Source organism: Molothrus aeneus, chromosome 1 (assembly GCF_037042795.1).
Source record: "Molothrus aeneus isolate 106 chromosome 1, BPBGC_Maene_1.0, whole genome shotgun sequence".
Taxonomy (NCBI): Eukaryota; Metazoa; Chordata; class Aves; order Passeriformes; family Icteridae; genus Molothrus; species Molothrus aeneus.
The window spans coordinates 116,191,634-116,263,722 of NC_089646.1; positions in this window are offsets into that span (position 1 = coordinate 116,191,634).

The window sequence follows — 72,089 nt, forward strand, 5'->3', positions numbered from 1 at the left end:
TCTCTCCTGTCCCATTTCCCATCTGACAGGAGTCCCACGCTAAAATGGGATGGGCTATATGCCTCCTCCAGCTGGCTCCAAGGGCTGCAAGGTGCAGGCAGCTCGCAGAGTTTCTCAGCATGCAGGAGAGGTATTTGAAGCATAAGGCTCGTGGTGCATACAGGAGGAGTGGCAAGTACACCAGAAGGTGAAGAGATGGCTGGAAGCAACACTAATGCCCCTCCATCTGGAAAGATGAGTGCTGTTTAGTACGTCTGGAAAGCATTATTTCTGCAAATAGCTCAACCTCTTTCAGCTTAGAGGCAGGGATCCCAGCCTGCTGCCAAGCTTAGATCTCCCTGATGGCAATGTGGTAGGGGAGATGGTGAACAAGTGTACTAATGGCATAAAGCAGGAAAAAACAGCATCCAATACATCAGCTTAAGGTACATCAGGCATCTGCCCTTTTCCCAGAAGGCTGCCTGTGACTTCAAATTGCATTAAGACACACTTGTGTTTTATATCACAGGATCAACCCATATGATAAAAGTTTAATTGGGTGGGTGTGAAGGGGAATTTAGAAGTCACTCAACTGACTGTTCCCAGTGATTTAGCTTCACAGGGGAGATGTGGGAAAGCATAAACTCAAGTCTACTAGTGTCCCTGAATTTTTGTTTGAATTGTAGCTCTGCAAAGATCTAGCTTTAAATGAAGCTCATCTGAAAACACTGAGGTGTGCTGTTTCATGCTGTTTCAGAACAAATGCCTGACCCAAGCTTGATTTAAATTCAGAGACCAGAGGGGATCTTTCAGCAAATCTCCTCAGGCCTTTTGTTTTGTAGCAAAATAAAAATAAGTTAATTGGACATGTCTCTAAATATTTTTGAATGGATACCGATCCAGGTGCAAGTTCCAATATAATACTTGTTTAGCTTTTACCCATACTAAGTCAACAGGCTAAACACCTATCGGAAATGTGCCTCTCATGTGAATTTCAAGCAGGACAATTTCCAAACTCCTTCTCATCAGTGTACAGCCTGTTTCCTAATGATATATATTCATGATCAATGTGGGATGCTGTGCGTGGTAATGAACAAGTTGTAATGCAGCTGATGTGTGAGGGTCTTGTGTGTATTCTCATGGGTCGCTGTTGACCAGCCATCTGATATGTGCCAAGTTGGGATGAGATACGTGGTGTGCAGAGCTCAAGGAGGATTTTTGGAAAATGTTACTTTGGTTTATATACAGCAGATTTTTAACTTGTTCTTTTGTTTCTTTTCCCCATGAAATTCAATTGATGTTCTCATTTGAAAAGATAAGATCAAAATTTATTTTAAAACTTTTTGAATTGGACTCCATTCCCTGAAATACATTTTTGGGAAAGCAGGCTATTCTCAGACTTTAAAATAAAGGCACAAACCCTACTTTTTCAGCACTCCAGGAGAATTTTGTCACAATTAGGATGGGTTTGTACCTCTTTTCACAGATTTTTATGTGAAAAAAATCTGTGTACATGTTTGCCTCAAAATTTTCTTCATGGTGCTTCCTTCCACATCTGTCTTCTGTTCTGAATGTCAGTCTGTTCTAAAATATTTGTTGAATTTTGTACAACTTGAAGGACTCCCTATAGCTCCCATGCTTAAGTGTATGGAAGACTTCACAGGTCAGGGCTGACATTTGCTTTGTTTTTAAAGGCTACAAAATGAGTTTAAAATTGTCTGGGGTGATTTAAGATAACTATGTATGCAAACTTGTGTATTCACTGGTAGTGTATCGTAGCTCTTAATGTAAGAAATCAAAATGCAAGGAATTAATTTTTAACAGTAGCAACAAAATAAACTCACTAAGCCAATTTTCCTTGCTTTAAAAAAGGACTTTACTTTTTCTTGTGACATTCTCTAGTGTTTTCCACAGTTTTCATCAACATTGTTTCAAAGCTATTTGCTTGTCTTTTTTTTTTCTTGGCTAAAAAGTAAAGATGTCCATAATGATTTGGTTTTTCCCCAGCTTTTAATTTTTTTTTTTTTAACTGTACAAAGTAAGAAGTTTGCAAGCATTCTGGTAAAATATGATAGAAAATTTCCAATAATAAAGAAAAATGATGCATTTTGTGAAGAACTGTTTTTGGATAAAAAGGGTTCTTTTCAAGTGAAAAGGCATGTCGTGCAAAAAATTCAATTAGTTCTAGTTTCAAGATCCCTATGGGCCATATCCTGAATAGTTATTGAGACAAAGCTCCCATTGAAGTCATTGGGCATACTTCCTGATTAAAGCCTTCAGGACTAGGTCAACTGGGAGTTTTGCCTGAGTAAGCACTTCAGGATTTGAGTGTAAACACAGTCATTGGGGAATAAATGGGTTAATACGGCAGCCTAATACATTCTCTGCATTTGTAAGCTCTGCTGTACACGAGGGACATGGGTCCCTCTTCCTCTTCATGAGGATGGCAGACATTTTATTTTCCATAGCTCACTGTGACACTGCTGGTGCCCTTTGCTTCACATCATCGAAGTGGTGTGGTCAGGTCTGGCTGTGTTTTTCCGCTCCCCTCCGAGAATGAGCCCCCCGTGTCAGCATAAAGGCCAAACCAAACCAAACCACTTTTTTAATACAGTACCCAGGGAGGAATTCCCCTGCCCCCTCCTAGCCAAGCCCGTTCCCTCATCCAGGCTGAGTTAGTCATGTCTGACTTCTCCTATTCACATTATGGCTACCCTTGTTGCTTTTTGGGTTTTGTTTTGCTTCCTTACTGTTGTTGTTTTTCAGCCAAAGCTGTCATTTATCATGAGAACAAGAGCAGCCATGTGTTGATTTTTCTGGATTCCTTTTGGACAGTGTCCCAGTGCTAATGAAGGCCCTTCCAAAGTGCTAAAGAGCTGGTGCCAAAATCAGTTACAGTGAAAACAATAGGGGAGTGGTGCACAGACAGCACATCTAGTGTGTGTGTGCGTGCATGCGTGTGTGAGTGGAGGGAGCACTTACAATTGTGATTTCGGTCCCCCTCCCTTAAGGATAATAAATTTGACTGAACTAAGGGGCTCAGATTCACATTTGCTCAGAGTCTGGGGCACATTAGAAATAAAAGCCAGTGGAAAAATAGGTGGTAGATGTTCACACATTATGTCCTGGCTGGTCTGGATAATAGCACAAAAATCAATGTTGTACGTCAGCTGTGACAATGATGATGAAGCTTCTGTGAGAGTTATAGGACCTTGAAATTCAGGGCTTTATCTCTGCCTGTGGGCCATTTATCTAAAAACTTTTTTTTTTTAAGGGCTCCTGAAAATGCCTTTTTTTTTTTTTTGATTTTATGCTCTTTTAAAAAACAGAATTATTCTACTTTGCAGACTTTATAAGCTGCTGCACTGAGTGTGCATGGTAGGGCTTACAACACCAAGCAGCAGTCACCGCATTCTATGCTGTTAATTTGCGGGGTGGTGATGGGAACACACTTTTCCACCAAGGCGAGTGAAACAGATAGAGGAACACGGAGAAGGTGCGCGAATCTCAGCAATCACCCTGCGGAGCTGCCGTCCAAACATGAATTCCAGGCTAAAGACAGGCAGCACCCTGCGGGTGCTGGGACTTCTGAGTATTTTCGCCTCGTGGGAAGCGCACAGTCACTGCTTTTCCCTGCTATTATTCATCCCGGAGGATTTATGTATTTTATGAATCAAAGGACCGGGCAGGTTTGCAGCTCCCCCCTTCCCCCCCAGCGCGTTCCCCAGCCCGGTTTCTGGCCTGGTGCTCCATCTGCCGGCTGCCGCCCCGCTTTCTGCCCGGGCCGGCGGGACTGGGGTTCGGGCACAGGGCGGGGGAGCCCCGCCTGGCCCCGCTTCGGGCATCCGCTGCCACCGGCACCGCCGACCCCGGCCCGGCCCCGGAGCTGCCCCCCGGCCGCCGAGGGCTCCGCCGAGTACACGGCAGACAAAAACATGCACTAGAGAGTCCACACACACACACACACATATATATATGTATATGTATATTCATATTCCTTGCACCTGATGGGGATCCAGCCACTTGTGCGGTGTTTCTCCTAACCCTAACCCATTCTTCTTTATTAAACCCAAAATGATTTAATCAAACTGATGTTTACCCAACATAGCCGGGAAGCAATATTTTCATTAGCAGGTGCCAATCTTTCTTGTGTGCATTTCAGTTGTGAGCAAGCCAGTTAATGTTTAGAGGCAGATGCTGGTGGTTTGGAAAGGCCTTTCTGTGATAGTACCCACCAATGCTGCTGTTTGAGTTTTGTTCCAAAATATATAAATATACAGGAATTAGACTAAATAATCTCTATAGTTTGGACAAAGCTGGTAGGTGATTGAATATAAGGATCAGTTTAATTTACCTCTGCCACCTACACAGTTCAGTAAATAAAAAATGACCTCTGACTAATTCACATTGTTTAAGATTCCCCATTTTTCATGTATTGTTACTGTGACTACGTAGGTGATTTTTTAATGTTTTTTGTCTGCATAGGGACTACCTCCTGCAAGATTTGGTAGACTCCATAGATTGTTAGGCCAGAAGGGCTGTTGTGTTCATCTGCTCTGACCTCCTGCATAGCACCAGGCATACGATTTCACACTGTGATTTCTTCATCTATGCAAGCAATTTATTTGCAACCCAGCTAAGTCACAGCTTATAGAAAGATAGTCCAAAGGCACACAGCTCTATATAGCATTCTTAACAACCTATCTGGACTTTAAATTTCCTTTCAAACACAGCACTCCATTAGAAGTTTCCACCCATGCTTCGCCAAGCCATACCAGAAGAGTTGCTTATCCTCCTTTGACAGCATGAAGCTATTTTAGATGTAACATTTATGCACATAGATGTTTCAGGAGAGGTCTAATTTATCAGCTATCTCCTCTTCTTTCACCCTCTTATTCAGGCATTTCAACAGAGCAACAGATGGTCCTTGTGGGCCATTTGCTGTGATTGGAATTGTAGTGTCCCAAAGAAGGGCCGCTTTCTTATCACTAAAAGTGAGTCTAAGTTTCCTTACCCAGTAAGAATTTCAAATGATGCCTCAATTTGCCTTGCTGCTAAAGAAAACATGTTTCCCAACAGTTGAAGGGTGAAATCTGCAAACTTTAAAAATCATTTCTCACCATATGGGCTATCATACCCTTATAATGAGAAAGAATGGAGATTTTGAGGAGTCCTTATTTTTGTCTTTGTACCCTTGGGTCCTGAATTTGGTATGACTAAAATAGTAATTTATTTGAAAGTAACTCCTCTTCTCATTATTTATTGATATCATTGTCACATTTGAACATTTTTAGGGACTAGTTTTAATTGTATACTCTAACAATGCACCTTATTAGCACAGTGATTACATTAACCTGTGTTTTGTCTTAACTTAAAAATTTTCTTTTTTTCTTTCTTACATAGAAATATTCTCTAAAAGATTTTCTTTTTAATTATCACCTTGAATTTTGCAAACAACTCAATTTTATAGACCAACACAAAATATTTGTAGAGGTCTGGATAAAGCTTGTAATTGTGTATGAAATTTTTTGTCCCAGCTGTTGCAGACATGATATAGTTCTGCATGGCTACAGAGGGTTGCCACAGGCCTGTAGTCCTAAACCTATGTGGTTTGCTTTGCTGATCACCTGTATCCAGGAACCTCCATGTCCAAAGGTACTTTGAAGCTTGGGCTTTATGTCATGTTGTGGGCATTCCTAACTCTTAGGGAAATGAGAGTCAGGCACCTTGATCCTTCTGATGACTGGGTTTGCATTTTTTTTGCTACCTGATCAGCTAAAGTGAATTCTAGGATATGGGTATCTTTGGCCAGGTGAGCTCTTCCACTTGGATGCAGAGCCATGTTTTGAGCTGGATGCATGGATGACATTCACAGAATCACAGAATCAAGGTTGGAAGAGACCTTTAAGATTATCCAGTCTATCTGTAACTCTGCACTACCACTGTAAAGAGTTACATTGTGTGTACTTTCCTTATGTACAGCTTTACAGCCTACAGACTTCAAATGATCCAGCCTCTTGACTCTGGAGATTAACTTTGTGTCACAGGCCTGTTCATGCCTGTCTTCTATGAGACATACAAGTTCACAAACCAAGATAAGGGATGATTCAAGCCTGTGATCTCAACCCTTATACCAGGACTCAAAGGTAAAGAGTTGCATTGTGTGAAGTCAGATGACAAAAGGGCAACAGATTTTTCTCTCCCTCTACAGGAAAGAAGACAGGAGAAGAAGGATTCTGTTTTCTCCCATGCTAGAATATTAAATATAGCTTAATAGTATTTCTTTAATTCCTCAGCAGATTTATGCAGAGCTCAATGTAGCCAGGTCCATGAATAATGTAAAATAAACCAGATTTCAGACGGAAAAGACAAGAGATGAGATCTCAGAAGGGAATAAGTTGATTTAGCCAGGCAGGAAGAGCATATGTGCTAATTGAGATAGTCTGGACTGTGGAGGTAAACCCTGTAATTTTGAACTACATTCTCAAGGTGAACTCATACAGTAAAACTTTGCTCTTTTATGTCCTATCATCTTGGGGAAATCCTAGCCCAGGTGAGATGACAGACTTGCTTATCTAGTGTGGAAGAATTAGATGCCTGAGAATAGGAAATACAGAAATCAGCATGCTGAACAGGAAACTACAGGTGTGAATCTGTGAAAAATGCCAATAGATTTTGTCTAATCTTAACCTGGAAGTCTTCTGATTTCCCTGTGTGCTTAGAAGTGTTTGTTCAGTGTAGATGGTCACCCTTCTATTAGATGGGTCTGTGCATTCCACTTAGAAGTCATTTACAGTGAATTATGAAAAGCTAGGTGTGCCAAAGACTGTGACTATGACTATCTTTACTGGTGCCCATCTTTTACATAAGTTCCTACCACAAGGGCATGGCAAGAAAGTTATCATCACTTTTATGAGGACTGAGGATTAGAAGGGCACAATAAACACCACACCATGGCATACCTGGTGTAACAGCACTTTCCAGTTTTCTTGTCTTTCTTTTAAAGTTGGATCACTGTGCAATCACTGTGCACACTAAGGTGGTTGAGGTCTGAGGCCCCTACCTAATGACACAGACTGAAGGATTTACAGTTACTTCAGAGGACCCTGAGTGCTGTGGACTGAGTCAGGACATAAGGAGCAAAACTCTATCCTTTCTAGAAGGAAGTAAGTAACTGCCAGTAACTGTGAGGATGTTATTGAGGAGACAAATCCAGGTTCTCCACAGAGGTACAAGTCAGGAAATCAAGGGCTGACATAAAGGAGTGTCAGGTGGGTATAAGAAAAACCTTTCCCCCCATTACAAGAGCCAAGCAGTGGTCACTCAGAGGCTGTAATCTCCATCTTTGGAGGGTCTCAAAACCAGAATGAACAAGGCCATGGCCAATCTATTCTGATCTCATAGCTGAGATGAGAGATTTCCTGAGGTCCCTTACTGAGTCATCCTTTGATCCTGTGTATATATAACTGGGGTTTCTTTCTGGAATTCCCTAACACTGAGTCTCAATGCCAGCTGAAAACCCTACTGTTCTTATGCTGCAGGCTTGGGATAGATTGTCTTGTCACAGTTTGGTGGACAGGGTTTTTACCTGGGACATGGGCTTATTGTCTCTGAGGCTGAAGAGAGCCTAAACCCAAGTCTTTTACTCTCAGAATAGCGAAATACTCAGTACAGGGCAGGTGGCAGACACATCACTTTGTTTTAGTACAGTTCCATATAATATAGCTGTGGTATGTTATAAGATAGCCCCATCCATGACCATCCTTAGTGAAGATCCTAAGTAGCTCCTGACTATGCTCGCATAGGGGGTGGCCACTCCTCACTACCCAGAACTCGTGGCTGCAGGTCCTCTCTGGGGTTAGTGCCTGCCCTTTTCTGCCAAAACCTGAAGCTGTTGCCTCACTTGCACCTCAGATGTCATCAACTGGAACAGTCATTCAGCCTAAAGGTATGCCAGAAGGATCACGTAGCAGCTAGTCAGAATGTAGCCCTGGCTCTCATCTGAATGTAAGTGAAATGCAAAGTGTAATGTCTTTGACAGGACTGACTGCAGTGGCAAGGGATCATAACTTAGGGCTTCATCTGGGGAAGTGGGATGGAATTCTTCAAAACAATGTGAGAAAATATTTATACTTTTCTGTATGACAATTAAGGTACTAAATATGAAGCCTAGAGATGGTGAGGATCTCTGCCATTTAGTCTTCCACCTTTGCTACACAAAGCCCTGGTGTGACCATACTCTGGGCCTGGCAGACCAGGCAGGACAAGGGCTTTTCTGGTGGCTGCACAGCCCTCTTGGAAGAAAGGGGATACCTTAGGTGGCTCATCCGTAAGGGAGCTGGGGTGTAAACTTGTAAATGTGAAGGTAGTGGACCTTGGTGCTGAGCTAGGTCATCATGTCCTTTGAGTGAATCTGGGCTCCTGCTCTTTTTTATTCAAAACAATTTGCCTGTGGAGTCAAATTGCTGAAAACCAATACACTGGAATACATGGATGTTGCTACCTCATTTCCCTTCTTTCAATGCCCCTATATGTGCTGCTTGAGTGACATGGGAGGGATTAAACATTTTTCCAGGCAAGACATCTATAGAACATAGAAGGTTGATGGGGAGGGAAGGATAGCAATATAATTTATCAAAAGCTCTTAGAAGCAACAGCCTTAGCTTTCTGCTATCATGGAGTACAGCTGAAAATAGCAGGTAATGGGACCTGTGTCCCTTTAAGAATTCTTGAGGTTACTAATGGATATAGGTCATGGTGACAGCCTTAAATAAACCTTCAGTAATAAACAAATCATTTTGAGTTTTCATAAGATTACCATCACTCTGAGGCTGCTCCAGTAGGGCTAAGAATGCGTGAAGGAAATGAGCATGATAGATCATATACATCATACTGTCATACCCCAAGAAAAGGACAAAAAAATCTTTCAAGGAGGCTCACACTGTATTCCTGATAAAAGCTGTTAGGAGTGTGCATTAATATTAATCCTCTATTTTACAATAAACTATTCACTGCCTTTACACAAAATGCAGCATTGCATCAGAGGAAAAATGGAAACAAAACTTGTGAAAAAAGAACTCAGCAGGCATAAGTATGCTGTTCCCAGGATTTGGAAATTGAAGAACCAAGAGGGCTACAAGGAATAATGATGCATCCAAAATCATTGTAGGAGTAATATGGAAGCCTATACAAAGCATAAATTCCATATCTCATTGTTTCCTGCAGTACATTCTTTATGTATTGCAGCTTCCCTTTGGTTTTAGTTATTTACATTTAATTTAAATAGAGTTCATAGTTCGTAGCTATTCTAAAATGCTTCCAGTTTCATAGCTTTTGTGCTTTCTTATGGTGAAGGACGAGGTGCATTTGAACAGAAATATTGCCTGTTCTTATTTGATGCTTCTGTATATCTTACTGTAATCAATGTTTGTACTTGGTGTTCTTACTACGGCACTGAGAAAACTGAACTGGAGTTCAACTGAATCAAGATATGATTGAAATAAGATTTCCTTCTTTAGTACTAAAGCCTTCTCTAAATTGAGTGTCACTTCATTATTCACATAAGGCCCATTCTGGAATACAAATATCTCATGGATTGTTTTTAAACCTTTGATACATCCTTATAAATTCTTCCACCCCCAAAAAGGACCGTAAGAGAGAGAAAAGAGATTCTGGTGTACAGTAGCTAAGTAATAGGATTCATTACTGAAGAAAAAATTAGTTGAGGTATCTTTATGGACAATGACCTGCCAATGATTGTAAATACAAGGTGACATCTTTAAAGATAAGGACATTCACAAATCGATTAGACAAATTGGCTAAGGAAGGCCATGCAGATATATAGCTATGTTGGGACTAAAATATCCTACTGTATGGAACGTATAGATGATTGCAAATATTGTAATGTCTTCTTCCTTGTGTCCATAAATAATAATAATCATAATAAACATGCTCCTGCTGACAGCCTAAGCATCCCAGTAATGTGAATTGATTGTTAGCATTTTGCTTTAGAGGTACATTAATTAAGGTTGAATCATATGGCAATCCTTGAAAAAGTGCTGTACATGTGACATCTAAATTAATGACAAATTAATTCATCACAAGCAGGGTAATTACAATGAATATCTAATGAATTAATGATGATAGATCACTTATGATTCATGCACATATATCTATATATATACACACACATATACACACACACAACACACCACACACACACACTCACACACCAAAGACAGCAGATTTGCTTCTGCTGCATGGAAAAGTGAGATCTTGATTTTTAGCTCTGGATGAGAATTCCTACTGGTTTTCAGTGAGATTAGCACTGTGTTATACCTACTGCTGGGCAAAATGGAGGCAGAAAAACTAGCTGAAATAGCATCCAGGCACAGGTGGTGAGTCACTGTCAGAAAGCTGTGATCCTTGCTTCCTCTGCAATAAAATAGAGAGAGAGAGAAGAAAAGACATAATTTTGATGCTGTTTCAAAGCCACTCTGGATGGACTTTGGACACTTTATTGAAGCTATGCAGATGGGATGTGGAAGCTGAGCACCTAAATAGTGCTTGTTCTCTAGCAGCAGAGATCTGGCTGGTGACTGGCTGGTTGAGCCAGGAGCCTCTTTTCAGTAGCAATCTCCCTGAGTTCTCTCAATAGCTTAAAGTTCTCTTGTCATTAGTTCAGCAGCCTCTAAATGTTGCCACTACTTCCAAGTGAAGATGTTTTCAGTTTTAGAAATGCTAAGAGATAGCATACATAACCATGAACAAAGACCTGAAAGAGCTGTGTTCATTCTTATCTTCCAGGTCACAGACAGTTTACTTTCCCAACATTTAAATTTCTTTTCCCTCTGTCATCTGACCCATCCCTCATCTCTTTTTATAAAATCTAATCTAGACTTTGTCTTCCTCAACAACTTCTATCTACCTTTGACTTCAAACCTTGTGAAAGTGCACATGACTTCCCTTGAATCTTCCATCCATTAGTCTGCTATGGGGCTGAAATGAGGCACTTTCATCAACCAACAAGGTGTTGGTCAAGGTCAATATGACCTTTTCTGGCTGCTGCCATGGCTTCTTGCTATTTTCACCTTCCTCGGTCTGTGACTACCAAGTCACCATGAAAACTCAAATAATCAATTTCTCATTGATTATTTTCACCTCAGATATCTTTGACTGTGCTTTCCTCCTTCTCAGCCTTTCATTTATAACTAATCATTCAGTGATTCTTTGTTATTTTCACTCTGTCTGTAGCCTGTTCTTTTTCCATTGCCTGGTGATCCCTTGGCAACCCATTCCCCTGTCCTTGCTGATAGCTCTCATGGCTGTCTCCTCATCCTTGACCCACTGCCTGCCCATTCTGTTTCCAGTATTCCTCCATTGCTCTAACATTGCTGTGATCTACTTATCAACTCAAACTCAGCTTTACATCAACTGTATTCTAATTATTTCTTTTATTTTTGTTCCTTCTCTATTACCAGTATGAACTGCAAGAGTGACACAGCAGGACTCTCACCAGATGGTTATGATAGTGCCCAGACTCTGGAGGCCCAAAGGCCTTGTCTTACTGCAACTAAGCCCTGGGCTAAGCCCTGTTCCTGGCTTTGAACATTTACCCTGCATTTCAGAAGTAAACCTCATGCATGACACCAGGAGGGAATCCTCAGTCTCATAGTCTAGCTCTGATATTTTCTCTGCCCAGTCCTCAGTAGTTGTTATATCTCCTTGTATCCCACTAGAGGAATATAGTTTTCATCTGGTTTACATTTTGTTTCCTCAAGGACTCAATGTAAAAATTTCTCGGTGTATGCACGTGCGCAGAGAGCTTGCTAGAGAGCCTAAAATTTGGCTCATCTTTTCTAAATAATATAAGAGGCATGGGAATCTAGGTAAGGTTAATAAAGTAAAACCACAGTGCCTCCATGCCTTTCCACTACCTCGATTCCCTCCTCATTCTGGATACAGTCTTTGAGCTCCTTTCAGAACCATTTAAGAATGGCTCTGAAATGTAGAAAATGTAATGGCTCTGAAATGTAAGAATATAGAAAATATTTTCTCTGCAACACCGAATTGTTGTTTAAACCAAAAGTTTCATTCAGCTCACTTTAGTACAGTTGGTCTGGCCAATAAAGAGGATTTCCTACTACAAAAGCTTATCATTCTGCTCCCTACTTTAAACCCTTGTTGCCATCTCAGTGTCTCCCGTGTGTGTGTGTGTGTGTGTGTGTGTGTGTGTTCTAACACCTGATTCCTTTGTTTTGCCGCTGACTCTTCTTGCCTTTCTACTTCACCTGCAGACTAGCTGGAGTAGAGTGCTTCTCCTTGCTTCTGCTGACCCCCTTGGCATTATTTCTTTAGAGTAGAGACATGAGGATCTCTATTATGGCTAGTCTGGGAAAGACATACTTATGGCCTTGTGAGTGAATACACAGTGGCATTCAACGATACAATAGTTTTCATAGGAACGATTTCATCATATCGAACACAACTGAATTTACACTTGCAATCTTTGACCCATTTTTCATCTCCTCTTTTCTTTCAGTCCCTCCCATTGATACACTTGGCTGATGCTCAGCAGAAAAGACTGTGCAGTAACCTAATTCTTTCTTCTCCTTTCCAGCTTTCATGTGATACCTTTGCACAGTGGTACAGGCTGTCCCTCGTCCCTCAAATCAGTACTCCTTATTCAGCTGCAGTCTGGGCAAAAATGTATTTACCATCTGGCAAATTATCTTCCTGGCCTACCACACCCACAGAGAAAAGGGAAGGGAGCTCAAAAGGTCATCGGACCCATTTCTTGCTCCAGGGCAGGATCAGCCACATCTACACCATTCCCAACAGATGTTTATCTAACTTGTCCTTAAAACCTTCAAACACAGGAGATTTTCCAAGCTCCTCATGCAGTGCTCAATACTCCTTGCAAATTCTTAATGATCCTCTGTGTCCTCAGCTCTTCAGTTACAACCTCTCACATTCCCCCATTAAATTCAACCTGCTTATCTGCTCCTTCAAAGGCTCTGCACAGCTCTGGCTCCATCTGTCCCTGGTTCTTTATGAGTGTGTCTTCGCAGGGTGTCTGGGTGCCTTTGCCCTCTTACTGATTAGCTATTTAGGCTGCATATCTCTCCTCACTTACATTTTGCACCCACCCATCTCCCTATCTCCATCTGTCTGGTGTCCCTTTGCCCAAAAATTGCTTCATCAGGCTTTCATTTTCACTTTCAGGAACTTTCCCCTTAAACTCTTTTCTTTTGTGAATAAGCAGGCTCTTGTCCGCTTAAAATTGTGGTTTTTGAAGGACATCCCCCTCCTCCTCCCCCCCGCCCCGCCCCATCCCAGCCCAGGAGTTCCCATTCAGCCTGCCACCCTGTGCAGCCAGCCAAGTGGAGGGTTTTGTTTGCCTTCATTAGGCTGTAAACTCATTTTGGGTGGGGTTGTTTTCTGCCCTTTGTTCTCTGCTGTGTTGAATGTGCTGACAGCGCTGAACTCTCGATTATTAATAGCACAAACAAGGCTTAAAAAAGGATGGATCAAAGGGAGGAGAAAGGGAAGGCACAGGGAATATGAGGTTTTGTTTAAAGCAGTAAGGAAGCTTCAGGATAAATGTATCCTGTTGGGATGTGTTGAACACCTGTTAGGAAGAGGTTATGGATAAGATTGTCGAACAATCTGAATGAAAGCAGCCTCTGCATCTCCTTAACAGACTCAGAAAAAAAATCCATTCAGTGTAACAAGTCAACACTGGGCAGAAATTAATTTAAAGAGAGGTGGACAGTCGGTAAATGAGTGAAACTTGGAAAGCAGGGAAGAGGCAAATAGAAGGCAGGAAAAGCATCACTGACCCTTTAGCACAGGGTTTGCCTGGGTCTGGACATTCAAGCTTGTTTGCATGTGCCCACTCTGCTATACTTCTCTCGAGGGGTACCCATTTAGTGATGTCACAAAGCACTGCCACAGTACTTTGACTTCTGAAAAGCTGAAGCACACCTTTGAACTCTTTCATACTGTGGTTCTAATGGTGACTGCCTGCTCCTCTAAGGGGAACTGCTGAGCAAACGCAGACAGGGCTGACCCTGCAGGAAGCAAAGCTCATCCCATCATTGCCTTCAGCAGACCCAAGATTATGAGATAGGGAGACCAAAGCTGGTGTAAGGCTGGGAATGGTAACATGGGACAAGGTATAGAACTTTCTGGTGATGTTCAGAGGGTGATCTCACACACTGATGAGGGGATCATACAGACCGCTTGGGGACCTCTCACTTCAGCCATGAGGGTTTCAGAGACCTTATGCACCAGTCACTGACAGCAGAACAGAAGCACGAGGACAAAATGTCTCAAAAAGGCCTGTCCTATGGATCTAGGAGAGCCAGGTGCTCCAAGAAACTGTGCAAGGAGTTCAGCCCTAGGACAGTTCAGACCTGACACCCTCAGGAAGTCCTGAGGTAAATGTCCATCATTGTCTGCAATGTATACCACACTATTCCAAATCTGTTTCTGTCTGGACTATCATTGTCAAACCAGATGTCAGCGGTGGGGTAATAGACGAGCTCAAGGTCTATTATTGCTGCTTTTCCAACCAAAGTCACGCTTACCACTGAAGAAATAAAAATTGTGCTGGGAACATCAGTGGCATGAATATTTTCATTGTCTGTGAGTGAGAATTGAATGTTATGAAAATACTACTTGGCCATTATCCAGTCTTTGGACAACCACCAACATCCTTGTGGGATGTGCCTGTTACAGAAAGTGGTGTAAAATCTTCTGGAGTTAACCTTTCTGGTCATGAGGATCAGTGTTCTCCCACAAATAGCAATGGAATGTCTGCCTTCCTGCTGTTCAAGTGACCAGTGACCACATTTTCTGTGGGCTTCTAAAGATGGATCTGGATGAAAGAGCACCTGGAAAAAAGTGGTGGTTGCAGTCACCTCAGTGTCCCAGGAGTGTGCACCTCTGTGGGTGAGATGTGCTGCCTGTGCACTTCCACCCCAGTGTCTCTACTGTTATTTGTTCTGTTAGGGTGTGCAGTGCACGGTGTGACACATGGATCAAGAAGGGATGGGGGGGTTTCCTTCAGGAAGAGGAGGATTTTGATGGTTCACAGGCCTGATAGAGGCAATTAGAGACTTCACCTGTCATCACAGAGGCAGCAAAGGGGTTGCTTGGTAAGGGAAAAAAGCAATTTGGGAAAGTGCTGCAGTATACATATCAATCTGCCTATGCACTATTATTATTATGGGAATTTATTAAAAGTTTTCATTTAAATTTCTTGCCTTTTTATTCTGGTGAAGAATCACATAATCAGTAGATTGTGAAACTGGGTGGGTTGTACAAACACAGACATCCCTGCCACTGTCATATAGGCAGGGCAACTGTTAATAGAAGCAAAAGATTCAATGGGCAAGGACAAGTGGCAGGCAAGTCCCCCAGACTCCAGCACCTGAGAGAGCACGAGGCACTGGTGAGCAGGTGTCACCTGGCCACACTCACTTCCACTAAAATTACATTTCAGGTACTGATTTTGTTTTACTGGTCAGAATTTTCACCTCAGTATTTTTTTGAAAATTATTTTTTCATCTCAGTATTTTTTTTTTAGAAAAAAAAATCTTGATTTTATTTGCTTGAAAATATTTTGCTTTGAAATAAGTTTCAATTTGATAGCTAAAAATATACTAAGAAATTATTTGTAGCTTCAAATTATTCATGTGATTCAAAATGAGTTACTTTCTTTAAGTTTTTTAGATAGAAAGAAAATAGAGATTATTTAAAATAATAACATGTACCCCTCTGGTCAGAACTTAAAGTGTATTAACAGGATTTTACTTACACCTGCACTGCCAAGTAGCTATATTAGTACTAATGTGAATGTGAAGGTTTAATTTATATCACCATTTCAATAACCAAGCCCATATTCAGGGCACAGATACATCTGAGCAAAAGACTTCTGTACCTTGATAAGAAGAGTTTAAAGATGATCTGGCTCACAGGCTAAGAGAAAAGATGGTATGTTCCCAAAAGGCTGGTAAGGGAGGAAGTGCACGGCAGAGAGGAATTGGAGGAGAAAGAGATGGAGAGGGAGGGAGGGAGGGAGGGAGAGGGAGGATGTGTGCATTAGGGAAATTGCCAATAGGGTGGTTGGAAAAAGATTAATTACAGCAGTAGCAGCATAGCATAGACAAAAGAACTGACTATGCCTGATGGGCTTCTAAGGTGAATTCATGAAAAAGAATGAGATCAAATACCAAATTCTTTAAAGCACAGTGGTGGCAGTCTGTGTTACTCAGCTGACATCAGTGGTATTACTCCAGGTTTACACTACTTTCAGTGACAGGAATTTATATCCAATTCTCTGACTTGTACTTAATATGTTGCAATCTTTAGTCTGATACCCAGCTGGGTCTGAGGTTGCTCTTTGCAAAATGGTGCAATTCTCTCAGTTGATAACAGCTGAGGATCAACTTCTGAAAAGGATGAGATTGTTTAGTGACATTTGCTCCATATTTAATTTCATCCTATTGAAAGATGGATGCCTCCCTGGTTCTAGTGAATTATCTCTGAGGCTTTGTTCATACCTGCTAAACACTCCCCTGTAGTTTCCCAGGCATGTGTTCCTAGAGAACTCTGTGGAAGTGTTGAAGCCTGGTGTAATCATCAGAATGGAAAGCACCCTGATCTGTAAGCTACATGCCAAGTGGGTTTCCTACAGTTAAAAGAAATAGGAGCTCAAAGTTCAGAGAATGGCTGCTCTTCTAATTAATGGTATCTGTGATGTTGCACTGCACCTTCAAATTACATGTATGCCTACAGTGGACCAGAGCATCCATCCTTCCTTCACACAGCTGATTAATGGTTCTTTTGAACACACACTTGAAGCTTGAGGAATTTAATTTCCTGATGATAATTTTCTTTATCAGTGATGGAGTTCTGCTTGTCCAGGGCAGAACCTAGTAAGAATGGAGGCTGGACTGCAGGTGGCTGCTTACAGCACCCACATGCATCACAGAAGTCCAGAGGGACACCCTACATGGTACTGCAGCAGCCCTGGAAAATGGCTTTCAGCAGAGCCCACACCTTACCTTCTAGGGATCGGCTGGGACGGAGGTGGGAAGGAAAGGGACAGCAAAGAAGGTGATGTTGGCTCTGGCTTTCCACACACTAAAGGAGTTTAGGATTGTAATGCCTCTGTTTGGGATCATTGCCAAGTATAGAGCAGGAACAGCATGCTTTGAGCACCCACACTGAACCTCCCCAAGGGAACAGGTTATTTAAGCTCCAGGACATTTCCCTGGATGCCATCTCACCTTCAAAGAACAAGTCTTCAGGTTGCATCTTCTGAAGAGTGTATGCAATGTTTTCAGACCACTCATTTTTCCTGGGGCTTATGTTTTCTGTAAGTTTCCAGCCTCTCTGCAAGTCTGAATTTTCTCCGCATGCACATAACTTTGCTTGAAGTCCACCAGAGGCCAAACCCTGTTCTCAGAGCCTCAGGCATGTGCATGGGCATCTGCAGGAGGTCAGAGTGAGGATCCAGTTCTGCCCAAAGGGGCTGATGAAAAGTCAGAGACTGAAAGATGAGGCCTTTTCTCTTTATTCCTTAGGACACAAAGAGTTATTTATTTAAAAGATTGACTTAGCTTTATTGTAATTAGTTTCACAATGGGTGCCTGGATGTTCCATCCCCAACCAGGGACCTCTTGTTCTAGGCACTAATCTTGCCACTGTGACCTTTGGTTCATTTAATACCTGGGTGTATCTGCTGATGTTCCTTTCTTTTTTTTTTTCTTTTCTTTTTTTTTACAAGACAAATTTGCATTTCAGAGTCCATTCACATGTGCTAACCTAGTTATGAGCCAGTTTCACTCTTCATGAACTTCCTGCCTACAGGCATTTTTTGTAAATTGCTGTAATATGATAACTGGAAATCCTTTTTGCTATCTTGAAACAGGAAATAAACATCCTGTTGTGAGAAGAGAATTAGAATTATGCATGATGCTTCTTTTGTAATTTAGTCGATCTTGATAACATATATTATGTAGGAGAGACTTCTAGGACATTAAAGCAAAGATGACCAGCCATAAATCAAACTCGAGGAGAGACTATGCTGAATCCCTGTTGGATATCTCTTAGATCAGTCTTGTTCAGCTTGAGTGTTGGTAATCTTTTGCCTTTGAGACTGATGAGGAATTAGTGAGATTAGAAAATATTTAGAAATTCAACCAATCTTCTGGGTCTGCATTTTGTTGATTTTCATGAAGGCTCAAATAATTTGTACTTTCTGTCACCTACTGCTTTATATTTGGAAGATGTTTTCTTAAATGTCAGAAATGTCATCCTGCAGAGGATACCTAAGATAGTCTTTCATGAGCTGGAGATTGCCTTTTCAACAGTGGGCAGCAAATTATTGGGTTTCTGATGTCTTGAGGTATGTATTCTGCTTGTCATCCTTATATTCCCCAGTCAATATAAATAAACTTCCCCTTCTCAGTCTTCCTAAATCTGCATTTGTTATTCTCTGTTGGAACTATTGATATATAACTATTTTCTTAAGAGAATATTTCCCTTTGCTTTCCACTTAATTTAGGGATTTTTTCCCCTCCTTTCTTTTTAATGGCATATGTTAAGGTATTGCTGGAAGTCTTACTAAACTGTTCTTATTTTAGGTGTCAATAGAAATTTAAAAGAATTGTTTCTTGTTTTACAAATCTTACACATCAAGTTTGTGAAGAATTTAATGCAAAAAGGGAAAGAGCTAGCCACACTACTATAATTTCTGGAGTGTCTTGATGATGATTTGTGGCTGAGGAATGTTATGGTATCTCTCAGTTAGATAACATCAGAGAAATTACACTATTGTCAATGTTTGGATTGTCATTACTGAAATCTTTGGACCAAAACATTATGGCAAATATTCTTTGCATAATATTTCTTTATGAGTGATGCTGCACAATTATTTTTGAAACTGCAGTTCTTTACTATACTAATCATAATATTATGAGAGAAATAATTCCAGTTTGGCATACATTTATAAACACTGTTGAAATGTTTAAGTGGTTACAACAGCTGTAGGACTGAATTTTTGGACCCTTTCTTTCTATGCATGTGTTGTGTTTTTCTGGTTTGGGTAGTTTAGTAGAAGTAATTTTCAGATGAATGAGAAATAACTGCAAGACAGTGAACTGATGCAAGTCTTATTTGGAGCTGGAGAAGGGATTTTTGGTCTGCCTTTATTCAGATGCTGCTGGTCAAACTGGATTAGAGCTGTTTAAACCTGGGGTTTTTGAACTTTGGTAGGGTCCTTCAGGTGAGCCCTGAGGTTTCTCTTAAAATAAATTCTTCTGCTTTTTTTTTCTTTCCCCCCCCCCCTATTCTAAGAATACAGTTTGAGTATTTTATTCAGGCACATTTTCTGAGAAGTGGCTGGTGGTTAAAGGATACTTCTGTGAGTCAGATGCAGGGGGCTCTAATCCAACATCTGCTTTTGAGTCATCCAGCTTCATCTACCCCGATGGGTGCAGGCAACCCCACCTCTTCTCCACCCACACACCAAGGTAGCCACATGTGGGCCAGCACTGAAGCAGCTGCGTTCCTGTGGTGCCAAACCCAAACAACTATATCCCTCTTCTTAGCATGCTTATTGCAGGTTTGTAAGCAAAGTTCTGATTACACAAGCCAAGCACTGAAATGCTCATCTCTCCAAAACCTGCAAGCCACATCCCACAAAGCTCACGAGGCAGGAGCTCTGGGAACGCTTCACAGGAGGGAAGAAACAACGACTTATTGCCCTACTCTGTTACCAAAGGGAACAGGTCTGGGCATTTGTCTGGTTCCCAAGGCAACCAAGCAATATTGACTTTATCATCCTTTGATGATCTGGTTATTGCCACAGCTGGGAACTCAGATTACTCTGAAGTCCCCTTGGCTGTAGGGTCTTGTTGCTGATCATGAGTGCAAAACACACTTGAACTGATCAAGAACCACAGCTGTGCCACTTTGAGGTTATTACCTTGGACTTGTGCCTACAGAGCTCCTGGACTGGAGTTGATTCCTGTCCATCAGAAGACAAGCAAAGCAGATGTACAACTGTCAGCATCTGTAGGCCCCTCAGCTCTAAAATTAGGCAAGCTACCAACCTTTTCCTTTCAGCACTTGCCTATAAATGAGGTTTCCTACACATTAGGAAGCTGTGATTCCTAGTTTTATTTCCTTAATTTGTGCTTTAACATATTCTTCTTTCATTTTCAGAAATGACTGCAACTTCAACATGCTGGTGTCTTTAAAAGTGGTTTAGTAAGAAATGCGTCTGCCTTGAAGAGTTTTCTGATAAGGCCTCAGCTTTGCATCTTGAAATAAGTGGGCATGCCCTAACGCCTCTCTGGAACGTCAGACTTGTTCTTCCTTCCATGTATTTGCCATTTGAAACAACAAAGTATTGTCAGCAGAAGTTGGTTTTGCTCTTTGTCTCAGTTCATGAATGAACACTCCCTTTAAATTCAGTGGGGTTGAGGTTTAGTTTGTACAGTTGTGAGCCTCCAAAGAGCTTCTGCAGCTTGGTTATTATTCCTAATGCTACCCTAGAAGTGTAAATTAGTTTTGATATTTTATTTTATTACAAATGGTATTGACTTGCTTTGAATTTGTTAGTTGCAGCTACTTACACAACAGCCATTTTCCTTTCCACAGTAAGCTTGCTCTAGGACTTGCTTTTGCAATGTGGAAGGTGGTGAGATCAGTCACACTGTGGAAATTCCCATACTTCTTCATGCGTCTGGATAGGCCAAAAGTGGAGATTTCCCTATTCCTCTGAACTTTTCTGAATTAGCGCTATTTCTTTTTCACTTTTGCATCCTTTTTGCAGTTGTTGGAACCTTGTCACTTCAGTTTCTCACTTCTCTTGCTAGTAGGATGTGGTTTCACACATTGCACCTCAGCTTTTGTAGCTTTAATGATGAGAAAGAAATGAGGCCCTTCATCAGCACTGCAGGTACTAGTGGAACCAAGGGCTGGTTTCTGTCCATGGAAGCATAGAGCAATCCCAGTCCTTCAGGGAGTTGATTATGCAAAAAAAATCAGTCTTATTTAATGAAAATAATTAGTGGTGCATCTCAGTGATGTGAATAGTAACTTGAAAGGAGCAACACAGTGTACTGTCTGGTTCCATATATACCCATAGGTACAGATTATTAAAGTACTTACATTGTAAGGACATTAAAGGATCTACCCAAAGTCCAAGACAAAGTTTGCTACCTCCCTCTAGAAAATTCCCTTTTTCTCCTAACTCACAACTAACTGTAATGCTAATTTTGTCTCAAATACATTTTTGAGCCAAAAAATGTCATCTATCTTATTCTCCTGTGAAGTGCTTTAAAAATAAGGCATGTCTATGTTAGCATTGCTGCTCATTATTACATAAGATTGAAGATGTTCATCTGCATGGCACATGCCCTGCATTGTAGGAAGCTGTTTGAGGTCCATTGCTCACTTAGAAGAAGAATCCTGAGATTTTGCAAGAGGAGAGTATGAGGAATGTTTCCTCAGTGGAAACATAAAGAGGATCTGCTGCTGTTGGTTCCAAAACATTACTATGTGTCAGCAGTCCGTGCTTGAAGTTTTAGGAAGAGCCCAGTTTCACTTCATTTCTTCCTGTAATGTCAGAAAATTCTTCAACAGCATTAATCAGCTGAAGTTTTGGATCACAGGCTAAATACTGAATCATTCACTTAAGAAAATGATGGTTCATTCCAAGAATGCAAGGAAATGCAGACTTGGATACAATAGACTTGTGTCTGAGGCCAAGTTTCAAAAGGGTTTAGATGAAGAAAGGCAAAGACAGGTCCTTTATCCTCCTTTCAGTTTAATGGACACAAACACATACATGTTGCCTTCCAAAGGATCTGTTTCATAAAACAAAGAACTGCTATGAGTCCCTAAAGCAGGGGAGTAAATGTGTAAACATGAAAATGAGAAAGGATGCATATACCAAGCACCAGAAAATTTAGTAGGGAAAAAAAACCAAGACAAGTAGAAATGCTTAAACAGAAGAAAAGGAAATTTTACAGGATTTCAGGTATAAAGCCTGTCCTAGATGTGGTATTAATCATTTATTAGCTGGTAGAATTCTCGATAATAATGCAGAAAGGACAGAGGTGTTCAATCAATACTTCTGTTCGGTATTTGGGGAAAAGCCAGATGATTCAGGACAGAATGATGATGAAATGCTTTTCATTCTAGCAGTAACTAAGGAAATGTGTTAAACAGCAGATATTAAAGTTAGATACATTAAAATTAGTAGGTCTGGATAATTTACATCCAAGATTTTAAGATCGATAGTCTAGGAGCACTACAGACCATTAATTTTGATTTTTAACAAGCCATGGAGCATTGGGGATGTTCCAGAGGACTACAAGAAAGCTAATGTTGTACCAATATTTAAAAAAGGTAAATGCAGTGACCCGAGTAATTATAGGCCTGTCAGCTTGCCTTCGATCCCAGGCAAAATAATGGAATGGCTGATAGGGACCTTGAGTAATAAGGAATTTTTAAAAAGGTGATATAATTAAAGACAATCAGGATGGTTCTTGTCAAACTATCTTGATATAATTTAAAATCAGATTTCAAATGGGGTGATTTAATTCACGGTTTTGATATGAAGAGATTTAGTGTTCTGTAATGTGTTTGTGTGGCTTGACATTTTGATTATTCAAATGGAGGCTGTCTCTACAAACTGTGGTTTAAGAGAGAAGTTAGGAGGAGTTTAGGCATCTCAATCTAAAATGGCAGTCCTGAAAACTCAGCTCGGTGGCTGCCCAGAACTGCCTTAATCTCCTTGGTTTTCAGCTGGAGAAGTTTCCAAGGCAACTGAGGTTCTGCTTTTGTGCACTCCCAGAAGACACCTCAATCCTGACAAGGTTGAGCGGTTCAGTACCAATGTCATAACTATATATTTGTCTATCTGTTTCCCATACAGAGCTTGATCCAAGGAGTGTGCTTATGGCACACTTCAAGGATCAGTCTGTGCACAAAATGCAAAAGCAGATGCAGCCTTTCTTTAACATATGACCACAGGAAAAGGTCTTTTATTCAATTACTCAGCGGTTAGAGCTGGTCCAGGTTAGAAAAATTTAAAATAGAATTTTTTTCTCTCTTGAAGATATTTCAAATCTACTTATCTCACTGGATGTCACCAATTATCAGTGTATAGTGATGATGGAGAAAGGAGGGGTTGAATACACATTAACAGGAGCAACATTTGCAGCTGAAGTCGAGTTACAATCACAATTGGGCTCTCATCACGAAGTGCAATAATCTCAAGTATAAATTCTGCAAAGAAATGATATGTCAAGAAGAGTGGGGAACATCATGTAACTGCTCCAATATTATCCTAAGGGTGCAAATAGGGATAATAAGTTTATCCAAAGTCCGTGCACAAGAAAGACAATACAGACCCCTTCAGAGGCCATTTTATCCTATTTCAAGAGAGTTATCCAAGATCTTTGGCATGAATTCCTGTATTCACTGGGACAGCTAGGTTGGGTTACAGGCATGGTAAAAGTTAGGGAAAATAAGTCCCACCATGAGTACATACGCATTGATTAGAGAGAGTTCTTGAATTCAGCATGCATAATGGCTGGTGAAAGCATCTTTCTAGTGGTGAGAAAAGAGTCTAGACAAAACTAAGCAAGTAAGCACCAGTTTTTTATCAGTGAGGCTTCCTGATAGCTGTTTATAAAAGACTACATTGGATTTCGGGATTTTTTCTTTTTTTACATTACAGACCCACACACATACATAGATACATACATACATATATATGTCTCCTAAAGTCTGTTCTTTTGTCAATCTCAGCTCCTGAAAGAGGAATTTATTCTGGGAGCTCCCAGGACTTGTCTTGTATAAGGGGTTGTGACCAGATGATCACTCTGGTTCCCCCTGGTCTTAAAAGATCCAGCAAAAAGCGCTGAGGACAAACAAACTGAAAACCCAAACCCATGCAGTAAGAAGCTTTCCCTGCCCAGAAAAGCAGATAATCTAAATAGACAAGACAGACTGGGGTGAGAAAAAGGATGTGTTATCTCTGTTTCACAGATGGGAAACAGAGGCACAGGGAGATTAAGTGATTTACACAAGGTTTGTGTCAGAGCCAGGAATGGGAGCCAGATCTCCTGAATTCTGTGTCACTACCTTAACAACAAGACCATCTTTTCTCTCTCTTGCCATAGCCTTGAGAGGGAAGGGCCTGTGCTGCCATACACAAAATTGCACCAATGCTTACAGGGTAATCTAATAAAATGCTATACATGTAGCATACATCTGGTGCTCTGATTTCTCCTCTTCTGTCAGACTGACTCCTCTTTCCTTCCTTCCTTCATCTTTCCTTTTATCCTCCCTTTCCTTTGTTTTCACTGTCTCATGCAAAGGACATTGGTGTCAATTACAGTAGATGAAAGTCCCACTGTCTCAGAAATGGCATATTCAGACCACCTAGCCTTTGAATGTACAGTCAGAAACATACCAGCTGTACCTGGGCACATAACTTCTTGGACTGAGGGTGCAAACATGAAGAGAATTAAAATTAGAAAAAGGCATTTTGAGGTTTGCCTGTTTTGTTGTGACCAAATCTGGGTAGATTTTCAAGGGTGTCAGGAATTACCTCAATGGGGTCTGCTTAGCTGAATTGGCTATGTTCAATTATGTCTAAATCCTTAAATCTTTCCCTTCTGTATCTTCTCATTTCACACATGGTTCTGGCCACTGTTTTCAAAGCCCCTTTGGGCAAAAACATTTAATATTAGATACAGACAGAAGGATCCTGAGATGGGACAGCACCTTGGACAAAACCTATAAATACCCAGCCTGTTTCTATGGCAGCTCTGAGAGTGCCAGTTCTATGAAATTCCTTGAGAAAGGTCATCTTCCAGTGCCTCAAAATCTGGCAACTATGCAAGATGCAGATAGAAAAGCATATAATAGTGTTGTTCATATGCAGAACAGAAGAATATCTGGGAGGGTGTCAAAACCCTCCCAGTGGGGCTACAGCTAGAGAGGGTCAGCCATGGCTGGCTAGGGGAGGACAGTTTGCCCAGGGCCCTGTGTTTGAGAGGTTAGAGAGGGCTCTGGCTAATTGCCTAATGATACACAAGAGGTCGTGACCTCCACCTTTGCCCCGGGCCCCCTGGAACTGCTGCTATTGCTTGTTCCTGCACTGCAGCCACCTCCACAACACAGGGGACAATGCCCAGCCAACAGTGGTGCTCAGCACTTTATTTTGGGCAGGCAAACAAAGGCCGTGCCTGGCAACCAACATTCCCATGGAGCAGGGTGGAGGCAGTGGGCAGACCCTTACACGTGTGCATGGCAAAGGTGACCTTGCTGACAGATGTACCTTTGGGCTTTGCCACCTCATAAAAAGTTCTGGTCAAAACTCAGAGAACCTGAACCTCTTTCCAGCTAGCTGCTCCCTGGGAATAGGTTCCCAGAATCAGGTTATCCTCCTATTAAGGGAGGCATAAAGGATAGTGCTGTGAGAATTACAATGCCTTTTTATGGAAAGATCAATGGCATGTCCTCAGCTAGAATGCTGTTTTTAGGTAAGGGTAGCTTCACCTCATAAAAGATTATATGGCTGACATATTTTTACGTCCAGAGAAGAGTAACAAAACCTGTGATGAAGAGGTATGGAAACACTTTGAGATGAAGATATGGACGATTGAGTAGTGGAAGGTGGCAAGGAAGGGATGTCAGTGCAGTATATAAAATAACAGATGGTACCAAGGGGTCATGTGGTCACTCCTGTGTACCCTCCTTTGTAATAAATATCACAGAGAGTTCCAGAAATGAAAGCAACAGGTTTAAATCTAAACCAGCAAATGCTTTTTTAAGACAGTGTCTCTGCCATGGCCTTGAGAAAATACTGAGGTAAAAAGCTCAGTAGCATTAACAGATGTTAAACATTGCAATCAATACTGCCTACATCTGCAGTTAAACTATCCAGGGTAAAAGTTAATCTATGAATTCATAATTTAATGTAATATTATTTTAATAACTCAGATCTCTGCTTCAGGGCTTGTGACAGTGGGTACTTGCCTCTTGCAGTGAAACTGGACTGCTAAACATGTTTTTAGATGGCCATTTGTCCTTTGTAGGGGGGTTCTTCTGCATGTGTTCCTGGCGAGCAGAACAGGCAGGATTTCAGGGGAGCAGGAGAGGCAGGATTTCAGAGGAGCAGAACAGGCAGGATTTCAGGGGAGCAGGAGAGGCAGGATTTCAGAGGAGCAGAACAGGCAGGATTTCAGGGGAGCAGGAGAGGCAGGATTTCAGGCAAGCTGGGCCTCTGATCTGATCTACTCTGGCACCTGATGCTGGCTGGGGCTGCTGAGACACGGCTGGCCAGGCTCCCCTGCTGGCCAACGGGGCTGAGCTCCCGGAGCCCTTCCTGGGGCTGGTCCCGTTGGCATTGCTCTCTGCCAAACTTGGGCTTGTAAAACGCAGGCTCAGCTTGGCAGCCAAGAGCACAGCGTGTTCAGGCAGCTTTGAGGTTTCACCCAAATCCCCTGCCCTTCCCTGGAAGACACCACCTGTGTTAAATGCACCCTGGGCAGGAAATGGAAGAACAAATCAGGCCTAATTAAAATTAAAAAAAAAAATAGAAATCCTTAAAACAAACTGTGTAGTCTTTTCTGCACACCATCTGCATAGTAGCAGGGGCGATGTGCTTGATTCATACTGTGATTCGAATGGAAGTGAGAGTAAATTGAAGGCTGATATATATCAGTGCTGAGGGCAGGATTTAGACAAGTGAACAGTTGTTACTACAGCAAAAACAGAGAATGTTGTCAAGTTTGTTCCCTAACTAAGGATTCAATCAAACACTCACCAGAACCCAGCTAAATCTCCAAAACCTTTATTGCTTCCTGTACACTCACTTAAATCTTGCCTAACCCCTTCCCGTCCCAGCGCTGGTTTCCTTCTTCCTCCCAAGGGTGGTATTAGTGTCTGCCCACTAAACCATGTCAGCAGGTGAAATTTGTAGATGGGCTATGGCAAGCTATTTATCATAATTTTTGTAATTTCCATCCCCACTCCCCAGTAAATGCAATAAACTTCTGAGCACTTCAGGCATGAAATCCACTGCCATATCCAAAAGATTGTTTCTCCTTCTGGTATGTGAACGGGGCAGTTCACTGTCTTATGGCACTGCTTCAGGCACTTCAAGGTAGTTTGAAATAATTGGTATTTTTTAAGAGGAAATACACCACAAACACGGTTAGAAGCTTTACAAGTTTTGCAAATAGATTTTTCCCCTTAATGATTCTCTTTTTTAAGTGAAATAGCCACAGTCACAAGGAGGAGTTGCAATGAGAATTTCCTGTTGCCACTTGGAGACCATAGGGAGCTTGTGCCATCCATGACCACGTGTGGATCTCCAGGAAGTGAAGCTCATATAAACACATGACATGACACTCATAATACAAGGCTTCCTTGTGCTTGGCCTCTTCATCCTCATGTCTTCCACACACATTTTCCTGTTCCTCCCTTCTTTCTAGTAAGCAGCAAACACAGATATGTTAGAAGATGTTTCTTAGAAAGGGAAGGAAGCATCCATTCAAGAAAGAAGATTTTGCTGCATGCTCTCATTAGCAATGCAAAATTGACTGCGCAGATTTTTGCTGTTCCCAAGTTTGCCAGAGCCTTGTGTGGGGAAGGGAGCAGGATCACGTCTTTTGGGGGCTACTCCCCATGGACAAGACTACTCCTACTAGCAAGGCTGCCCTTGGGCTGCTGGGCAAAGTCACAGCTGGGAGATTGGGAGCTTGGAAAGTTCACACCCTCAGAGAACCCCACTTCCTGCTCTGACTCTGCTGCTCTCCTCTGGAGTGGATAATAGGAGCTGACACCTGGGGTGTGACAGGAAAGTTTGATGTATTTTTGTATATAAGATACTACTCATGAAAAAATAAATTTGGGAGGGAAATTGCCCTCTGAGAGTAATACAAGGAATTTATTGGGGAATTACATGGGATGTATATTTAGTATACCAGGTGGCAACAATAATTTTTCCTTATTTTTCACTTTTTAGTGGTAGCTTCTCACTGGCAGAAAGAGAGGGAAAATAGACAATATCCCAGGTGTTACATACAGAAGAGAGGCAGCTTCAGAGAGTTTGCTCTTACTCCACTGACAAGGTAGACTGGAGGAACTGGCCCCACAGATTGTGCAAGAGATAAATAAATTGGGTGAGCTTTTCTTCAGACACTTTCAGTCAACACTATTTCAGCTGAGGAGTCTGAGAATGAAAAGCATAAATGTATTGATACAAATACAAGTCAGGGTGTGCCCATAAACAATCCTAGTGTGCTGATTCACTACATGGACATTGGGAAAATCAAACAGCAGGGCTATTCAATCTGTATGAGTTCAATCCTTCTTCAGCATAGCCAAATTTTTGTCTTTGGGTGCTTTCTTCCTTTGATAAATCCAGTGTGGCTTGAATATTCAGTGCTGGTTTGTGCCCTCTATCCCAGAGCACGCCATATGTTACAGAAGATACCAGAGCTTTCAGTTTAAGCCAGACCCACTGTGCCTGCTCACAGATGTGCAGGGTGCTGGAGATGGTGTGGGAGTACACATAACACACTCACTGACTGTCCTCAAATTACCAATGAAAGGAGATTGCAAGGAAGTTGAACAAATTTGCTCAAGGAGCCAGCTGTCTACCCTCCTCTAAACGTGAAAGTTAAAAGTTCTCAACAAACAAACTATTCTGGGCTTTTGATTAATTTCCTTCTGTGCTTCAATCACTTCCAAACTCTCCATTCTCTGGTGTTAAAGTCAAACAGTGCAACAGTGCACAGGAATAGTAAAATTTTTCCTCTCAGTAACTGTTTAAATCTCATCTCTAATCCTCTAAACTCCTTGATTCAGGGTAGTTTAAATTGTTGTAAATATCTTTGAGGTGGATTATGCTGCTTAATTGCCACTAAGGGAATAATAATGTTATGTGTATGTGCATACATATTATAATGTACATAGACACAGGCAGAAAATCCTTCTAGCAAAGAACATATTAAGTAATAGTTTAAACTACTCAGGATTTGGGAAAGCCTGTTAAGGGGATTAGAAACTAAATCCAAAACTGGAAAGAGGTAAAGGCAAAAATTTTCATAGATGACAATGGTAGCAACATACTATTTTCTTTCTTTCTGTAAGTATATTTTCTTTAAATGTGGTCTGCACTACTGAATGATCTTTTCTAGTAAGTCAACCTCAGCTATGTAAAAGCTACTTGTTTGAGGAAGCATAGACACTACTCTCACAAGAAGATGGACATAGAATGTGCATCAATAGCATTTCTTTCTTTGGGAAGAAATAGTTTCTGTCAACCTGAAAAAAGCTCCATAAATAAAGAGCTAAAAATACCTTTCTACATGTGCATAATCCTGCTGAGTTTCTTGTGACCAATGCACATCTGCAAATGCCTGGACAACCGAGGCCAAAGGCTTTGTTCTGGAAATGTAGAGTCAAATATAAACTTTCTAAAGAAAGTATCTGTGACAGTAACTGTTCCTGAGAGTGGGAGAACAGGAATATATCAAGAAGATTTTAGTTTTTTATAAAATTTTTAGTTTTTATAAAATATTTTATAATATAATATTATAATAGGTATTCCCAGAATCTTGGTTCTCATGAACATGTATGTCATTGTGAGTGCCTTCATTTTTACTACTCTTCTGCTTTGTCCTGCAAAAAAAAGCAAAAAATACTGCAAATTAATTTTCCTGGAAGCTGCTTTGCTTGTCTGTGCTGACCCTGACATAAACTGGGATCTACCACTTCCAGAAAGCCAATCCAAAGTACAGTAAGGAACTGATCTTCAAAGACTTAACTGAAAAGGTTAATGACTGAATAAAAACACACCTAGTGAATGCAAGAAGGCAGATAGACTTAATAGAAAGAAAGTAATCCCAATACTGAATGCTTCAAAATGGCAAGAAAACACAATAGCAGTGACCCTTTGAGAGCTAATTGTTGACCAAAATTCATTCACTATGTGGAAGCAAGGGGATCATTGCACCTGTAAGTTTGAACATGAGCATGGATTGAGTTTCAGAGGAAACATGCCTTGGGGCATTGCCTGTCTTTTATCATCTTAAATAAAGCTACTTTATTATGAACACAGTAATTGGGTGTGCTTAAATGATTGTCCTCTTTCTAGGCACACTAGATCAGCTTTTTAGCCTTGAGTTTATATTCTGTGATTAAACCAGTTTGATCTTGTTCTGTGCTCAGAAGAAGAATCTCCTCTCTGGAAGATAAAATATTCATTCTTCTTACTACCCTTTGCCTATTCTTTGGCTCATCTGCCTGAGGTACCATTTTAAATTCAATGCTTATTAAAAGTCTTAATTTATAAAACAACACGTGGAGATATCTAGGGAACATTCATGTTACCGAAATCTCTTTAGCATTCTTGTTTTACATTTCTTACCTATTCTTTAGGCTCAAGGTCCTCTTTCTTTCCAGTGCTTGTATAGCACCTTGGAAAAAGGTTTTGATCAGATCCATGATCTGATGTCTCTGGCCAGATCTTGGATCCATACCTGTGTGGTGTGAAGCCAGCACAGCCACATTTGGAGCCACATCTGGTCATGAGTGTGCTAAGGTCAAGGCCAGATGTGATCTTGTGTGACCTGTGAATGTAGCAGGGTGCTCTGTGGTCCTGCTGTTCCTTGTGTACAGGCGTGGGGGTGAAAGGAACAATTTTTAATGCAATAAACTAGGTTAGTTTTTAAACAGCTGGAGATGGCAGCAAATATCCCTTTGTACAGCCAAAAGTCCATGTTGCACAGTACAATCTGTTTAGACTGCTAAATATATTTTGGGTTATGTTCCTTTCTATATAGTTACAGTTTTTAATGTCCTATGCATTAATTCGTCAAAGTATGCCTAGACACAGCTGGGAAGTGGCTTGATAAATAGGGATCTGCATGTACTTGAGACTAGGTCCAATAAAGGACATGGTGACTGGCAAGGAAGGGGAGGCAGTTGTCCATTCCTAAGAAGGAGTCCAGACCAGGCTCTTAGGTTCAATGTCATCCCTGTAAACCATCCTGCTAGAAGAGCTTTACACTTTCCTGTAGGGAAAGGCAAGAGGCAAGGGTTACAGGACAGAAACTGGATCAGTTTCTCTATCATTTATTTGCCCTTACTGATAAAATGCAAATAATTTGAATACTTTGTACTTTTTATGGGAAGGGGATTTTTTCATTGATTCCTGCCAGCCTCCAGCCTTGGCTGTGCATGAGGCTTTTGAAGGAAGAGACATTTAGTTTAGTTCTTTCATCATTACGATCTGTTCTATTGATCCCTTCCCGCTGCCGTGTTTGCTAATTTCCTGGCATACATAAAGGGTGTTCTGTTTTTTGTAACAAAATTTAGCAGCTCTACCCATTCCAGAAACAGGAAACTGAGGCACAGGACTGGGAACTGGCCAGTCATCAGAACTGGAAGACAAGTCCAGCAATCACTATGTGCCATCTTCTGGCCCACTGTTGATTTTGGCAGACATTGAAACTGTGCCCTAGGTTTAGTCACCTTCAGTGGTGAGCAGCTTTTCAGTTGCTGGCAAGCAGGCTGGGTCCTCAGCAGAGCTGCTGGCAGCAGTCCATGGTTCTTCCATTTTCTTTTTTCCAGGTCATCTTTGCTTGTTTTGCTCTTCATCTCCTTTTCATGGAGGGCATGACTTCAGAGGTGATCTGATTCCTGTACCTGAGTAGTCAGAAATTATGGCTGTGATCATGCTTATTTACAAGGAAAAGGGATAGGAAGGAGGAAGAAAGACCAAGAACATTATCCAAAATTCCAATATTTGAGATGATAGGTATGAAAAGGAACAAATTTATAAACTAGATTCTTTTGGGACAGTGGGAAAATGAGATGAAAAGGGAGAGGAGAGAAGCAAAACCAATACCAACCACTCTAGTACCAGTCATGGACATACTGCAATGGTTTCAGGCACATCAGTAGGACTCATATAAGACCTAGAAGAAATCACAACATATTGTAAGCGTTCCTCTTTGGTAAATAAAATGTAAGTAAAGAATCTCCTCAAAGAACATACTTGAATTTAAGTCATACATATATCAGAATACTGCCCCCAAATAAAATGGCAGGTTCTTTTGTTAACAGATAATTTATTTAAAAAAAGGAATTTGTGGTATGCTTGAAAGAAACAATAGCTGATGTGAGGTTCTTGAACAACTCATCCTGGTGTTGGGAAAGATGTGGCTATATAGAAGGCAAGTGCACACCAATTCACAACCACAGCATAGACAGAGTGCTTCTTCAGCTTGTGTTTTGGAGGTGGAAGGAGGGAAAAAATTGTGAAAGAAAACAAGTAAAAAGGGAAGAAATACTCTCCAGAGTAACGTATCAGATAGAAAAAAATTATTAACAACTAACCTGAATATAAGTTGAGGTGGGATAGTCTGTGTCCACATAGGTAAAGCAGAAAAGCTGGCCCATGAAGAGTCAGAGCAGGGAGTGGAGTGCTGAAAGGTTATCGAGATACTTTCAAAGGATTGGGATGTTTTCCAGACATATTTCACCTTGAAACAGAGATTTGGCCAGGATGGCACTAAGGGCGAGGGGGAGCAGCAGCCCCTACCCTGCACGGAGGGAGGCGGTGTCAGTGCTGCAGGTGCTGCGCCCCCTCCAGGTGCTGACCTGGGGGCTGCCCTCCGCACGGGCAAATGCTGCCTTTGCCTCAGCCTGGCGACCTCTTCCGAGCACGACAAACTGCTCTTTACCGAGTGCCTGTAAGGAAAGGCACGTTAACCCGCCTTGGCAGGAGCAAAAATAGCCTCAGCGCTTGGTGCCAGAGATAAATATTGGCGAATGCTATTGGATAAAGAAAGCAACCACCTCACTACGTCTTGGACACCAGCAGGTAGCTGCAGATGGTGGAATATGCTGTTTTGGATCAAACCTGCAGTGGAAGAATACTTCTGCTGCCAACAAGATGCGCTAACAGGACTCTCAGGGATCAGAGGTGTGGATGATGGCATTCTGCGGTAGAGCTGCAGAGACACTGAAATGGAAACTGCCATAGATCACACTCTTGTTTGTTCGCTGTGATGAACCAAGAAAATAAAGTCATAGTAAACTGCTAACAATTGTCCTATCCTCAACAATAATAATATTGCAGCAGACTGTAGCATCAGACCCTGGACACTTAGAGCACGTCAACATTCAGTGCAAAAGCAGGAGCAGTGAAGCACTGGCTAAACCTGCCAGTCAGGGCTCATGAGCACTTATGGAGCTTGGGGAAATAGGAAGTGATGCTATGGGTGGTGAGAATGGTCTGTATTCCCAGGAGCCTGGAGCAAAACTGGGAGGGTCTTTCTACAGCAGCCCACTTTAACTGACCCATTTTGCTATGGGTCAGATGGAGGACACACTGAACTACTAGGTGCCACCAAAATTAAACAGTAGCTCATCGTGGCAGCTGTGCAGTCTCAAATCCAAAGTACACATCTACTTTCAGGAAGGTGTTTTTATTTTACTTTGGAGTGAAGCACTGTCATACCAGGCCTTTAGTCACATTGGGTTTTCCCCCATCACAGACAGACAGCTGGGAAAGCTATTAAAATTCCCAGCTGTGGCTTTAAGAAGGTTCAAGGAGCAAACAAAACACATAGCAAGCCAGCCTTGAACTCTAAAGGAACTCTGTCTCAAGTATCAGCCCCTATAACACTCAATGTCAAGATGCATCTCTATGGCGTTGCCTATGGCTAGCAGTACAGGATAAAGGATTAGAGGAGAAAGAAAAGATGTGCAGGAAGGATATTGCTTACCACAACAAAGACCTTCCCCACTGGTGTTCAGAGAGGCAGTTATAGGCAAAACTTTTTCCTTGAGATGTGTGAGGCACAGGAAGGCAAACTGAACGGATCAGGCCGCAAAATTCCCAGTTTGGGAAAGATGGTGGCGCATGGACTTCTCTGTTGCTGATGCCAAAAATTTGTCAAGTTTTACAAATAGACAGATTGGATTCAGTTCTATGTACATTCTACTGAAATCTGATTAGACAAATGCAGAAAGTATACAGGTTTTTGAGTGAACGACTGCAGTACCAAGGCATAATTCCCCTTCCCACCTTGCCTTCTCCCAGAAAGAAAAATACACTTCTAGGTGCAGGTGTTAAGCACAATTCTCAAGTATGGACTTCAGAGGAATATATTGGCAAGCTAAATCTAATAGCAAGCCTTGGGAGTGATGTTTAAATTTACACTAGAACTTGGGAGATCAGTGACTCACTAGGGGGCCAAAAGAAAGACTTTTTACCCCTCTAAACCTTCATTTCCCCATCTGGAGAAGAACTGCTGCAATATTTGCTGCAGTAAAATGTGCTACTTGCAACTGGGTATTATCGTTGCCTGAAACGAATGTGACAAATGGAATGCTGTGTGACAAACAGCTTCCTGGTCCCCGAGCTGGGAGCACAAGGGTGGGATTGTGTGGGAACTGTGAGAACGCAGCACATGACCAGAATCGTGTATGGGCAGCAGCAGGATAGGCAGGGGAAGGAGAAAGCCTGAATGTTGTCCTGTCTCAGAGTTCTCTCTCCTGCTTGAACACCAAATAATAAGGTCAGCTGTGATTTTAAACAACTCAAAAAGCAATTCCTAATCTTTTTCCATCTGGACTTCCATTTCCTGGATATCTCACGTAATACTATGCTTTTTTTGGATCAAAAGTCTCATCAGGATGACCCTGTTTCCATTTCTGTGAGACAATAATGGGGATAATGCTCAGGTAGCCAGGCTAAATGATCTGCATTTTTTGTTCATCACAGGAAGTGTGCCAGCTGCTGCATGATGGGGGAGCTCTCTGAGGCCATGCACGCAGTAAGATGCTGTGCCAGTTGTCTGGATGGCTCTTCTTTTCCCAAGGGAATGAGTCACTGACGCAGTTACTGCTCCACCCCTGGTATTGGTTTCTAATATCTTACCCTGGCAGGAGATCAGGAATCCAGGAGGACTCAGATTTGGGTCCAGACTCCTGTTCTGTTTCCTTCCCTTTATGGCAGTAATGGATTTCCTGCGCTTCCCTCCCTTTCCTCTACTATTTCTTTATAGATGTGACCATTACGTAGCTCAGAGAAAATGGATTACCAGGCAATGCTTGTCATTGCCACCACTCTGCCACCCACTTGCCTGTTTGCAGAACCAGACTCATTGTGCAGAGGTATTTAATTGCTGCATTTGTTTTAGCAATTTTGTGTGAGGCCATGGTGTTTCAAAGCCATGGCAGGCTGGTGAGCTATTGTGCCTGTTGCCTACATTTCCCCATCTGCAGCAAACCACTGAGAGAGACTTCTGGGTGTTTCTTGCAACCTCTGGATGGGGTGAGTCAACATTCCCTTGAAGGCTCCATCACAACCATTGTCATTTCCTCCCCCTCAACATGGCGTGTGGCCAGAGGCACCTGCAGAGCCAGGGGAGTGGAGTTACAAATGGGTGCACCTCCCTGATCTGAAGCAAGCATTTTGGTGAAGGCATCCATGCCAGTGCCACCCACAGTGTGCAGCCAGCAGGGAAGGGAGTGATGGAGAGCCTCATTAGACAGGCTGGTACTTGTGGCTGGCAAGTGCTGTCTGAGAGCATCGCTGTGCTCCTCTAGGGCCACAGGCATGCTCTGCCCATTGTTCCACAGGAGCACCCTGAGACAGGAGCTGCTGGTCAGATGGATGCCTTTGAAAAATGAATAGGATCAAAAGTATTTTGGGTGTTGCTATTTCATTAGCAGTGCTTGTAAAGCTTTCTGAGAAGTACAAACATTTCCTGCTTCTGGCCAGACTCTTAATTCCCACCACACTAGGCTTGACCCCAGCTCCCACTAGCCTCTTCCCTGCTACTGCTGTCCTTCCCCAAACCTCTCCTGCACTCTTCCCAGCCCCTTTTATGGGATGATGTCCTGCACCAACCCTCCAAATCAGGCTGTTGATGCCACACAGTGATGATACAACCCCTCTGCACATGTGATAGTTGGTGCTCCATATCTGCTGCTGTTGGGGAACACAAGTAGCTCCATTGCATGGAAGGATGGGAGGGGGTTATGGATCCTCAGTCTGTCAGACAGGAGATGCTTCAATGTTTTCATCCTGTTTCTCCACCAATTCAGGTTGAACCAATCTCTGTTGCTACTGCTTATCCCCATTTCACAAACCTGGTTTAAGAGATCTCCTTTCCTATGTGTGAGGCCACAGCTCCTCCCACATAAAGCCCACTCAAATTACTTTAGCTGTTGCTTCTTCATTTTCTGTTTTGCCTTACATTGCTCAGATAATTTGATATTCAGGAAGAGAATGATACATTTTTAAGAGTGATAGCAAATTTTTCAGGAATCTCTGTATAAGCATCACGCATCCCTGGAAAGCTGTCGTTACATATGTTGCTAATTCAATTTTTAAAAAAACCTGAACAAATTTACATGGGAGAGCAGTCTTACTTTAAAGAAATTGTATTTCTATTTACAGCTAAGGAAATTTATATGTTAAAAAATCTAACAATGTTATTTGCAACAGCTGGCTTGGTTTGTGAAGCTGCTAAGAGTAGAGAGAGAAGTCTCTGGGACAGTGATTTTATACCTCAGAATACTAGTAATCAGTTTGTCCTTGCGTAACTTCTTCTATGCCATGCCCCAGTTCACATTTGGAGCTATATTTTATCTCCAAGTTCCTATTATTTCTTACAGGTTAGCACAACATATGACCTATGACATTGCAGCCATAAAGAAAGTAGGCACATGTGATTTTTCCTTCAGTTTTCATATCTCAGTGCTCTGGCCATTTAATTTAGTTTCCCAGGTGCTGACAGCTGGTAATGCTCTTAACTGCTCTCCCCTGTTGGTAAATTATGGATATTTCCTAACTGGAGTTTAATTGTGTAACTTTACTTCGCTCGAAATGCCAAAGGTCCTAGGAATCCATTCCTCCTTCAGGCTGATTATGGCACAGGAGATAATACTGTTTGTGGATGGTGAACCTAAATCCCTGATGAGTGTCTTCTAAGGCAAACTGACATTTATGGTGCTCCTCATTATGACATGACTGTCCAGAGCTGGCCCAGAGGACAAAATCCCCCAATTTTTTAGGTTACACCGTCCATATATATAAAAACAAGCATAAAAACTGTAGTTTGAGTTTCTCACTCAGGCTCTGAGAGACAATAGCAATAATAGATTTAAAGGAAGAGCTGTTCTGTAGGTACCAAAGGTAGGAGCAAGGTATCGCACCAACCCAGTACTGTGAAGCAGGATTCAGTGCTACAAGTACTATCTCCTACCTGCCACATTTAGTCTGTGTTTCTTCCCTCTTCCCTAGAATGGCATTTTCCTGCTCTTGGTGTTGGGCACATTGTGCAGGGCCAAGCTGTCTCATTAACTGGGCATTGGTCTGGTCCTCCCTTGGTGGCCTTGACTAGGTGGTAAGGATGCTAGGGGTGACCTCAGAGCCCATGCTGTGAACCTGTTGTCCTCCATCCATCAGTCAATGATGGTTCCCCTGGCTGCCTTGCTTCCCACGTGGGCAGAGTGACACCAGTGACATTCCATCCCCTCAGGCTCCTGCTCTCTGTAAGAAACCTGGCCAAGTGTGCTGGGGAAGCCCTGAGTGCTGGGGCTTCCCTGTGAGAAAGTGCATGTGATCTGTAGGACCACAAGCATGTCACATAGAGCATGCATCAGTGTTACTCAACATCAGCCTTCCTGACCCTCACTGAGAATTAGACACCAAAATGCCTATTGGGGCTGCCAGGGAGTTTGCCCATAGCTTTGCTCAAAGGGTGAGCTATATACCCCACTATATCCTTGGGAGCAAACTGTGGTTAGACTGTGGGAGCAATGAACTGAGGGTAATGAGCAATAAAATTATGGTGAAATGTGCTGGTGCTGTTGAAACAGAGAGGCTAAGGTGGGGAGGGCAGGACTGACTGATGTTCCCTCTCCTGAAAGGTGAATTTGCTTTGCCCAATACCATGGCTGTTCAATGTTTCTGCAGCTATGGCAAGCTAGACTCAGACAGAGATGGAAAGAATTTGATAAAAAATGAATACATCATTGCTTTTGTTCTGCCTCTACTCTGTATATTCATACCTCTGTGCACCTGGGAATATCTAACCTTGCATGTAGGTGTCAGCTTTGATGGGTTATGCTCCTTCTCCCTAGGAGAGATTAGAGGAAAGCTTGTTGTGGGAACCACTCTGAATTGGGTTCACCAGTTTCACCGTGAAAGAAAAGACGTTTGGCAAAACTTGACCGTCGTTTTAGAAATCCTCAACAACTTGGCTGGGATTTCTCTTCTTATTGTTTTTGCTTTTCTCTGCAGCTGCCAACTGCCTGCTGCCTGTTCAGCAACTGATGGGGAAGGATTGGCCCACTGGGAGAAGGTGTTATAATCCTCCTGGAGCAGCTGCCCCAGATTTGCTGCTTGCTAGTGAAGCCTGGAGGCAAAAGGACCAGTCTCTCCCCTCCCAGGTACATGAACACTCCTGGGGGCCTTGCATGAGGCATGGAAAGGGTGGTGAGGCAAAGGCTGTATTGCATTGGAGGGCTTGGAGAAGTGCTGCAGCAGACAAAAGACCCCATGCACAGGGAGACCTGCGTGTCTTCTGTGCCTTTTTCCAGACACTCTATGGGATTTCATGATGCTGAATTGTGAGTTAGTCTAACACAGATCCAGTGAAGGGAAACTAGGAAGGAGCAGAAAATTTTTTTTTGTCCAGTTAGTATAGACAGCTGCCTGCTAATCACCATTAGTGCTTCTGTAGGGAGAAAACAGTTGGAAGAGGTCCTTGTCCTTCCCAATGCATTTCCTCTCTGCTCCTTTCCCTACTGCAGTTTCCTGTCCCCTGCCACAGTTACATTAAGGCAGCTATTTCTGGTGTCATCTGAAACAGACCAGAAGGGTTTTTCTGGTTTTGCTAATACCAGTTATTTCACTGATTTAGTTTAAAGGGTATCAGCACACTTAGGAGTGATAAATGGGAAGGAGGAGGGAGAGTAACAAATAGCTGTGGGTGAGAAAAGGCAGAATCCTTCTTTGGCAGCTTTGCCATTAGATAATTGTGGTGTGGAAAGCACCTTCAGATGTCCACTGAGAAATGCATTGGCATTTGGGCCCCAATTCCAAAAAAACATGCTGGAGCGTGCTTCACTGCTGCTCTGTTTCTTCATTCTTAGTAAATTGTCAGGTAAGCACATGTCCAAGGCACCCACTGACTAGTCATTGGGGCTTAGAGAGAGGAGAAAATACTGCTAGCTCTGTTCTGATGAAACGGGAAGAAAATAGACAGAGCAATTTGAACAGAAATAAAATATACCCCTTCAGCAGGTCTTGGAGTGGTGCAGTGTTTTGCTGAATTGCCTGTGGTTTTACTATAGCATTCATCTCTAGTGTTTGAGGCTTACAGATATATTTAGGTTTCTTGCTTCTGCATAGGTGACAAACTTGTGGTCTTGCAAGAGCTCCATGGGGCTACATCTGATTTATTCCAGTGAGTAGTTTGGTTTTCTTGATTTCTTCCAGTGGAGTGGAACTGAGCTACAGTTCTGGGTACACTGGAAATGTACACTGGAAATTGCTGCAGGGACTACACAGTGCTAACGCACTTTTGCTCATCACCTTGATTGCCTAAGGATTACCTGATTAAACCTGTGATTTAAATGCTGCATGTCTTGATAGACAAGGTCGCAGTTATGCAGCCTGAGGTGCCACCTAGAGTCTTACTTCATATATATTTGATAACATTGTTCCCAGGACCATGTTTGAAGGTCAAGAGCTGGATAGTGGGGGCAAGATTAACAAGCTATATCTTCAGAGGTCTAAGAAATTACAGTTGGGAAAATTAAGCAGCTGGGATGAGCTGATCACTATTGTTGGAAACCCCTGATTATTATTCCCTTTCCTTTGCCTGATCTCTCCCTCACACACAGAGATGTGGGAAGGCAACAGGGTCAAATGGGAATCCCTTGGGATGCAGTCGCTGTGGGGTCTGCTTTGGACAGCAGATGTAGCCAGAATTGTGTTAGACAGAGGTGGCTGCAAACAGGCCCTCAGGACCATTTGGTGATCCCAGGCTCCCCCAGTTTTCCCATCAGCCTCCTCTGTGCCTTGGAGGAAACTGAGCCAGCTGAAGGGACATTTCAACCCTCCTTCTGGGGACGTGTGCTGTTCAAGCTGTTCCATGCATGGCACCTGCTCCCTGCCAGGTCCTGCTGGATGCAAACAGATCTGCTCCCTCCCTTCAACCTGTAATGCTGTGCTCAGTCCTTGTCCCTGCACACTGCAAGCTGAGATGGGATTTCTCATCCTGACTCCTTTCCCTGCCAGTGTGCGTCATTTTCCCCCTGAATGCTCCTGGAGGCCAGGCTTTTCCTTTCTCCTGTGTCTCCTGAGCTCACACATTAAATTGGAAAGACCTTTTTGATCCCTCACACATTCTGCCACTGAAAGTAAGCCCCCGTGGTTCTTGGAAGGTAACCTGCCCCCTTTTTCAGGGTTTTCTGGGATAACTCTGTGTGGGAATGCCTGAAATCACAGGAGGAATGAGGATGTTCAGAGCTGTGTGAAAAAAAGCCAAGCCTATACCCACAGATCCTCATGTTTCCTATATATAATATCCTGCAGCATTCTGAAACAGATTTTGTTTGTAGCTATATTGAGTATAAAAGCTTTTCCTTCACCTAACAGAATCAATCGGCCCATAGTGGGTCTTTATTCCCATTCAAATTAAGGGCTATTCCATACTGAAAATGCACTAATGTAACTAAATTGATTTCTAACTTGATTTTAGTTAAATGGGTGTAGTTCCCTGCAGGGATACACTTAAATCAGTCGAAGAGAGGGTGAATTATGCATCTTTGTATATTTCTCTGTGATTTATCTTAATTAGGTGTAAGGGGATCTCAGGATAACCGAGACTCCAACCACAGGTAGAAACCCACACACAGGTTCTGGGGATGCTTAGCAACTCTGCTAAAGTGCTGAATGCTCTTCACTCCTGGTGTAGATAGCCAGAGGTGTTCGCTGCCTCACAAGTGTTCTGCAATTCTGGAGAGCAGGCCTGCATTGTCTCTCTGTGCGTGTGTGTGTGGTGTCTCCCCCATCACATTTCCTGGTGGATAATTGCCTCCCCCCCAGCCAGGCACAGCCTTGGCTCTGAAGCACCCTCGTTGCTCTGAGAGCTGAAGCTAAGTGCAGCCCTTTAGCACACCCAGGATCCCAGAGGATTCGGAGGGAGGCTTTTTTCTTATTGCGCTGTGCCACCCTTGCAGGGGAGCTTATCTTCCCCCCGAGAAAGGGGAAAAAAACCAAAAACCAAAACCCTTAGCAAAGGAAAATGGAAATTATTTATAACCTGAGGCACAGCCAGCACTAGGAAATGCCTCCTTGATCATCTTGGGGATAGTCACATCTGTGAGCAGCTTGGGCAGCTCTGCAGTGTTTCCTTGCTCCCAAGCAAGAACCTCATTGTCTCTTCCCATTCCCAGTGTCAGGAAAGCGGGGCATGCCTACAAAGCAGGGATGCTCAGTGGCTGCGGTCCCCACCCCAGGAGGGTACTGCATTCTATGTTATATGAGAAGGAGCCATTCACACTCAGCACTCCTGCAAGCTGTGGCGCTTAAAAAAATAATAAAATCAACTCTATATTATTTTAATTGTTTTTAAAATGGATGGATTGTAAAGCTGTACAGTCCAAACTGCCTGTAACCCCTTGAAAAGAAGCATAAAGGGGGAATGACATGTCCCATCACTCAGGAATATGGATTTTGAAATTTCTGCGTCTAACTTATTGAGGATTATATGCCAATATCTAAGTTTGGGAGACCTCTGACCTTTCACCATTGAGGAAGGCTGTGGACAGGTCTAACATACAGTGAGATAATGGAAATATAAGCAATGGCTTCCAGGGTAGAGGCCAGAAGTGTGGAGGCTGCGGTCATTCTTCCAGGAATGATGTACGGGCTTGATTGACCAGAAACGTCTCTGAGAAAGTGAGAGACCCAAAGAGGTCAATTCCCTCTCTTCAGTGGCTCTGGCTATTTTCTTTAAATTAAAAAGAAAAATGGGACACTCTAGTCCTTTGTGTAATTTTATAGCCTAAGGAATATTTCTAGGCTTACTCTGCTGTATGTGCTATAAAGCAGGATGAGGTATTTAGCCCTGGAATTTTCATTTGGGTGTTTTTTAATCCTGCTCACATTCATTTACTGTACAATATCAACTTCTATATCTTCTATGGTTTTTTTTGTTTAATTGAGCATTTTATATTTATAAACCAAGGAAGCCTAATGTCAGTGTTTGCTAGCATCATAGGCACATGCAATATTATACAAATGCATTTTCTCCCTTTCCCCCTTTCCTTCTCTTCCTCCTTCCACCCCTACCTCTCCCAGACAGTTACAACATTTTTGTGTGTATTTTTCCATGCTACCTTTAAAACTTGGAACACAAGGAGGTTCCCATTCAGCTCCATGTAACATCGCAGTAACCGTGTCCATTTAAAGATGCTGCAGGACAAAATGTTCAAGGACAGCACCATAAGGGTCAGCTTGGCCCTGGGTGAATAGAGCTCCATTGTGCTTGCTCACGTGATGACTGCAGTCCTCTCCTCTCCTCTCCTCTCCTCTCCTCTCCTCTCCTCTCCTCCAGTTTCATGGGGCTGTAATTTTGGTGACAAAGAGAACTTCAGCAGCCCTGCATTCCTCAGTCTTTCTGCTTTAGTTTCTACACCATAGCTTATTCATGCCAGTATATCTCTACTCTGAACTTGTATGATTCAAAATATCCTTTCTTAGGGAGAAGAACAAGAGGTGGGGATGACAGGAGTGCTGTGAGCAGAACTCTAAGTTGGTCTGCTTCTACATCTATATATCTATATCTAAATCTATCTATATCCCAGAAAATCAGTCATATCCTGGGCTGCATCAAAGAAGTGTGCAGGTTGAAGGAGGTGATTCTGTGTTTCCAGACCGTGCTCATGAGACCCCACCTGGAATCCAGCTCTGGGGCCCCCAACTTAAGAATCTAAGGACATGAACCTTTCTGGAGCGAGGCCAGAGGAAGGGCAAAGAAGGTCAGAGGGCTGGAGCACCTGTCATATGAAGACAGGCTGAGGGGTGGGGTTACTCAGCCTGGAGAAGAGAAGGCTCCAGGGAGACTTTGTAGCATCTTCCAGTACCTAAAGGGGCTACAAGAGAGCTGGAGAGGGACTTTTTATAAGTGATAGAAGAAGGGGCAATGGTTTTAAACTGAAAGAGGGCAGGTTGAGATTAGCTATTAGGAAGAAATTATTTACTGCTCTGGGGGTGAGGTACTGAACAGTTTTCCCAGAGAAGTTGTGGATGCCTCACCCTGGAAGCATTGAAGGCCAGGCTGGATGGGGCTTTCAGCAACCAGGAATAGTGGAACATGTCCCTGCCTGTAACAGGGGAGTTAGAACAAGATGATCTTCCAACACAAACAATTTTATGATTCTTTGTCTGTATGCATGATATTCGTATTCTAAAACATGTCACCTTCAGGTTCTTCCCACTTTTAAACATGAGGAAATTTAATGCAAATCTGCAGTTTAGAGGAAACAGGACCATCACAACTTTTCTTTCCTCTGAAACTGCATGTGTCAGGCTATGCTCTCGGTGGCATGGAAGCCTCATGGTGGGTGGGTAAGTGCTATGGTATGTACCTACAGCTAGCAAGCGTACTTTCTATCAAAAAACTTTCTATCAAAAACTTTCTATCAAAATCAATTTGAGCAAGGACCCATGTTAGATGATGGAGCTGCAGCCTCTGTCCTGGACAGTGAGAACTGCCTCCGTGCAGCTGTGGCAAACCTGAGGATGTCCCAGCTTTGAGTGTCTCCATCTGAAGGGCTCAGTGCTAAGTGGTGTTACAGCCTGTGTAGTGCCCCTAGCCTTGTGGCATCCTGTGCTTTTGGCTCATGGGAATATGCAGGATGGAGCTGCCCCTTGTTGTCCTGCAGAAAGCAGTCCCTCCCTCACAGGGAGCCCACATTGCCACCATACAGGCAAAGGTAAAACGGCAGCTCTGACTCCTGTTCAATATTTTTCTGAATGGTGTTGAAAATGCCCCTCATCATAATCTACTCAGTAATAAAAAAAATGATAATTTTTATGTCATTCAGCAGAAATGTATGGTAAATGAGATTCAAAGGATTAATGCACAAAGGAAATGTCAATGTTAATCTATAGACAGTCCCTTTAGTCCTGCTTGTCATAAATTCAGAGCAAGAGAGTTTGCAGACTGGCTTGGGAAGGATAAAATCGAAGGATTAAACAAACCATAACTCAATCTTTTGGTGCCTTGAATTCTTACTTTTGGGGGATTTTCCTCTGTAGTTTTTCTTAAAAGGACATATATCTTTAGTGAGAGAGAGAAATTACGAACATTAGACCATGAAAGTTGCACTTTCTTATAGTCATGCTTGCACAGGCGGGCTCTAACTCAAATCAGCTGTGCCGGTTTAAAGCTGTGCTAGTATCTTTTATTGCTAACACTGAGCTACTTGGGTTACTCACTGTTGTGTCTTCTATGGGAATATAGGAAGAGACAGGCTGGCTTTGTCTCCCTTCTGACAGGGAGGCTCTGTATCCACCCGTCCTCAGCAATCAGATCATAAAATTAGAGCTTCACAATTGTTGTTGGTGGGTTCATGGTGTTATTTTGTTTTGTTTTGTTTTCTTAGATGAATGTTAAATTTGTTTTGCTTCCCAGTATTCCAGCTCAGCCTGAAAGGAGGGTGTGGGTCTTTGGATAATGTGAAGGACAGCTCAGGTCTGATTTTTTTCTCTGGATGAAGGACTCAGTCTTACACCAGGATTCACAAGGGTAGTGCTTTCTGCTCATTCATTTAGACTGCAGTCTGCCTGGTGCCAGGCCCAGCCCAACTTCTTAGCGTAGAAAATGTGCATTCAATTGCATGTCTAATTTGTTCACAAATTTTCCACAAGTGTTGAACCAAATCACACTGCAAAGACTATGCCTAGTTATGTGCCTAACTCAGCATTTGCACACAAAATTGCCTAATGAGCATGTGCAATTATGGCAATTAGACTTGTGAATTAAGCATGCAAATACCCTAGCATTTGGGTTAGAGAGTCATAGCCCATATCACTAGAAATAACCTAACCTATTTTTGATATGATAAAAAAGCATATCCACCTTTTCCAGTGTGACCACACATGAAAAGAGAGCATTGTAAGACCTTTGGCTAGGGGAGGAAAGACTACAGGCTCTGGGCAGAGACCATAAGGAATCTGCAAATGAAATGAGACTTTAGGTGCTTCTGCTTCCTGTCCCAGGTGTCTCTTGCTCATAATGAAATACCAGCATGCTATCACAGAGCATACCTTGTCTTAATGGGGTTATTCACATGCAGCCTCCATCAGCAGGAACTGCTGTAAAAAAAGTGGACAACTTTCCTTCTGTTATAGAAACAGAATATTATTCTATTATTCTATTATATACTCCTTTCTACTATAAACACAGTACAATGCATAACTACCCTATGCCCACATGAATGTTGCTGCTGAATTTGTAGTTTTCTAAAATAATTCCACTTTGAGGCATTCTCATCCTACTGAGGGAAGCCACTGCTGGCTGGCTGCAGCACAAATCCCAGTGTAAGGTGTGAATTCATTTGGCAGATGCCAGGACTGAGATTTTTGCATCAGTTATTACTGCCTTAGTGAAATAAGGTTAACAAACACAGAGGTGAGCAGGTGGTCAGAGATAAACAGGTGAGGGAGCACATTTCTGTAATAAAGAAAAGTCTTGGGAGGGAAAGCATACCCCCCCCCCCCCCTTAAATTTCTGCTTCATTAAGGTGATTTCAAACTCGCTGGGAAATCAAGGACTTCGTAGCTGATCAGCGCAAACAAAAATAATCCAGGTGGCAAGTCTGATGAGATATGACCTTGTTCAAAATCAATAGACTGTTCCCCTTCCACCGAGCACAACCGACTCTCGAATGAGTTTACTTCAACAGAGGCATTTCCCTCACAACATTAACATTTTAATTGCTTGTGCAGGATTTTCTGGAAAATTAACCCAGCGCTGGTTGAGCACGGGGTGCGGATGCTGGGCGCAGGGCTGGGAGCGCAGGCGGTGCTGCGGGGAGCTGCAAACACATACCGCCACCTAAAGGAGAGAGACCTGCAAGGAAGCCGCGGAAAGCTGCTCCCCTCCACTGACTCTCTGTCAGAGCTGGTTAAAACAAAGAGGCTTAATTTGCTCTTCGCAGCCTGCCTCCCCGATGCCTTCCGAAGGGCTGTCGCCCTGGCAAAGCAGGACAAGTCCAGCAGCATCACCTACTCTGCTGCAGGACCAGTAACACAATGGGCACACACCTGGCAGTGGGCACTGGGTAACTCCACAAAGAGTTGTCCCAACTCCTTTGTGTGTCTGTGCAGTCTTTTAGCAGGGCCGCAGATTAGGTGCAGCCAGGTCTTGTGCCAGGGGAGATGCCCGGGGAAGGCTCTGCCGGGGAGCAAACCCCGCCTGGGCTGTGACAGGGGGCTGTGGTGCTGCTCCCACTCCTGCTGCCGGGTCCTGTGGTGCTAGGCCAGGTGGGAACAGGAAGGAAGCTCAGGCTGAGACTTCAGAAATGGATGGATGAGGAGGGTGGGTGGCAGCCTAGTAGGTGGTCTTCAGATCATGGCTGATTTTACTTCATTATCTAACATAGATTGCATAAATGCCAAGGGGACAGGACTGAGATCTGCTCAGCCCAGACGAATATCTTAACTCCTTGTACGAAAGAGACAAGCTTCTTTTGAACAGTCTTTTTCTGCCTTCATTCCTGGCTGCACAGAGGAGGCAGACAGAAGAAACTATTTACAGAGAATATATTCCCACTGAGTATTCCCAATCCGTTTATGAGCAAAGCCTGTGAAAATAAAGGAATGGGGTGGGGGAGGGGAAGGGAGTCTTCCCCCTGCCTTCTGTGAGCTTGTGGAACATAAAGGAAAGAACCTCTTTCAAACACATATAGGCAATGCTGAGCCACAGAGCTGTGTCCTTGAGGTGTGGCTGACATGTCAGCCCACAGGGCTGAGCAGGCTCTGTACCAAATCACCAGCAATGAAAAAACCAAGTGAGTTTGGGAACTTCCCGTGGTTTGGAGTGCTGTCCAATTTCCCCTGCGAGTGACTGCCAATATCACATTAACACCTTGGCTGCCAGTGAGGTGGGGCTCTCAAAGGCTGGAGGGCTGTGGAGGCATGTGTAGCTGCACACTAAAAAGCAGCCTGTGCAGGGGTGGGCTGAGGTGAGGGGAGCCTGTGCTCATGCAAGCATTTTTGGTGTTTCAAAGGCAAAGCTCTGGTGTTTTGGGGCACTTTTGCTGAGCAGTAATGTCTCCTTAAGTGCATGCTCATAGACAGACGTACACACAGTGCCTCCTGCCCAAGCTGTGCCTGCAGCCCTTTACCTGATGCCTGACTTCAGGCAGTCGTTTGCACCCAAGTGCTTGGCATCACACATGGCTGTCCTGGGAGGAACGGTGTCTCAGAGAGACAGGAGGTTATGCACAGACAGCAGCACCCCGCTGAGCAGTCATAACCAGCACATTCCTGGGATTCCTGCAGGGCCAGCCCCAATCTGCAGCTCAGAGCTCACCCGGTGAGAGCACTCCTGGTCTGGTGGGACACTGGGCCACTGTTCTCTGAGGTCAAACCGCTGCCAGTTCACAGCTCCAGGAAAGCTCTCCAGGAAAGCTGCGAGGTCACTGGCAGGCAGAATGGATATTCTTTTGTCTTATGTGAGTTATTTTCTTTTAGAAACTGATTATGATCTCAGCATCCCTATTCAGTGTGGCCATGGAGCAGGTTTAGGACATATCCTTCTTGTTTGTGCTGTTCTACATTGTAGCTTACAGCCCTGGTTGCAGGACAGAAAGTGCTTGCTGGGAAGTTTCTCAACTGAAAGGAAAATTAATGGGACTTTTCTTCATAGAGAACTTTAATTTTATTTGTGGTAAGTTCTTTACAATGATGTATCTATGTTTGAGGTATTTTTAATACTATCTTAGGATCTTTTCAATTAAATACATATTTTCCTTTTGGTGTCCAGGTGTGTTTGATTCTGAAGCCAATGAACATCTGTGTTCAGGTAGGGTTTTCAATCCCATGCAATACCTGCATTTGCAGTGGAAGGCACTAGAATCTTGCTCTCTTCCATCTGTAGTATTGCTTAATGGGTTGGAGGTAAATGCAACAGGGTAGGGATGAAAAGAGGGATTCTCAGATGGGCTAGGGTACTGTAAAGCACTGTTTAAAAACCTGAATATAGCCTCTCATTAATTAACACTACAGTTGTATGGACACGGTCATAATAAGTGCTGGAAGGAACAGTGTCCTGTAGGGAAAGCAGTTGATGATACTTCAAACATATTTCTGTGTAGACTTGAACAAAAAGCTGTTTACTCCTCTGTGCCTTAATTTTTACATCTGATTAGAGGCGTTATGATTAAAGCTGATGAAGCATTTTCAATTCAATGACTGGAGAAGTTGGTTCTGGCTAAAAGGACTAAAGGAATATTTCACAGCTGTTCCACCCATGGAGCCAAGGAATCTAAGTTGTCCATTTCTAAATGACAGAGAAAGGATTTATTTGAAATTTATATATATTAATTTCATGTTATGTATAAATCACCGTACTTTATTATTCTATTGAATTTTTGAATATCACCTGTATATCTTGTAGGCATGAAAGCATTTTAATATCATGCCTTAACATTTTTTACATTAATTCAGTGAACTACTTTTCTGTTTGTTAATTCAATGCTTCAGCTTTTTCAGAGATAATTGCTTTTGCAAACTTATTGAAAATTTCCTTTCTGCTCTTCACCTTCTGATTTTGAAAGTATTGGATCCCCCTTTGCTGATGTTTCTGCACTTGCAACATGGCAAGGGCCAAGGATTAGGTGTTCTTTGTGTGTTTTGGGGGCTGTGACAAAGTACTGCCAATGAATGTCCCTAAGGCAGAGTCAGTGCTTCCATGGCACTACCTGCAACAGCAGTAGCTTGGGATTGCTCCTTTGCATGGCAGCCATCATCCAGCTTTTCTCTCATTGCCTCTCTCCATGGGGTGTGGCTGAGCAGAAGTTGACATTTCCCCCAGCAGCCCTCACAGAGCTGGGCTTTGCACTGGTAGGTGGGAGGGTGCTGATGACACACTGCTGCTGATAACACCCCAGTGTTTTGGCTGCTGCTGGGCAGCACTCACAGAGCACCAAGGCTGTTTCTTCAAGATTCCACTCTCACCAGTAAGCTGGGGAAGGGCAAGATCTTGGGATGGGACCCAGCCAGGACAGCTGACCCAAATTGACTGAAGGGATATTCATACCGTAAATTAATTCCATTCCAAAAGCTAAGAGGATGGAGGAGAGGAGGGTATTTGTTACTGCAATGTTTGCCTTGTGGAGCAACCACTCTGTGTACTGAAGTCCTGCTTCCCAGGAAGTAGCTGGACATTATCTGCTGATGAGCACTAGAAAATAAATCTTTTGTTTTCCTCTGTTTCCACTCACGACCTTTGTTTTTGCTTTTATTAAACTGCCATTATCTTGACTCACAAGTGTTCTGTTTTCATCCTATTTTCTCCCCTGCCCTGTGCTGCTGAGGAGAGAGTGGTAGAGTCGCTTGGTGGGCACCTGGCATCCAGCCAAGGCCAGCCCATCACAGTCCTTTTTGGCGCTCAATGCGAGACACGAGACAGTGGGAGTTTTTTAATAAGTGTGCTACAGCTGTAGCAACTGTGAAGTGGCAAACACCTGCACAGGCCATGGACTTTGTTGACTGCGCTGCTTATCTCTGTTTTGCTGAGCTTGGAAACATGTTAGTACAAGCAGCAGCTCTGTGCTTTGCCCTGGCATTGATGGCCTTGCTGTGCTAGGGGAGCTGCCTGTGGAGATGGTGAGGGAATACATCTCCCTCCTCCTCCGCGGGGTTGATGTGGATGGTTTTATCATGAGGTTCCTGAGATTCCTGTTCCCCCTTGTAAGCTCTTTAATACTGGTAATTAACGCTGTACGCAGTCTGTGGAATCTGGTGTCATCCTGGTGTCAGAGAAGACAACTTTTAGGTCAGGAGAGACTGAAATGTGTCTGGACAAAACAGATTCATGGGTGGCAGGGTGTGACAGTGGTCACAGGGGTCTTTGGATGAGGGAAAAGATGAGGATTTGACTCCATATTTCAGAAGGCTTGATTTATTATTTTATGATATATATATTACATTATAACTATACTAAAGAATAGAAAGAAAAGCTTCATCTCAGAAGGCTAGCTAAGCTAAGAATAGAATGGAATGAATAAGAAAGGTCTGTGTCTCGGACAGAGAGTCCAAGCTAACTGGGCTGTGGTTGGCCATTAATTGTAAACATCCAAGATGGGCCGATCACAGACGCACCTGTTGCATTCCACAGCAGCAGATAACCATTGTTTACATTTTGTTGCTGAAACCTCTCAGCTTCTCAGCAGGAAAAAATCCTAATGGAAGGATTTTCATGAAAAGATGTCTGTGACAGCAGGGTGTGTGAAAGGATCTGGGCAGGTTCCTGGAATGGTTGTCATGTCCCATAACCTGAGACTTGAAACCCAAACATGAAAGTAACCCTGACAAACTGGTGTGCCACCTGACAGAAAAGTGCTTTGCCTATCCCAGTGAAAACCAGTTTCCATCAGTGTACTGGTGCTTGTTCTGTGCCTACTGAGCCACAGCTCAGTACTCTCAGAGGGCTGTGGTTGGGACAGACACCCAGACACTACAGTCATGGCTCCAACACTAAAAAAGAAACAGTGGATAAGGAAAAGAATGGGTCCATATCACATGTTAGTGAGGGAGAAGGAAGAAGAGGCAAAGTTTATTCAAGAAGCTGATCCTTCAGCAAAGAAATTAGAGGAAGGAGTGAGACAATTCAGGCAGGAAGCAGAAAATACCTGGTCCCTGACCACAGAATTTTAAGTCATGTAGAAGACACTTGTCTTCCAGAGCAACTGGAACCCCTACTTCCTGGGAACTGTCTGGACATCACCTGCTGGTAGGAAGTAGAGAACAAATCTTTTATTTCCTTTGCTTCTGTGCATAGCCTGTGTTTTTGTTTTATTAAACTGTCTTTATCTTGACCTAAGTGTTTTTCTCTATCTTATTTTCTACCCACCCTGCTCTCCCCAGCTGAGAAGGGGGGTGATAAGAGTGGCATGTGAGTACCTGGCATCCAGCCAAGGTCAACCCCCCACATTTCCCCAGGGCAAGTCATTGGCAAGTTCAAGAAAATAGTTTAGAAATAAAAGGCTCACTATGACTTTGCCTAAGCCCACTCGTACCATTACGAGAGTCTTGAGGCTCTGCAGGGGAGCAGGGCTAACAAGCACCTTCAGCCCTTCTCCAAGCAGGTGATGTCTGCAGGAGCAGATCCAAGACATCTGCTGGGTGACAAATGATGTTGTGGGGGTGCTGTAACCTCCTGAGAGCCAGTGAAGGGCTCCTTGCCCCAGGTGCTTTGACGATGTTGGACTTCTGTGGAGCGACTTTGATGGGCCCTGGGGAGAAGCAGCCACAACCTGCATTTTCCTTACTTAGCATATCCAGTCCACAGCCATGCCTACACGGCCTAGAGCTGGAAGGCTGCATAAGAGTACCACATACATCCCAGGGGAAAACCTGTCTTTGAAGAATGGAAAAGGTGGGCTCAGGGGAGTATATATCTGTGATTAATCTGTTCAGCCACTGGGTGCCAATGTTGGCTCATATTTGGTAATCCAATATATTTTTCTCTGGGAAGAGGAATTTTTAAAATTGGAAGGAGAATGCTGTAGTTTTGAGAGGCTGTGGAGACTGAAAAATATCTCTGAGAACATGTGAATTTTTCTTCAAACAAATCTGGAAGTGGAGTTCCAGGAAGGCGTCCATGAGGGGTGGGGAGACAGGGGAGCTCTGGGTTAACAAGAGAAAGAGAGGGACCCTTAATGAAATGGGCTTGCTGAGAATTATGAATCTGTGAGCCTATGTCGTGTAGTGATTAATGATGAACGACTGTTTTAACTTCGGATCAAATAATGGGTTGCCTCTGAAAAGCTTCATTAATCACTGTTAGAAATAGGCCTGCCAATTCATTACTTCAGGGCAGACATGAGCTGAACAGTTCAGCAAATTTCAGGATTGAGTGACTCTAGGCAGGGGATGGTTAAAAAGAAAGCAGGGGTCTAATCTGTGTTTCAATGCACTGGGATTTATGAGTGAAGAATATCCTCTCATTGGCAGTTTCCTCTTTTTCCCCTCCTCTCCCACAAAATCTTTTTGCTGATTGTGATCTGGGCACAATGGACAGAAAACACATGGCATTCAGGGCCACATCTGGGCCGGATTCTTCTCCCAGGTACCCAGATGTGACTCTGATCCGAATCACCAGAAATGATATTGCATGTCTCGGGGCAGAGCCTGGCTGTCCTCAGCTGCTGTTTTCCACTTTGCAGCCTTCAGCTGAGACTAATGCTGTCTACTGAAGGGCAGAACATTGACAAGAAACATATTTGCCCCCCCTTTGGAGAAAGTGCTGTCAATAGTAAGAAGCTTCTGTGCTTTTGATGTGATTCAAGGTTTTTAAGCCACCTGGGATCTGTTTTAATTGCTGTCCCAGGAAAGTAAGGACTGGGAAACACACGAAAGTACAGCTGATGTTCCCTGCTTGGGAATAGGTCAACTCTTTTCCTTTAAAGTAGCATCCAACTATCAGCTAAAAAGTGCGCTGTGCCTCCCTGCTATTTGCACCTAGCCAGTCTGGACAGGAGAAGAGAAAGAAATGGAAATTAGGGGCAGAATAATTTTATCAGATGAATATTTTTTTTCTCCCAAAACATTTGTTTTGATCAAAACAAAAAGCCTTTGATGGTGTAGCAAGAGCTACCTGAGTTATTTTGGGTAGAAATCTTTCCTTTACTCCTTTCAAAAAGGAAATGGCAAATTACTTGCCCTGCCCTCACCTCCACCCTTGAAGCCTAAATGCTTTTGCTTTTTTTTTCAGTCACTCCAACATCTACAAGTTTACTTCAGCTATGATTTACTATAAATTTCTCAAAGTTCAAACTCAACAATTTTTCAGTTTCTTCTTTTTGATTCATTCACCCAAAATGATAATTTGCATTGTTTTGGTTTCCTGAAAATATGAGTACTTTTATTCAGGATTGACCTAACTTCCTTGAAACAAACAAAAAGTCATTTATTCGCACAGCTGGAGATAGAGAGGGAAAAACATCTGGATATGAGAAGGGAGAGAAAATGTGCATTGGAAGGCAAAAAAACAGTAAAAGGACAAAAGGTTATAAGTAGAAAAAGAGAAAGGATTGATATGGGGGTTGGAGTGTGTATCCAGGGATTATGTGAAGAGGGCTATAGAAAGCGGGCCTTGAAAGAGAAATGTAAATATGGTGATGGAAAGGAGGAGGGGAGAACTAAGATGAAACCAGAGAAAAGATAGGGGGAAAATGAAATGGAATAAAATAAACAAATAGAAAGCAAAAATAATGAGAAAATCTTGCATTTGAATGAAACAAAAAAGTGACTAAAAAGAAAATAATAGTCTAAGAAAAACAAAGTTAAGAAAACTGATGAGAGTAAGAGATATGCTGAAAAGGACCTACAAATTGAAAAATCCAGGAGAAATTTATTGATTTATTGCAGAAAGGAAAGCAACATCCTTTTTGAATCTTGACCACTTATCGCCCAGCCCCAGCTGCACTGAGCATGCCAGCACAGGAGCCCTTAGCCCTTAGCCAGTGTCCCCACTGCCCAAATCCACAAAATCCATGTGTGGGACACAACAAGGCTAGGGGAGAGCAGGAAGTAACATGTCAGCACCTGGGACCTGTGTTAATTCGGTGCATCAGCACCTTGGCTTCTACCAGCTCATTGTTTCCAGATGTTGCCTGAGCTGAGCTGGTATTTAAGGCATTTAAGGTCGCCTGCCTTAAGATTCCCAGGGGGCAGGAATGAGCCCACCTCTCAAGTATGCAGAGCTCAGTCACAAACTCTTTGGCAGTTGCAGCACTGCCAACTGCTTTGCAAAAACTGAGATGGCCACTGAGCAAAATGGCCTGGTTGTTATTAACTCACCAACATCTCCTCCAATGTGGATGGGGAAGGAAGGGTGCTGGCTTGTGCTCCACGGCCCTTGCAGAAGGGAGATGGGTTGTTTACCAGCCCCTCATGAGAAAGGTCTGAATTCTCCATTCTCTGGGGCTCAACCCCAGGTTGAACCTGCAGGGACAAGGCTGGGGGCTGAGCAGCCTTCCCTCCTCACTCACCCTGGGCTGCAGGCAGCTGAGGAGCCATGGGCTGGGGCATAGGGAGGTGGTGGGATTTCATACCTGCCATCCAAGCTCCTGGGTGAGGTGGCAGCTGGGCACTCTCAAAGGAATTGGCTTCAGGACATTCCTGTGTGTCTCTCCAGCAGGTGGTAGGAACCTAGATGAATAGCTTAGTGCTTTGAACTGACTCTGAGCATGCAGCAGTGAGGCAGGGGCCACTCCAAAACCTGGTCTCTGCCCCGTGGTCTGAAGTTGCATGTATGGCAGCAACTATTTCAGCAGCTTCTAATAGTTCCCTCTCCACCATCATAAATATTTAATCTGCTTGGCTGAAATTGTAAAGCCTTTTCCTTTCCTTTTCTATTTTTATTTTTTATTTTCAGGTTTGCTTTATGATTGCTCCTAGACATAAAACACTGAAAGCTTGAAAGGAAAATCAGATTTTAGGTGATATGAAAAAGAGACTGGAAGCAATAAGCACTGCTTCATAACGGAGTGACTTCTTCCTGTTGGCTTACTGTAAATAACCCAAGTGACCAGTGCTGTCATTCGGTGTCACATCCCAGCTCTGCTAAATATAATGCCATGATATCATCAAAACATCAGACAGATAGATGAAACCAATGATCTCTCTTGTCTCATATTGTTTTAGTTTCACTATTAGACATTGATTACAGCTCTGCCCTCACCAAAGGCTTTTGTTATTAATTTCAGTGTATCCCAAATTGTTCACAGACTTTAAAGGTAATACTATTTCCTTGTACTTCTCAGATAAAGGATAATCAGACAGAGGTCTAAATTCTTAAAGTTATTAAGCACAATATGGTCTCAAAGGGAATGAGAAACCTATATTTAGCCCTTAGCATTTAAAGTTTAGTCAAATGTGAATAAATTTCCAGACAAAGACTGGATCACTAACATTTCTCAACAGTCTGATTTTTTTTGAGAAGAAAAAATACATTTATAACCAAAGGATTTGGTAATTCTTCCTTGAAACTTGTGTTACCATTAAAGCTTTTGATCATAAGCATTAATGCATGCATGATCAGATTTCTCCAGTTGTAATGGTCAAACTGTCAAAAAATATTGAACATGCTGATAGAGGCATGTGTTTCCATATAGCATTCAGACTTTCCAAGTACAGCCCATGTCTCCATTGTCTCTAAGGACAGCATCTGGGAAATCCTCACTTAGCACACACAGTCAATAACAGAAATGTGGAAATCTGCTATAAACCTTTCATTTGTATTAGGTTTGCTTGGCAAGGCTGGGGGGCAGGAGGGGCATTTCAGGGGTGGGTTCCATGAGAAGAAGCTTCCCCCATGTCTGGCAGAGCCAATGCCATCTGGATCCAAGATGGACCCATCACTGGTCCAGGTCAAGCCCATGAGCAGTGGTGGAGGAGTCTCTGGGATAATGAATTTAAGAATGGCAGAAAAAACCTGGTGTGCATCAGCAGCCAGAGAGAGGAGTGAGAAAATGTCAAACAATTCTGCAGACCCCCAGGGCCTGTGAAGAAGGAGGCAGAGGAGGTGCCCCAAACACTGCAGCAGGCTTTCCCCTGAAGTCCATGGTGAAGGCTCTGGTGAGGCAGGATGTGCTCCTGCAGCCCAAGGTCCACAGTGGAGCAGATTTCCACCTGCAGCCTGTGGAGGACCCCATGCCAGGTGGGTGGATGCGCTGGAAGGAGGCTGTGACCCTGTGGGAAGCCCACACTGGAGCAGGTTCCTGGCAGGAGCTGTGGCCCCACATAGAGGAGCCCACACTGGGGCTGGTGCAGGGGGTTCATAGGCAGCTGTGTCCCTCATTTCTCCTCAGCTTCTCCTCAGGGTGGGACCAGGAGGAAGCACAGCATGTCCCCCACCAGGTGCTGTGTCCTGCAGGTACAAAACAGCTCCACACAGAGCAAAGAGACCTTGGCTGGCTCTCTGTAGTGCTCTGCTCCAGCTGAAAGGTGTGTCCACAGGGAAGCTTCAGGGGCACTAGCAGGTGTTAGACAGCATCATCCTTACAAGAATTCCAGGTGTTGATGGCTCTGATAACCCTGATGTTAAGTATCTTTCACAGTCCACAACAACCCACATTAGTTACTAGGTAATCATATCAAACCCATCTTGTTTGCTTTGCTTGTCCTTTGCTTTGTCCTTTGTAGGACACCAGGCCTTACAAGTAACTGAGAGCAGTCATATACAGTGATTTTAGCAAAGTTTTTGACATTGATTCTCATATCATTTTAAGAAAACAAGATTTACAAGATATAAGTCATATAAAGCAGATAAAACATTGCCCAGAAATTGCAGTACTTACAATTCTGTTTGTTTAGTGAGCAATTCCCTGGCAAAATCCAGGGGTATATAGAGTTTAATTCTGCAAGGGTCTGGTATTATTTAATATTTTCCTTAATGGTTTCAGTGATCCACAAGGAATAATATATTGTTTTTTAAGATTTCAGATAATGTTATGATGAGAAGCACTTGGGGAAGAAAGAAAATTATTGGGAAACTTAATAGTTTGGAAAAAAGAGGTGGAAATAGAATCACAGAATCACATAATTGGCTGAGTTGGAAGGAACCCACAAGGACCACCAAGTCCAACTCCTGACCTTGCACAGCACCATCCCCAAGAATCACACCAAGTGCCTGAAAGCACTGTCCAAATGCTTCTTGAGCTCTGGCAAGCTGGTGATGTGACCACTTCCTTGGGGAGCCTGTTCCAGTGCTCAATCACCCTCTGGGTGAAGAACTTTTTTCTAAAACCCAACCTAAACATTCCCTGATAAAACTTCAGGCCATTCCTGTGGGCCCTGTCACTGGCCACCACAGAGAAGAGATCAGTGCCTGCCCCTCCTCTTCTCCTCATGGGGGGTTGTAGACTGAGATGAGGTCATTAAAAGCAATAGAATAAAGAAGTGTAAAACACTGCATTTAGACTGAAGCAATTTAAAAGACATGTATAGACCTAGATTAGGTACCTTAACCTTGATTGGTTAGGAATCACTTCTCCAGAAAAGTGCCAGATGTTTGTGAGATGGCTGTGATTCAACTTTGGTGTGCTATCCCAGAAAAGACAAGTACACCCGGGAAAATAGAGAGAAATCTGTGGGATGTAGGACCTATGATTTTTATTTGTACTAAGACCTCAGCTGGAGCTCCATGGCCAGATTCAAGTATCACGCTCCAAGGGAGATCTGGGCTAACTGGAGAAATCAGAGAAGAGTGACAAGAATGGTCAGCAGTCTGTGAGGTGTGGAAGACAAGGTGACATGACAATGATAGCCTAAAGAAGAGAAGGTGATGAGAAGCGGGAAGGAAAACAGACAGGATATTATAATAGTTTCGAAAATATAAAAAATTTGTGCAAAAAAGAAAAGAAAAACCTGTTATTCATCTCAAAGGAAGGTTAGGGAGAAGTAGAGTGTCTTATTATAGTAAGGAAGCTTCAGGTTAGATTTCAGAGAAATTCTTATTTTGCTGAAGCACTAAAATAGGTTTCCTGGTTGTGGAGTATGCATCACTGAAAGTCTTATACAGACAGGTAAGATCTGTCTGAAATGGTTGAGTGCTTGATCCAGGCTTGAGACAGAACAGTACATAGTCACTCCTCAAGATGCTTTCCAAATTAATTTGATTTTATTTGCTTGTGGTTCTGCATTTGAAAATCAACCACCAGCAAACACCTTCTCTGTGAATTATTATAAACCTGTCAGTAATTATTATTACCTTTACTGAGCCATGAAAAATAATTTCCTCTTTAATTTCAAAAAGCAAATGAGCGTAAAGATCGCTTTTGCTTTTACTGTGTATCATGACTTGTTGATGAACATTACTGGCTAAATATAAGCCTGACCCATCCAAAAATGCAGAAATAATATTTACACACAGCTTTAGAGTGAGATATTTTGATCAGTCTCTATGTTCAGTCTTCTGTGATTAGGGTCAATGCATTCAGGTACACCAAGTATTTAGCTCCTGATGACTATAAAAAAGAAAATTGGAATCATTAAATTGAGTAGAAAAATTATTTTTAATCAGAATAACAGATACATGAAATTTTAATAGCATAACTTTGCATTTCAGCATCAGCTGAAGTAATTTCCTGCATTCAGCCTATAAAGAAATTGAGAATGTCTTAATTTTAACTATAAACCCTTGAGATCAAGTGCATAATATAGGAGATTTTTAAGTCCAATTAAATTTTTAGGAAGGCATTGAGGATTATCCATTTGGAAGCCCTGCTCAAAATATTCCTCTCAGTTACTTTCTGGTCTTTTTTTTTGGTATATGTTTCCAGTCCTCAAGCACTGAGTTGAGGTAAGGGATCAAAGTTGAGCCCCATTTTTTGAAGAAGCTTTCCATCCTGTCTCTTGCCTGAAACTTCGCTTCTCTAGCCCTAGGCTCAAGGAGGATTCATTCTATTTCTCTTCCACATCTTCCCAGGTGTCAATATTGTCCTTAGTTATCCAGCACTCTCTGTCAGCAATGTCCTTATTACTTTAAATAACCTTTTGCAGATAAATTTTTTCAAGATCTAGTAAAGTCTCCAACTGGAAATCCAGTAAGGAGCTGGCCTTCTACCATTTTCCACTTCTGGACCTTGCTACTATACACACTAAACCAATATAATGAAACATTAGGACACAGCTGTGACAAGGATATGTTATTTACATAGCCATTAATTAACACTTTAGAAGTTTTCTTCTTTCTTACCCTTAACTTACCCTTTTGGTAATTGCAGTTACCAAAACAGAAGCCCATGGCAGTATCGTGTTTAAACAGGCAAGCCCAAAAGTGAGGTTGCTGACATGGTTTTTATGAAGCTCTTCAGTTTGATCCAGAGTAGAGGAGATGCCAGAAGAGAATTGAAAGAAAAAAATTGGTTTTCAGTCTCAAGGTTGTTTTTGTAAAAAGAAAACACCTACTTTGGAATTTCTAAGGTTCAATTCTACATTGAAAGCAATGTTCAACCAACCATTTCCTTGCTCAGTGTTGCTCTGCAAGCCTTTGATTAATCGATTCAGCCTTCTCCTTACTCAAGTGATGAATGAATGGATGGCCATTTAAACCAAGGGATGGGGAGAAAGATCATTCTTTCTGAGAAACTGAAATGAAAGAGCAATTTTACAGTCAAAAGACAAACAAGGTTATAAGTTGGGAACAGATCATTATACAAATGCTCTTTCACAATTATTAGTGTTTGGATTGCAGTTCTACTTTTTATGCTATCATTAGTGACCAAAATGAAAAAAATCCCGGTATTTTCTTTTTTTTGGAGAAAGCCAATAATGATCCATGTTTCCTTGAGAAGAAAGGAGAATATCCAAAGAGAGTATCCAAAAATAAAACGGAGCACTCAAAGGCAATATCAAAGGACAGTCATGTTAATTGGAGGTCAAATCCTGAAGCACTGAATTGTGACTGTGGTCACAAGAGTTTTCAGGATGAAGAAGAGACAATAATGTTGACTCCATGATCAGAAGGCTTGATTTATTATTTTATGATATATGTTACATTAAGACTATACTAAAAAGAAATAGAACGGAAAAGGTTTCTTCAGAAGCTAGCTAAGCTAAGAATAGAAAAGAATGAATAACAAAGATCTGTGTCTCAGACAGATTATCTGCTGCTGTGGAATGCAACAGGTAGACCCGTGATTGGTCTCCTGTGGATGTTTGGATTTCCTGACCACTCATTGCAGAGCTGGCTCTTGCTCTCTGTCTGAGACACAGATCTTTGTTATTCATTCTTTTCTATTCTTAGCTTAGCTAGCTTCTGAAGAAACCTTTTCCTTTCTATTTCTTTTTAGTATAGTCTTAATGTAACATATATCATAAAATAATAAATCAAGCCTTCTGATCATGGAGTCAACGTTATTGTCTCTTCTTCATCCTGAAAACCCTTGTGACCACGGTCACAATCCAGAATTCACAGTGAAACGTCAGGAGTTGTTTTTCAGATATTGAAAGGCAGTCCTTTGTATATTTGGAGAAAAAAAAAAGGCATGAATCATAATGAAAATGGAACATGGAAAATGCCTGATATTCTGAATGTATCTATACAGAGTTTTGTCTTATTTTGCCAAAGAGGAACCACTAACCTGGAATAAATCTTGTTATTTTGAACATTTGAGCTATTGCATGAATGGAAAGGCCGGTTTAAACATTAAGCCCAGTCAATTGAGTAAAGCCACTCTATTAAGAATAGGAAGGGTTTTCATAGAATCATTGAATGGTTTGAGTTGGAAGGGACCTTAAAGATTAACTAGTTCCAAAACCCCTGACATATGCTAGGACCCCTTTCCCTAGACCAAGTAGCTCAAAGTGCCATCCAGCCTGCTTTGAACACTTCAAAGATGGGGCAGCCACAGCTTCTCTGTGCAACCTGGGCCAATGTCTCATCACCCTCCAAGTTAAGAATTTCTTCCTAAGACCAAATCTAAACCGCTTTTCAGTTTAAATCCATTCATTCCCCCTTGTCCTATCATTAGATGCCCTTGACAAAAGTTAAACTGTTATACTGGAGTAACTGGAAGTCTAGAGGATGTGATAACACAGCAGTTGACACAGATTGCCAAATCATTGATCAAATACAGCAAGCATAGCTCTCAAAATTAAAAATAAGGGTAAATTAGTGTACTTCGAATAGGAATGGAAGTGAGTGTTAGAAGTGAGAGCCTGGCTTACAACAGAGCTCAAGCCCTGTTTCCCTGACTGGATGTGATACAGAGCACGTGGGATGATGGCTTTTTGGGAAAAGGAGAACAAGAAGTTTGCTTTCGGTCCACAACTGATGAGCAGAGCAACGAAGAAGAGCTGAATTTGAAGCTGTGCTCCTGCACCTCAGAGGACGCCATCAACAGAAAATGAGTTCGTCACTTCTTCACATTGTGGAACAAACGTTTTAGAAAAACCTGGACGGATTCGTGAAAGAAGAACATCTCTGCGTTAATGTAATGCGAGGGGCTTGAAAATGAGAGAGAATGGGAAACGTCGCGCCTCGGAAAAGTACCAGCAGAGGTCAGCACAGCCGGGAGAATGGAGCAGCTGGGATGCTGCTGCTGCTGCTGCTGCTGCTGCTGCTGCTGCTGCTGCTGCTGCTGCTGCTGCTGCTGCTGCTGCTGCTGCCGGGATGCTGCTGCCGGGATGCTGCTGCTGCTGCTGCTGCTGCAGGGATGCTGCTGCTGCTGCTGCTGCTGCTGCAGGGATGCTGCTGCTGCTGCTGCTGCTGCTGCTGCCGGGATGCTGCTGCTGCTGCTGCTGCCGGGAGGCTGCAGGGCCGGCGGCGCCGCCCTTCCCGCTAAGAGTTGAAGTTACTTCCTGCCAAGTGCGTGAGGGGCACACTCTACCCTCTGTTCTGGGACAAAACAGCACCAGATACTGGTGTTTTCTTTATCTACATGACTAAATTGCTTGCTATTCCAGAGCTTGTGCTTATATGGCACAAGCTTAGACAACTCTGGTATCCACCGTATAGCACACTATGGTCATCTTCCTCACTTGAGTCCCCAGGGAACAGAATTTACCAGCATCTGTAGAGATACAATTTCTGATAAGGTTGAGGTAGCTGCAAAATGGATATGGGGCTCCACTTTGTGCACCATTTTTTAATTCAGAGTGTTTGTTTGGACTAACATGAAATGGAAGACTATCCGCTATTGTTTTAAATATTGGTTAGCCTGAAACACTCAATGGAAAAATATCTAGGAGCAGACACGTAAAGATAATTGTAAAGTCTGTCCTCGGCATTCGTAGAGAAGTTTGAGTAGAAGTCTTATGGGAGCAGGACTTCCACAACTATACTACAGCTTCCACTAGTCAGAGGGCTGGGTCAGACCATCAGATAGTGGAGTTGTAACCACAAAAATTTATACAAAAGCTTTTACTGTCGGCTAAATCCACAATAATCTCTAACAACAGTAAGATCCCAGGCACAGTAAGGTAACAACAGTAAGGTAGTACCCAGGCACAGAAACAGTTTTGGACTACTGAACATTTACCATTCTTCCTCAGTTTTCTGACAAAATTCCATTATTCAAGGTAATTGTTGGCAGACCCAGAGAGTGGAGGTCACAACAACTGAAAGTGAGTTACAATGCCCTTTTGTGTGTAAAATGCATCACTTGTCCCTTTGTGTGGAAAGAAACACATGGAGCTGGATTTTTCTAATGCCAATTAATGTTTAAGGCCTCAGTTCCCTGATAGGAGTTGAACAAAGAAAACTGCATTTTGAAGAAGCCATTTAAGTTTGAGACAGGAAAAAGTAGTGCAGCTTATCACCATTAACTTTCTTTTTGTCTAAAATCAGTAATGTGCAGTAGTTTTTTTCTGTGACATAAACAGAATCAGTGTTTGCTTAATAATGTACAACCTCCTAAATGACAGAGATTATGAATAAGACCAAGGGCTAAAGAGAAGAGCTGTTATGTAATGATAGGGCCCCCTCCTACCCTAAGAAGAAATATGACATTTTTGGATATCCAAAAAAAACCCCATTAATATGCAGCAAAATGGTTAATAAAATTGTTTTTCCCCTCTTTTTTTGGGCCTGCATGGGACTGGCATATTTGACAGAAAATGTTCTCTGTGAACTGGTATTACTGATATAAATGGTGGAGCAACCTCATCTTTTCCTGGTAGCTATTAATGTTATGTAGCTGGGTTTTATTGCAATACAAAACCCTTGCAACTCCTTAATACAGAGAAAGGCATAAGAATGAGTACCTCTGAGCACAGAGAAACACAGCATCACTTGTGACTACACAATTAAAAAAGGTGTCTGTGTATTCCCATTATGTCCAAAAAGGAAAAAGCCAATCTCATATATCAAACAGAGTCAAGGATACTGCTTGACATGGATTAGTTTATATTAAAGAAATGTAGCTCCATGCATCAGGGAACATTAGTGAAACCTGACCTCATCCATCACTGGCTCTCAGGCAAGTGTAGCCATATCCATTTGTTTCATGAAAATTCAGGACTGAGCATCAGTTTCTATTGGGTAATCCTGACACCGCATAGTATTACACCAGACTGAAACTCAGTACTATAAGTCATTATAATTTACTCCTGCTAAAATCAACACAACTGTCACTTACCACTTAGGCACTCCTGTTACACAAACTAGTGCCAACAAAAAACCCTCAAACCTCAAAACCGCAAAATAGCTGTCAGTCAGGACATATTTATGAGTCACAGCCTTAGATCTCACCAGGGAATATCACACAGGCTGAGTGTGTTTCTGATGGTGCCAACGCAATGACATGAAATGACAATGCCAAAAAGCTGAGCTTTCTCCCCTTAAACACACCCCCTGGCTCAAATCCATTGTGAGAACCAGACTCACTTGTGTTCAGATGGGTGTGTCTCATGTAATTTTAAATCTTCAAACTCCTAGCAGGGAGGGTGTGGGACCCATGGATCTGCAACCTGCTAGGGCTGCAAATGGAGGCCATAGATGATGTTTTAGTGTCCCCAAAGTGATACTGTAATTGGTCAGCTAAGTCCCACCACTGACATATTTTCTGATTTCAGAGAAGTTCAGCATGCTCTTTTCTGAGCAAAGGGTTAACAGATTAACAACACAAACTGGTTGTTTTGGGTAGAAAAAAACAGTGATGCTGTATATAAAAGTATTCATATTAAAACACATGGCAGTCTTGGAAAAGTACAGGGTCAAACATCAAGGAAATAAATGTGAAATTTTATTCCATAGTTTCTCATGTGAATTATATTTTTGGATCATGGCACTCACTTTTTAATTCCCAATATGCAGTTCTTTTTTCAAAAATCCATTCTTACCAGAACAGGCAGGGAGGGTGAGAACCAGAAAGTCTCCTTGGGTTCCTGTTGTGAAAGGAGCTTGGATTTTCATAGTATGGTACATGCTGCTATGTAAATCATGTGCCTCAAGTTTTACCTCTGGGTCTTCTGGAATCTCTTTGTGTCCCTGAGTCAAGTAACTCAGCTTCAATCATCAAGGTACCTCAGAGAAAATTATAATAGGGCATTATTTTATAATTAAGAATGGAAATTCAGTCTCCCAAATGGTCATGAAATTAATCCCTTTTCATCTAGCATTTTCAGAATGAGAAACCTAGTCTAATGCATCTCTTGACAGTAGCAACAAAATCATCATCCATCACTTTGCACCAGGGAAGTTCCTTCATTTGCTTCATTTTCAGTCTGGGAATACCATCTTCACACAAATGAATGAACACCAGAAAAACAGCCCTTCAGATAAATTGCCTCCTGGGGGTATATATCTTTAGATACTGCATTGCATTCATATATTAATATTATATGCATTACCTTTCCCATAAGATGAATAAAGTCCCCCTACAGCAGAAATCACCCTCTATATATTCACTTAATGATCAGGATAAACCTGCTACATTACCTTTAGTGTGGGAATTCTGATTGGAAACCAGGAAAACACCAGAGGAAAGGAAAATCTACTTTATGGTACTGAAAAGTAAATGCAATAGAATGTGCAGCTGATAGCCCTACATAAGCAGAAAGCTACTGTAACAACCTTGCACAAACACTAAACACACATTCAATTCTAAATAACCTTCATGTTTTCTCCATATATTGAGTACAATGATGCAGTGATAAATGATATTGAGGCTGGAAACCTTTCTAGAGAAAGAAAATTAAATCTGTTGCTTTAATTCAGCAAAGAAACTTTGCCCCATGTTTATGTTTTTAGAGGAAAAAGACTCAGCCTTTTACTTGCCTAATATTTGTTTTTTGCATTCTAGGAAGATTATCAGCAAGATCTTTGAAAAGAAAGCATATGCCTGTTCCTTCAAATAAGAGTAAATTACAGATTACTGTAATTGGGTGTCAGATAGGGTTGGAAATATTTTTAAGGGAAAGGTGTGGATGAGGCTCAGGACACTTATATCTTATGAAATTGTAAGAATTGCTTAATAGAATGTTGTCAATTAAGGGAGTTTGGTCTTAGTTTTATTACATAATTTCAGTAAAAATAAAAGATTTTCAGGCTTGAATTTTATGCTGAAGAAATTAAACTTCATTCATCTTAGAGAAAAGCAAGAGCATATAGAAGCTGATGTTCAAACCTCTGGAAGACCTTGATCGTGTCAGCAGTAGAGCTTCAGAGCTTAAATGAATGCCTGTAACAGGTGGATCAGCAAGGTACACATGTTACAGGTGGACCTTGCTGATCCAGCAAGGTCCTGGACAAAATCAGATGGAGAAATGTATTGTAAATGGAAGGAATATTGTATTGGGGTAAAGAAAAGTATTTTTCTCTCATTCTTCATACTATTTAATTAAATGCATGTTTATTAGTGCATTGAACAAAAGAGACTCCAGTAGAGGAATTTCCCACACTTGGAAGAGAAAATCAGAATACAGTCAAAAAATATTTCTCTAAAAAGGGACAAACTTCTTATGGGTCTACAGGAGTTTTGATGCTTGAGTCTCACTACCTGCTTTAATAGCTGTAGTTGAAGTCTGTCAGTCTATGGGGTGCACTATTCACCTCTTACACTCTGACAATCAGAATGCAAAACAGGCATTTGTTGCAGCTGTGGTTTGCATAGGCAAATACCAGGACATATTTCACTTTACACTGAGGGAAGCTGTTTTCATATATAAGTGGGAAATTCAGCAGGAATGGTTATATCACAGTAAGATATGGGTGGGCTGGGCCCATGGCTCCTGCAGATGAAGTGTAGGATTAGGATGGATTCTCAAGAGTTGATTCCGTCCATCAGGTGGTAATTTTGCACTGAAGTTCAGTACAAATTAGGTAGATTGCATTATTTTTAAAATCAAAAATATTAAAAAAAAATTAATACCCCACATGCCTGCACAGAAAACTGGCCTCATAGACTGGGAAACAGAAGTGCCTTTTCAAAGCCTTTAAGCAAGGTATTGCAGGAACCAGCAATAAAACTTGACATCCCCAAATAACTTGTGTCATGACAATGCTCTTTGATATCTCTTGCCTAAACATGTATAAACAAATGGATGCACCACTGATGATCTGATAACCAGCAACTCTGTCTTCAGGTTTCTCATCCTCTATGTGAGAAGTGGTTATAAAATATCACTGAATCTTTGAAAAACACTAAATCTTAGTTCAATTTACATCAGGAAAATGTAACTCCATGCTTCGCTGGATGTTGGAGGAACGCATGCATCACGGTAGATGTGGAATAGTCAGCAGTTGCTTTTCATGCTCTTTATTCTGAGGAAACATTTTTCCAGGCTCCACGTTTCATTAGAGATCCTTGCCCACATGTATCATTCTGTGAAATGCAGAGTGGGTATAATAAATCATATTACCACAGAGAGATGCCAACACACATTACACTAAAGAAATGCTACCTCATGATTTTTTTTTAATATTGAGGAAAGGTAAATCTTTCACATCACTTAGCACCATGGGAACACAGCCTGACAGTGAGCAACCTGGACTGGGAGAAATATTAATATTTCAAACCTTTAGCTAGAGTAGCATGTGAATAAAAAACATATAATTGTTTTGTTACAAATCTCTCAATCTAAACAGTTAGCTGTTAGACATTCTTGGTTATCTCTGCCAGAGATACCTGATTATGGAATTTTCCAATCCTGCCATGTAATCTTGCCATGTGGATAGTGCACTGCATGAAGTGTTGTTGCTGCCCAGAACACAATAGTTTTTTCAGTCCTTCCTTCCTTCCTTCCTTCCTTCCTTCCTTCCTTCCTTCCTTCCTTCCTTCCTTCCTTCCTTCCTTCCTTCCTTCCTTCCTTCCTTCCTTCCTTCCTTCCTTCCTTCCTTCCTTCCTTCCTTCCTTCCTTCCTTCCTTCCTTCCTTCCTTCCTTCCTTCCTTCCTTCCTTCCTTCCTGTCTTTAGAAAGCTCCTACAACCACATGGCCTTCTATGGGCCAGACTGATGGTGTAGGTCATTGAAGTCCTAAGCTCAGGTTTGTGGAATGAAGCCACTGCTATATTTTGTTTCCTTTGAGAGAAACAGGTTCCCAGAGCTCACCAAGGCTTTCATTGTAATAATAATAATAATAATAATAATAATAATAATAATAATAATAATAATAATAATAATAATAATAATAATAATAATAATAATAATAATAATAATAGAAAAATAACAACAATGACAACAACAGCAACAACTCATGGCCTACCGGAACATAATCACATAATCTTCAAAGTTTAATATTTTTTTGCATTATACTTTTTGGGGCCATGTTAAACTTCTTGAAAACTTTTGAAGTTCCAGAATAGCCAGCAAATTTTAGTTCATCCTATAGACTCAGTGTGCTCAGTATGATTCATGTACATACTCAATATCCACCTTTCCCTCCCTGCCCCACATGATACACGAGATGTTGCTTCAATTGTGAATCTTCCTCATGATATATAGCAAGAGCTTTCAAAAGTGATTTCAAATGCCATTTCTAGTTGTGAGATATCCTGAAAGGACCGTTTTCTCTATGGAAAGTTTTCTTTTCATTGTTGAACAATGTAAACTGGATTTATTTCCTGACATGTCTTCCAGACTTCACGTGAATAACCAGATATTTGCAGCTAACATGACAGCTACTCTATGAGAAGGAGGCATCAGTGTTACTCTGCTGTGTTCACCTGTGATATTATGGTACTGTGGGGTTTGCAGTAATTTTTGAGCCAGCTTCCTTTCAGAGTTCCCTAATCCACAGAAAGTTTCAAGGGACACAAGTTCTGGCATAACAATCTTTCCGTGCACATAGTGAACTTTGGCTGTTGGGCTCAACCCATCCACTATGACCACCAGTAGTCCATTCTAGGCAGTGTCCAACATTTCCTCTCAAGTGCTTTAGACTTTCATTGCATTCAGCCATCATCCTCTGGAGTCCACCAAGCTCTTGTGTCACTCAAGTCCTGGGCTGTGCTCATTACCAATGTCCTGTGGCATGAGCCTTGTGAAGAGACACCAAGACACGAGTGGAGTGGTCACTTACAAGAGCACTTGTCAACACAGGTGCTTCAGCATCTGCAGACCATGGAAGTGGCTTTTTTTTCTGTCTGTTAATGCAGTGATTTTGCAGTGTTATCATACCCACAAATACAACTCTCAAGCAGAAGCAGAGTATTTAAAAACATTTTTACTTTGAGTATTGATGACATTTGTAAAAAGCAACTCTGAAATATATCATTAATGACACATTTTCTTTTGACTCCAAAATTTTGTAGTACATTTATTCTATTTGACTGCATTTAAAATCCCTCCAGGCTTTCCCTTTAAATAACTACAGGAAGCCTCTTCCTCATCTGATATTTTACACAATAAAACTTTTGAAGAAGTTAAAGCCATAATATTGATGTATTGATGCCTGTAGCACAGCAAACTACTTTCAGTAACAGCTGTCAGGCTCAGTGCTGCATCAGATCTCTTGATAGTGTTTATAATTTACTTATCTTCCAAGAGATATCCAATGAATGTGGACAAGAATTTGTAACAAATAACTTCTTTCTTTTTTTTCCCCTGTATATTGAAAATATCACTGACCTTGCCAATTATAGACTTTTTTATAGGTTTTTTTGCTGGCAACATAACAGCAGAACTTGGCCATTGCTAGTTTTGACAAGGATGTATCTGCTTTTCAGTGTTGCATTTTATATTAGGCTCGATTTTGATGTCTTGTCTATATTTTATATATATATATATATATAGTAGATATGTGTGCTTATGCAAAAATATTCTTCCATATTTGAGGCTTTTTCAACAAGTATATTTTTCTTTCTCTTTTTCTTTTCCTTTTCTATCTCACCACAGATTACTTCACCTTGTTGAGCAGAAATAAAGAATGCTGCACATTACTAAGAATCTATGAATGAGTCCTACTAGGAGAATTTAGGATTGTTATCATAAATATTTTTAGAACATTGACATTAAATGGAAAATCACCTTCACTGCTAACTGAGACCAGTGTTAAGAAAAAGAGAGAAAAAATGTGGCAGTACAAGATTAAAGATTCTTTTTTGGTGATCCTACCTTATGGCTCTTGGTTGTATTTGTATTATCAGAAGAGGCTTCAGCTCTTTCTCACCTCAGTGCTGTATGTTGGTAGATCTCAGTTAGTTTTTCTGAAAGCCAGACTTTTAAAGTGCAGTGGAAACTAGTCTATCATAATAATGGTGTTAGAATCTCTCAAGTCTTGGGAGAGCAGGTAGGTCATTTATTAATAATATTGTCTCACAGATTAGGAAGAACCCTAAGACAAATCAACCTACATATGGTTATTAGTAGAAATAACAAGATATTGGGAACCCTTTGCTTCCATTTCAGTCTCTGAGCATTCTTATTGGAGTATACATTATTATTAATGTCTAGATTCTATTTCTAGGCATGTGACTGGAAACTTATTCAAGTCATGACTGCAAATGATCCTTGGAAAAAGTCTTGGGTTTTCCGAGAAAATTGAGGAATTGTCCAAGTCCAGCAGGTTTGCAAGAAAATATGAATGTCAGATCACAAGATGAAGGGGCATGTGAAGTTCTTGTTCCTATTCTTATAGCAATCAGCAGAGTAATTCAGAAGTTTTATTAAACTAAAACCTGTCACTTGCTATCTTTGTCCCAGTGAGATGCATGTGACTTATCCTAAACATTTACAGATTCCCCCACCCTATCCCTATCAGAGGGTCAAGAAGATCTCCCACTAACTTTTGTAGCTGCTTGGAGATAAGGCATGATGTGATACAGGCAGCTGTGGAGCAGCTGGAAGAGGTGTGATGACAAGGTACATTCTCATGAATGAAAGTTTGTGCCAACCATAGAGGAAATTCCTCTGGTTTTATCCAGGTTGTACCTTGGCTTTGACTTCCCAGCAGCTTTTAAACCCAAAGATCAATTAATGCCCACAGGCAAGGAAGAGGTCACACAAATCATGCTCTGCAGTAATAGCACTTCACTGTCAGTAATGGATGGTCTGGCCAAGACCTGAGCCTTTTCCTAAGAGGCATAGGCCACCAATATTCCTCAACTCTATTCCTTCACTTAGACCTACTGCTTTGCATAACTTCAACCTTACCATGAAGCTGCTGAGAAGGATTATTCAGTGAAGAAATGTTTGTTTTCCCTATGGCACACTTCAGACCTCAACAGTTATTCAGAAATACCTGATGGCCCACATTCATGGCCATGTGGGACATGGCCATACATGTCTGTTAATGAGTTTATGATTTCAGATTTAGTTTCCATCTCTTACCTCTCTATCTGCTGTTCATAATAATGAGCTCAGGGACCTGATTCACTGGGAGGAGGGAAATCCCTTAACGTTTTTTTTTTTCTCATTCCCACTTACAGAAGTAGTACTGGGACATAATTGTGCATGTAATCTCAGAGGTGTTTCTGCTGCATTCTTTCAAACCAGCAAAGAGCAAATTTTCAAAGATACGAGGAAGTCTCTATTTGTTACCCACTCTGAGAGAAGCAGAATGGTCTAAAGTCAAGAAGTTTTTACATCAATCCTTTTGGGGAAACTTAAAGTAAATCTGAAACCTCTTTGAAACTTACACAAGCATATTTCAAAGGAAGAGGTCAAAACCAGCAGAGAGCACAAACACACCACCAAAGTATAAATTAGGCACAACTTTTGCTAAAGCTATAAAGGGGGAAACACACAGCTTTTAAAAATGGCCTTAATTACATCTTGCTTCAGCTAAGATTGCTTGCATCCCTATAGGGAAGAATGCCTGATATAAAGAGGAGGTCTTGTTGTATTTGTAAAGATTACCATTGTTTGGAGAGATTCAAAAGATGAAAAGGAGCCCAGTGTGAGAGAAACAAGAGAGATCATGCAGTCCAACACCACTGAAAAGGCTTAGGGAGGCAGAGATGCAATTTCTGGGCATCATGCAATTTCTGAAATAACATCTGTTCCAATTAACCTCTTGTCCCTGAGAGTCTGAGCTCTCCATGAGGCTGAAACACAAGGCAGTTATCAAGCTGTCCCCTGGCTGACAGTCCATGAGGAGAACAGCACCAGCAGCCAACTCGGTGGGCCCTAGCAAGGTGAGATGCAAGGCTTGCCATCTGTGAAGAAAGACAGTGAGGAAAAAAACAGCAAGCTCCAAATCAGCAAACTCTTCTGATACACAAGTCATCCAGGACCATGCCTTATTATCAGGGCTCAGTGTGTGTCCAGAGACTGTCTTTGAGACAAAGTAACACTAGACTTCTGGTGCCATTTAAAAGAAGAATGAACATCCTCCATTGTAGCAGAAAAAGGAGAGGAAGATTGCTAAAATTATTTTTGTATTCTGAACAGTTTTTGAAATACTGCTTTCGCAAAATCCAAGGTGGAAGAAATGGCAAGCAGGAGGTAATTCTAGGTTATTCAATATTTGAGACAAAAAAGGCATTGAAACACTACCAGCAAATATGGCAGCATATGAGAATTAAAAGAGGAAAAAAAGCCAGTATCTCTAAAGATTCATGAACAGGCCATGTTCAGCATTCAGGAAAACTGATTTATCAAATAGACAGCTTCTTAAAAGAAAGTAGTGAAGAGATATCTATCCCAGTCCTAGTCCAGGATATATTCCTCTGAAAATCTTTGTAGCTGAATACATAGTTACTGGTGCAAGCCTTGGCCTTTAAAAGCACAAATTCTTAGTGTGTAAAAATTCTTCCTACAAAAGATCAGAAAAGGGAAACTGCAGTAGCCAGGTGTGTGTGGGAAGATTTGTGTGAATTATGAAGTTCAGTAGGAAAGAG